This window comes from Budorcas taxicolor, chromosome 2, assembly GCF_023091745.1.
Source record: "Budorcas taxicolor isolate Tak-1 chromosome 2, Takin1.1, whole genome shotgun sequence".
Taxonomy (NCBI): Eukaryota; Metazoa; Chordata; class Mammalia; order Artiodactyla; family Bovidae; genus Budorcas; species Budorcas taxicolor.
In genome coordinates, this window is record NC_068911.1 from 83,310,701 (window position 1) to 83,382,789 (window position 72,089).

At 37.3% G+C, this 72,089-nt stretch overlaps 1 protein-coding gene and 1 non-coding gene across 2 annotated transcripts; one reads left to right on the plus strand and one right to left on the minus strand.

Moving 5' to 3' along the window:
* The first annotated feature begins 11,419 nt into the window (after nt 1-11,419).
* CYTIP (cytohesin 1 interacting protein) lies at nt 11,420-39,118 on the plus strand. Its single transcript, XM_052636071.1, has 8 exons — nt 11,420-11,596; nt 19,238-19,287; nt 19,550-19,604; nt 23,547-23,649; nt 23,866-23,959; nt 26,720-26,789; nt 35,680-35,746; nt 38,658-39,118. Exons 1-8 carry the CDS (start codon nt 11,420-11,422, stop codon nt 39,116-39,118), a joined length of 1,077 nt encoding a protein of 358 aa, XP_052492031.1.
* A 20,509-nt stretch (nt 39,119-59,627) lies between these two features.
* LOC128044094 (U2 spliceosomal RNA) lies at nt 59,628-59,816 on the minus strand. The gene has a single exon (XR_008199066.1). It is a non-coding gene; the product is annotated as a U2 spliceosomal RNA (small nuclear RNA).
* Between the last annotated feature and the right edge of the window lie 12,273 nt (nt 59,817-72,089).

A 72,089-nucleotide genomic window follows, 5' to 3' on the forward strand; every position in this document is an offset into this window, starting at 1 on the left:
ATATTCTCAGTAAATATTTGTAGAATTGAGTTGAAGGAGATCTAGTGATTCAGTAATTGTTCTGCCATTAAATTACTCTGACACTGGCAAAACCTAAATTTTCTAGGCCTTATATTTTTTAATCTGAAAATTAAGGGAGTTAGATGAGATGGCTCTAAGTTTCCTTCCAGTCTAATATTCTGTAAATTAAGCTAATATCTTCTGATGACTTATAGTTCTATGTATAGTTGATTCTGTTCTCTGCTAATAAACATGGATTTATCAAAGAAGGATGTATTATTATTGGTTTATCTTCCATATTTACTATTTTGTGCTGCAATTGTTTGATTTCATTATTTTAGCTAAATAAAGTTAAGAAATATTTACTGATGTCTATTGTTAATCAGGTTCTGTGCTAGGTTATGGACACATACAGATGATTAACATATTGTTCTTCCCTGTACTATATTTGAATCTCAAAGAAATTGAGATTTCCTATCTTTTTTTGAAATTGTAGTTAGACAGTGATAGAAAATAAAGGATTCTGGTGTTCTAAAGTCACCTTATTCCTCTTTTGTACTTCCTTCTGGTGCACACACATCCCTCCCCCAACCCACCTTTCTAGTCTCAAAACAAAAACCGAGAAGGTGCGGAGCATTTCCCTAAGTTGCTTCCTGCTGGCCCTTCTCTGCTGATTCTTTACTATTGTCAAAGACGAGTCCCCTACAGGGAGCAGGGCCAATCCAGGCAGCTCTGGGTAGTGAGCGGATTGTAGAAGTGTCTGCTTAGAGACTCCAAAGTGATAGCTCTTTTTGGAGCCATTCCATTTGGACGTGGCCTGTTTAACACCTTTCTCCATTCAGTTGGGGATATTGAGGGCTTCTCTAGTAGATAATATTTGAGCTGAGATTTGAAGGTGTGTATGTGTATGTATGTGTATATATATATATATATATATATATATATATATGGAGAGAGAGAGAGGAAACAAGACAAATGAAGGCTGGTGGAGAAAAAGGAAGTGTGAGTGTGAAAGTCCTGAAGAGAAGCTGCATCTGTCAGGGGGTTAGAAGGAAGGCCAGTGTGACCAAGATGTGGTTTGATATGACATCATAGAATCTGCTGGAACATACACAACCTCAAACAGTGGGCTAAGGCTTTTGGATTTTATTCAAAAGCCAGGGGGAAATTCTCTGCATCTCAAGTAAGTATTTTATTGTTCCAAGTATTACACAAAACTGTAGTCTCAGACAGGTTTATTGCTTCTAAGAAGTTTCTTTCTTAAGCCCTGAAGTCCTTCCTGTTTCTATGAGGTGACTCTGTCCACACCTATTGAGCAAGTTAAGTAAAACTTGAACCCGAAGGGTGACACATGGCGTTAGTTAAGGGAAGAGGAAGGAACGTCGTCACTTGTTTACCTTGAATTTTGATAAAAGATTTGGATTTTGAAATGGAACGTGTGCATGTAGTGGGGGAGGTGGAGATACTAAATCACTAATGAGAACTGAATTAGGCAGTTGGTAATGTCAACTTGAGAACTGTGGCTTGTGATAGGACAAACCAATGCTCTTTGCTTGCATAAAAAGTAGTGGCCCATGATGGCATTACTTTCCTTTATGATTCTATTTTATGAAAATTTTATCAGTCCTTTTTGAGGAGGAATTTTACTTGGTTGGAAGAAAGTGATTAAGAAATATGAAAGAATTACCTAAAAATCCCATTAAGCAAAATAAAATCTTAGCCTATAACCAAATACCAAACCTTCAGCTAATAGAACAATAATTCTCAACACTAGCATAAACAAAATGAGGAGCTAGAAAATCATGATATCACTATCATCAATATGTGACTGGTTTTTAAAAATTCTCTGTGAGTTATTAATAATTTAAAAGTTGACCAACTAAAATAAGAATGCATACTTGTTTTTTAAAAAAGTGCAAACCATATATAGAATAAAAATTGAAAGCCTTCCTTCATGACCTTCCATATTCTTCCTTGGTGACTCATATGTTAAAGAATCTGCCTGAAATGCAGGAGACCTGGGTCTGATCTCTGGGTCAGGAAGATCCCCTGGAGAAGGGAATAGCGACTCACTCCAGTATTCTTGCCTGGAGTATTCTTCCATGGACAGAGGAGTCCTACAGTGCAGGGGCTTGCTAAGAGTTAGGTATGACTGAGCTGGTAACACTTTCACTTTCACTCTTCTCTCAACTCCTCCAGAGGTAACCACTGTTAACAGATTCGTATATGCAGATCTTCCTCACCATGCAATGAGGTTATGTCCTGATAGACCTACCGTAAACTGAAAATATTGTTAGTTGAAATACATTTGATACATCTAACCTGCCAAACAGCATAGCTGAGCCCAGCTGAATTTAAATGTTCTCAGAAAAATTTATTCACCTATAGTTGGGCAAAATCATTTAACATAAAGTCTATGTTATGTTGAATAGTTCATGTAATTTGTTGACTACTATACTGAATGTGAGAAATAGAATGGTTGTAGATGTATTGATTGTTTATCCTCATGATGATATGGCTGACTGGGAGCTGTGGGTTGTTGCCCTGCCCAGCATCACAAGTATTATTTCCTATGTCACTAGCCCGAAAATAAAATTTCATAATTCTAAGTATCAGTCAGTTCAGTTGCTCATTTGTGACCCCATGGACTGCAGCACGTCAGGCCTCCCTGTCCATCACCAACTCCCAGAGATTACTCAAATTCATGTCCATTGAGTTAGTGATGCCATCCAACCATCTCATCCACTGTCATCCCCTTCTCTGCCCACTTTCAATCTTTCCCAGCATCAGGGTCTTTTCAAATGAGTCAGTTCTTCACATTCTTCACCAAATCAGATGACCGAAGTATTAGGGTTTCAGCTTCAGTATCAGTCCTTCCAATGAATATTCAGGACTGATTTCCTTTAGGATTGACTGATCGGATCTCCTTGCAGTCCAAGGGACTCTCAAGAGTCTTGGTTTCTTTTGAATGCCACTTTCACATCAATGTAAAGTTGAAAAATTCTAAGTCAGACAATTTTAGGTGGGGGACCATCCATATTATGTAATCATTTTTATGTTTATACATGTCACTGTATGTGGCTCAGTGTTAAAAGAATCTGCCTGCAATGCAGGAGACACAGGAGAAGAGGGTGAGATCCCTGGGTTGGAAAGATCCCCTGGAGGAGGAAATGGCACCTACTTCAGTATTCTTGCAAGGAGGATCCCATGGACAGAGGAGCCTGACAGGGTAGTCCATGGGGTAGCAAAGAGTTGGACATGACTGAGTGACTGAGTACATATAGATACGTGATCTTTCTTCAGGAAAAAAAAATAAATGGGATCATATTGTGCCCATTGTTCTCCTTTTCCCCTACTTTATTTGTCTTAAAAATGTTTTTGCACATAATTGTCTATACTTTTCAATGAGTGCCGAGTAGTCCACTGATATAAATTATCACAAGTTATTAGCTATTTCTCAACTGATACTCATTTAAAACATCAATTTTTCACAATTACAAACAATGTCATAAGAAACATGTTTTCTCCACATGTAAGAGTACTTTTGTAGAATAAATTCTTAAAAGTAGAATTATTGGAATGCATTTAAAAATTTTGATACTGTTGAATTGTGTGCCTGCATGCTAAGTCAGCACAATGCTGTTGAATTGTGTGCCGGCATGCTTCAGTTGTATTTGACTCTTGGAGACCCTGTGGACTGAAGGCCTCCAGGCTCCTCTGTCCATGGGATTATCCAGGCAAGATTACTGCAGAGGGTTGCCATGCCCTCCTCCATGGGATCTTCCCAACCCAGGGCTTGAACCTGGTCTCCTGCCTTGGCAGGTGGGCTCTTCGGCCTAGTGTCATTTGGGAAACCCACTGTCAAATTACTCCACTAATAAAATTTTATTGATTTATATTACTACAAAGTTCTAAGAGCCCATTTGCTTGTAACTTCACCAGTACTAGATACCACCAGTTTTAATTTTTTGTTCATTTTTTTGGTGGGCAACAGTTAGTATCTGACTGTTGTTTTAAGTTTTACTTTCCTGATTGCTTGTATGTTTGAACATACAAGTATATTGATGATTTGAGCTTTCTCTGTAAGTTATCTCTTCAGAGTCTTTATTCATTTAAAAATACTTTTCTTCAAAGAATAATTTAAATATTCCTTATGTATTATGGCCTTTAACCAACTATGTATCACAAATAATTTCTTGTTGTCATTTAGCTTTAGCCTATGTATATTATAGCTTCCACTGAACAGAAGTTTTTAACATTTATGTTACTAATGCTCTCTGAACTTTCTAATCTACTCTTACTGAAATACTCTATATTTTTCTGCTATTACTTTGAATATTTAAAGTTATTTTTAGGGACTTTCTTGGCTGTCCAGTGGTTAAGAGTTAGCCTTCCAAAGCAGAGGGTGTGGAGTCGATCCCTGATTGAGGAGGTAAGATCCCACATGCCTCATGGCTAAAAACATAAAGCAGAAGCAATATTGTAACAAATTCAATAAAGACTTTAAAAAATATCTACATCAAAGAAATTATTTTTTACATTTAGCTCCTTAAGTCATCTGGAATTATTTTTATAACTTAATAAAAGACTATAACTTAATTGTTTCCATACAGGTACCAATCCCATTTATTAGAAGGGCTAAACTTTTCCCAATGAATTCAAATAAGTTGATGATATGATAAATTTATGAATATGCATGGATATGTTTTGGGATTTTCTATTCATTGACAATATTTGATTTTTCAGTATTCTTTTCATTTACCTATCCTATTTGACTACACAATCCTAACTCTTTTAACGTTTTCTATACCCGAAATATCAGTAACCTCAGATATGCAGATGACCACCCTTATGGCAGAAAGAGAAGAGGAACTAAAAAGCCTCTTGATGAAAGTGAAAGAGGAAAGTGAAAAAGTTGGCTTAAAGCTCAACATTCAGAAAGCGAAGATCATGGCATCTGGTCCCTTCACTTCATGGGAAATAGATGGGGAAACAGTAGAAACAGTGTCAGACTTTATTTTTGGGGGCTCCAAAATCACTGCAGATGGTGATTGTAGCCATGAAATTAAAAGACGCTTACTCCTTGGAAGGAAAGTTATGACCAACCTAGATAGCATATTCAAAAGCAGAGACATTACTTTCCCAACAAAGGTCCGTCTAGTCAAGGCTATGGTTTTTCCTGTGGTCATGTATGGATGTGAGAGTTGGACTGTGAAGAAGGCTGAGCACTAAAGAATTGATGCTTTTGAACTGTGGTGTTGGAGAAGACTCTTGAGAGTCCCTTGGACTGCAAGGAGATCCAACCAGTCCATTCTGAAGGAGATCAGCCCTGGGATTTCTTTGGAGGGAATGATGCTAAAGCTGAAGCTCCAGTACTTTGGCCACCTGATGCAAAGAGTTGACTCATTGGAAAAGACTGTGATGCTGGGAGGGATTGGGGGCAGGAGGAGAAGGGGACAGCAGAGGATGAGATGGCTGGATGACATCACTCACTTGATGGACATGGGTTTGAGTGAACTCTGGGAGTTGGTGATGGACAGGGAGGCCTGGTGTGCTGCGATTCATGGGGTCACAAAGAGTCAGATACTACTGTGCGACTGAACTAAACTGAACTGATACCCAAGTAGGGTAATTTTCTTAATGTTCACCTTACCTCTATTCCCTACCGTTATTTTCAAATTTTTAGTTAGTTTTGTGCACTTTCTCTTTCAGATGGGTGTAAGAATATGTATCAAATTTTATAAACTAGCAAGCAAACAAAACCTATGTAGATTTTGAATTCAGTACATAGAATGTTTTAGAAAATTTGAAAATAATAGGCATGTTTACAAGAAGGACTTTCTCATATGGGAGCATGGTATTTTTTTCCCTTACTCTGGACTTGATAATGTTCTTCATAAAATATTAAAAATGCTTGCTAAGTTCATTCCTGTTTTATGAAATTTTGGCTAATTTGTTAGTGCTTCTTTCCTCTGTTATTACAAGTTCATATCAGCCCCTGCTGCTCTATGAGAAATTTATTTCTCTTTATATACCCTTTGAATCTTACATTTAGGAAAATTATCTTACTAAGTCTGTTCTTCAGTGGATTGTCTTGGATATTCTGGTTATGCAGCCATGTCACAAACAAATCTTATGGTTTAGTTTCTTTCTTTACAAATTCTGTACCTCCTATTTGTGATATGAAGTACAGCAGTGATCATTGGTGAGGGTTATTGTCATCTCTTCTTTCCTTCTCACTGTATTAGAAACACATTTTCAACACTTTGGTGGGTGTTCCTGACAGATACTTTTCATTATGTTAAGAAAATTTTCCTTCTATTCCTATCTTACTTAGGATTTTTCAAAGCAAAGAAATTATACCATTCTTAGTGTCTATTGCACTGAGTTTTTTCTTTTATCCAGAGATTTAGTGATTCATGTTAATATTTTATATCCTAATGTTGAAGTATCTTTGTATTCCTGGGACACATCCTACTGTGTTGAGAATATTATTTTTAATACGGTATTTGGCTCAAATTGATATTTTTATTAGGACATTTGTATCAGAATTAATGTGAGATTAGCTTAATTTTCTCTCTCCTGTCTTTCCTTCCTTCCTTCTTTTAGGCCTTCTATATATAGCTTGTGTGTACATGCTAAGTCTTTTCAGTCGTGTCTGACTATTTGTGATCCTATGAACTATAGCTGGCCAGTCTCCTCTGTCCATGGGATTCTCAGGCAGGATCAGATTAATTAGCTTTAGAGAATGCATCTTGTTTTATGCTCTTGGACAATTAATATAAGATTTGTATTTATCTTGAAAATTTAGTATAGCACTGATAAAATAAACTGGATCTCATCTCAAGATTTTTTGACTAGTTTGAATGCTGTAAAAAATTCAGTCCACATCTTTCAGATAACTGTTTATAGAAAATTATAGAACTTTGGAATATGGGTTAATAGCACAAAATTTTTCCGCCAGTTTAGTTTTTCTTCTTTGATGCTTTAGAAGAATGTTTTTGAAGTAATTTTGTTAAATATCTTCTCCTCTACCCTTTTATTTCTATTAACAAAGATTTACTGAACACCTAGATATAGGTGCTCATATAGAACATGAGATGGTTAGAGGAAATTAGACAATGTAGAAACAGACTTGTGTACAATTAGCTTTATCAGTTCAGTTCTGTTCAGTCACTCAATCATGTCCGACTCTTTGTGACCCCATGGACCACAGCATGCCAGGCCTCCCTGTCCATCACCAACTCCTGGAGTTCACCCAAACTCTATCCATTGAGTTGGTAATGCCATCCAACCATCTCATCCTCTGTCATCCCCTTCTCCTCCTGCCCTAAATCTTTCTCAGCATCAGGGTCTTTTCAAATGAGTCAGCTCTTCACATCAGGTGGCCAAAATATTGGAGTTTCAGTTTCAGCATCAATCCTTCCAATGAACACCCAGGGCTGATCTCTTTTAGGATGGACTGGTTGGATCTCCTTGCAGTCCAAGATACTCTCAGGAGTCTTCTCCAACACCACAGTTCAAAAGCATCAATTCTTCAGCGTTCAGCCTTCTTCACAGTCCAACTCTCACATCCATACATGACCACAGGAAAAACCATAGCCTTGACTAGATGGACCTTTGTTGGCAAATTAATGTCTCTGCTTTTGAATATGCTGTCTAGGTTGGTCATAACTTTTCTTCCAAGGAGTAAGCGTCTTTTAATTTCATGGCTGGAGTCACCATCTGCAGTGATTTTGGAGCCCCCCCAAATAAAGTCTGACACTATTTCCACTGTTTCCCCATCTATTTCCCATGAAGTGATGGGACCAGAAGCCATGATTTTCATTTTCTGAATGTTGAGCTTTAAGCCAATTTTTTTACTCTCCTCTTTCACTTTCATCAAAAAGCTCTTTAGTTCTTCTTCGCCTTCTGCCATAAGGGTGGTGTCATCTGCATATCTGAGGTTATTGATATTTCTCCTGGCAATCTTGATTCCAGCTTGTGCTTCCTCCAGTCCAGCGTTTCCCATGATGTACTCTGCATATAAGTTAAATTAACTTGATAACCTAACTGTAAAATATTAAATCTTAAAAGAATGATCTGAAAAAAGTGATATTAGAATGTTGGATATAGAACATGAGGTGGTTAGAGTAAATTAGTGTAGAAACAGACTTGTGTACAATTAGCTTTATAATCTTACTGTAAAATATTAAATCTTAAAAGAATGATCTGGAAAAATTGATATGAGAATGAAGGCAGTCACCATGTCTTGCTTTTTGCTGGCAGCACACAGCGTCACTCCAGGACATTGCTTCAGATGTGTAAGACCTCCCATCCATAAACTACTGATGTATCTTAAAGAAATGATATGACGTTTCAGAGATGAAGTTAGATAAGAACCTGGAATTCTTTAATTTGTTTTATAGACAATGAGGTACTCCTGAATTTTTCTGAGTAGGTAGATAACTTGATCTGGTTTCATTTTATTATGAAATAAAGGTGATGATGAAGGGGAAGATGGTTTCAGGGTATTATAGTTATCTTAGTGGCAATTTTATAGAAAATGAAGTAAATAGTAGAAAATCTTTGGAAATCAGGATTTGAAGGTTGAAATCACATTTGTTTGGAAACATTAGTTTTTCCCCACATTCATCACAAAGGATACTTTTGATCAGGGTAGTTATTAAAATAAAAAATTCCTAACTGTGGTCCTGGAGAAGACTCTTCAGAGTCCCTTGGACAGCAAGGAGATCAAACCAGTCAATCTTAAAGGAAATCAATCCTGATATTCACTGGAAGGATTGATGTTGAAGCTGAAACTCCAGTACTTTGGCCATCTGATATGAAGAGCTTACACACCAGGGCTTCCCTAGTGGTGCAGAGGTTAAAGCATCTGCCTGCAATGTGGGAAACCTGGGTTCGATCCCTGGGTCAGGAAGATCCCCTGGAGAAGGAAATGGCAACCCACTCCAGTATTCTTGCCTGGAGAATCCCATGGACGGAGGAGCTTGGTGGGCTACAGTCCATGGGTCGCAAAGAGACACGACTGAACGACTTCACTTTCACTTTCACTCATTGGAAGAGACCCTGATACTGGGAAAGACTGAGGCCTGGAGGAGAAGGGGGCAACTGAAGATTAGACGGTTGGATGGCATCATCGACTCAGTAGACATGAGTTTGAGCAAACTCAGGGAGATTGTGAAGGAGAGGGAAGCCTGACATGTAGCAGTCCATGGGGTCACAAGAATTTGACACAACTGAGAGACTGAACAATGAAGTTATTAAAATATTTACTAATTAGTGTGATACATGTCCTGGTAATCGGAACAGGAAACTGATCTATTTTGATCAAAATAGACAAAGTCATAAACATGTAATTAACAAGGGTGACCATACTGGTATGTACTGGCTGAATGTCAAATTTGACCTTGACTCTGATTTTACAGCCATGGATCTCATGATCTAAAATGTTCTACTAGTTAAACACATTTCATAAATCTAGTAAAAATTTTATTTTCCAATTTCTGATTTAATGTATTTTTCTAGAATCTATTCTTTCAATAAATTTCTATAATTTATATTAGCTTAAGATTAGTATCACACACTTAATTGATACAATTTTAATATCTGTCAGTAAAACCTGATTGTTGGTTGGCATAGAGTCCTTAGACAAACATGTCATTTATATTTGGTATCTTGAAATATTAAAATATTTACCTAATTTTATAAAATTCCCAGAAGATGGGTGGACTGCTGTCCTCAAGTAATAGTGTTAATTTACTTCATGTACCTTATAGTAACCTGGAGATACTTTAAAACTCAATCTCTCTCTCATCTCTCTCTCTCTCTCTCACACACACACACACCCCATAAATGTCTTTTTAATTGACCATATTCATTAGTTGCCAAAGTCTCTACCACTCCCTTTTGTATTACACATTTATATTATTTTATCCAACTGAACCTTGAAGGCATATGTGTTTGTCATCCCTGATTTAGATCTTTATAGGGCTTCCCTGGTGGCTCAGACGGTAAAGAATTGCCTGCAGTGTGGGAGACTTGGGTTCGATTCCTGGATTAGGAAGATCCCTTGGAGAAGGGAAGGGCTACCCACTCGAGTATTCTGACCTGGGAAATCTCCATGGACAGAAGAGCCTGGCGGGCTACAGTCCATGGGGAAGCAAAGAGTTGGACACAACTGAATGACTTTCATTCATTCATTCAGGTCTTTGGGGACATCAGTTTGTTCATGTCATTATCTAGTTCCAATCATCATGAGTCATGCTGTGATAGCATTTTAAAAATTTCTGAGGTGACTCCATCTCTTAAGCACCATTAACTCTGAAGATTTTACGATTTACATTTGGCAGATTTTGCCTGAGTTGAATTTGCTTTGACTTCCATTTTAAAGACTTTTGACTCTTTAATATTCTACTATTGAACTTCCCAATGATTTTGAAAATGACAATTCTCTTTTTATACTATACCAAACTTCTCCTTTTGATTTTATTTTGAATCTTTCTTCTATTTATGTCTCCTGCTCCTCCTCTGAAACTAATTTCCTTAAAACTGCATTTCTCCAACTTCCACCAATAAAAGTGTCCGTGAAAGTGAGTAATTCATGTTGTTGCCCTTGGTGCATATGCATTGGCAGGGACCATCTGGAAATGTTCTTGTGCCTGTTTGTTTTGCCTATTACTTTTTTGCCCTCTCCATTCCTCCCTTGGACCACTTGATGATGTTGTAACTTAGTCTAGTCTAAGACATGGCCAACTTTGTGCTCTAACTGTGCTTCCCCTCCCATTGCTCTTTGTAGACATGATGGATAATTTTAGTGAGGATGAACTAGTGGAAGTTCAACCAGAGGAATGCTGAATGGTCACAGCCCAAGTGGCAGATGTAAGTTTTTTTTCATGAACATCAATGAGCTAAGATTTACTTTGGTGAAAGTACATTACAAGGACTTCATGAGAGGACATTATGACTGGACCCTGTAGGTCTTGCTTATACTCATGAGGAATCAATATCCACACATCCTGACCTTTACACTACACTGGACCATATTAAGTAGGAGAGTGGATGGCAAACTAACGGCAGAATTTGGGGAACTTTTCCTTTTTCTTTTACAGAAAAAGGTAGATGGTGTTTTGAACACAACTTGCCATAGCACATGAAAGAGTTCTGGCTGTTTGAAGAGAGAAAAAAATATTTTAATGCTGAAACCTAGCCTTCTCTCAGGGGCTTAAAGAAAAAAGTACTGAGAATGGGAGTGAACTGCAAGATAGTGTTTGTGTAACAAGTACCTCAAACCACAGAAGTCACATGGGCTCTTTCTGCTTTGCTACTTTTGATTGCTTGTCAGAGGGTTATACTTTTAGCTTTCCCCACCCTGCAAGGCCACTCAACCATGTGCTAGCTGGAGTAATCTTTACTCACAATGTCTTTACAAAAGCTCAGGAAACAGAGCAGCAATGGCAATTTCATGGAGTACTGTGCTGGTCCAGGGCATAGCTCTTACTCCACACTCACAGGCAGTTTTACTACGGATGATGACAAGAGAAGGCTTCAAATGCTGGCAGATACTGTGGCTACTTTGCCTCGGGGAAGAAAGCAGGTATGAGTGCTATTTTTTACCTTTTACAGTGTTCTTGTTCTCTTGAGAGAAGAGTGATATGTTTGTTTGACTGCATGTTAAAAATGTTATTTCAGATCCTTTGAAATTAGTGGCTCAGAGTATGGGTGAAGAGAGAGGCAAGGGGCCCAGAGAACTCAGACTCTAGTCATTAAGTCTTAAGATTTAAGACCATAAGGAAACATTTGTAAGGCAAAACTTGAAAGAAGATTATTTTCTCACTACAAGAGGTATTCTGATGAATTAAAAATCATTAAGCATATCAACTTGAAGATGGTATGTATTATAGACACAATCAGTTTGAGAATTATTGTTCTTTTTTCCTATATGTCTCCCATTGTGTCCTTCCCTCCCAGCCTCTCTCCCAGTCTCTAATAGTCATGTCAATTCATAATCCAGGGAAAATACATTATTTTTTAGTGCAAGTTTTATTGACAAAATTATCTTTAGTTCTGGGCACTGGATGTACCTCACACTATTGGGAATTAAGACTTTTATTGGATAAATGAGTGCAAGATCTGCCATTTAGTAGCTGTGGAATATTGAGTAATTTTCTTCTCTAAGATTCAGTTTGCTTTTTTTCTGAAATGAAGATAGTAATAGAACCATCCTGCAGGGCTCTTCTGCGGTGTAAGTGAAGAAAAGCACCGTGTTTAACAGAATGACTGACATGTAGTATGTGCCAAATAACTCAGTAATTATGTTATTATTTTAATTGTGATTGCAAAGTATTTCCCTAGAGAGGAAAACTCATTTGGGAAAATCCATGTCCAACTGGATTTATTGTGAGTTTTTTTCAATTTCCAACTTGTAAAAAAGAATTAAACCAGAAAATCTCTTTAGATTTTGGTTAGCTAGCTTGCTATAATGCTCCACGTACACATCTGAGTACAAAAATATTTAGAATTGTTTTAAAGCATGAAGTTTTGCCCTTAAATCTTGCATGCACATTATATGTTCCTCTTAAGCCTTCTAATTTCAGGATTACAGAGTTATAGCATAGTGGAAGAGTCATGATCTTTTTTAAATGATGCACATAGCTGATTCTTTGTTATTTTTCAAGAGAGATAAGGAAATAATTTGTTCTGGTTTGGATGATTGATCTTTTTCAATTCCAAAGTGCCTTTATGACATTAAGTTTAATAAAAAACATTCCTATCAAGTTACTGTCTGAAAATAAAGCCCCTTTGGGAAGTACCAAAACCTTTATTCACTTTTCAGGTGTATAGCAGTGTAGAGTGTATAAAGATGAGAAGGAAAATTTCCTGGCCTTACAGGGTTTACAATTGAGTAGACAGAACAAGTAGGTGTTATACAATATAAAGTAACATACATGCTCTAACCCAAGTACATGTCTTTGAATACAACCTTCAAGGATAGATATACTGGATATTGAAGGGTATTCCAGAGCAAAGGAATAATTAAAATGCTGAGGTACAGATCTTGGGGCCCTTAGGGAAGTTTAAGTAATAGTATATTACTGTGTTAGGTGGACCCAATGAGTGTCTGTGTGGGAGAGGAGAGGAGACCTCAGAGCTGGGCTGTTTTTCATAAGACTTGGACACTTCCCCTGAGGAAGTAGTAATCTGACCAGTACGCAGGGAACTGATCATGACTGAATACAAGGTTTCAGGAACCTTACTCTGGAAACTTGCTTGTCGGTAAATGGGTAGAGCCTAGTGGTGAGGGAGCAATTTTTGCAGTAGTTGGAGAAAGAGGAACTGAAGGAATTGAGAAGAGACACAAAGACTTGGCTGTGAAAAGCAGTGAAGAAGAGGGAGCCACACTTGATTTTAAGCCTGAGTGAAGAAAGCGTGAACTAAAAAGAAGCAATCAGGGAGGCTATGGGAGAAGATGAGAATGATTTAGGTATATGAGATACAGGGGTGTGTGTGTGTGTGTGTGTGTGTGTGTGTGTGTGTGTGTGTGATCTGTATATCTATGTACACATACACACACACTTCCTCACCAATTATTTTCCTTATATGTTCACATCTTTTGTAGGCCCTTTCTTCTCCCTTTCCTCATATTCTTTCCCAGGGTTAGACTCCTCCTATTTAGACAGTTTTTTGTTACTGTTGTGAAATTTACTTAAAGAAAATAAAAAGCAAAACAAAACATTTGTATATGATATATTTGATTCTGTACAATTATCATCAATGAGACTTGATGCAAGTTTATTCCAACCATTTAGAATTTTCCAAATGGATGTTCATTTCCTTTAACTGGTCTTTACAGAATAACTATTCATTTGGCACTGACTGAATTGCAGGCAACGAGATCCCTGTGAAGCAATCCCACAAGCAGGTGTTTTCTGCCCACTGTTATTTTCAACCCTTTCAGTGCTGACATCAACAATTCATACTTCTTGTTATCACTGGCTTTGGTTTCTGCCAAGCTGTATCTGGTTAGCCCGTAGTTTCAGGTTAATCTTCAGAATCACTGGGGTGTTTGCACTCAACATTATTTAAAAATAGATTTCTCTGTGTTTATGTTATCTCGATACCTGTATTTGTAGGAGGTGACATACACCCAGTGAGGTCTCCTACTTTTGAACACAGTTTTAGGAAAAAAAATCCCTGCAATGGAAAATCCTGTAGGAAGGAGATGGTATGAAGTAAGGTTATCTTGATGAATGTTGTGATACTAAAAGAGTAGCCATGGGCCTTACACCCATTTTCCCAAGGGCAGTAGGTCACCCTTGGAAAGTAGTTTTCACTGAATGCTATAGTGAAAAACTGACAGAGGGGAAGACTGAATATGCATTCGTGGGACCACAAACTGTTTCTTTTTGTTTGGTTTTCTTTGGTTATCAAATTATTCCTAAATAGACAACTTCTGGAAGGGTGATTTCAGTTATAAGTCAGATATAGAATATTGTGCTAACTTAGTATGTATTTCTGAGTTGGGTTCTGCCCTTCAGGAGCTTTTATTTCTGGCCACACACTCATCTGTCACTAAAATTCCTAAGTGTTCTTGATGACAACAAGATATTCTGACATTTAATGAATACTTTTAGTAGAAAACTGTTAACTTCATTACAAAAGAATTTGATAAGTATTCTCTAATCCATATTGTGGTGCTCTTAGAGAATATATCCAAAAAATTTTCTTGAAAGAGATTCATGAGCCCACAATAAGATTTTCTTGAGAAGCTGCAGTGTTGTACAGTATTTACATTCCTCAAGAGCACTTATAGTTAAGAAATTGAGTTCAGCTCCATTATTTTGTTAATCTTAAAATATTTCTGCAGAGCCATGTTATTCTAAGCCTCCTGACTCAAAAAGGGGAAAAACCTGTATTCATCGAAGAATTGGGAGAATGAGGTAGGGTACTGGAAAGGGAGCAGAACACACAATTTGTGGACTTTCGAAACAAATAACAAAAACAAAAATATCTCATCTGTGAGTAGGTATCTGCCCCTTCCCCCACTCATGACACTTTCAGGAAATGGGTGCACAGTGGGGAGAGGAAGTAGCAGGCTGTTACTTAGCAGCAGAAGTGACTACAGTATGAAACTACAAGCTCCTCTGCAGGGCTGACTATCTGGCTCTGCTACAGATTATTATTATTTTTTGCAAACTGACAGTTGAAATATTTGGTCTTTGTTTCCCACTAAAGAGGGACATTGTGAATCATCTCACAGCAGCAAAAATTAGGTTACATTTTTTGGTAAGCTTTTAAATCACCTGACTAAAAACACAAGAGTTGGGATCCTCAGCCCAAACCCCAGGCATCTTTATATTAGAAGCTGAAAAAAAGTGAAAGCGTTAGTTGCTCAGTCACATCCGACTCTTTGTGACCCCATGGACTGTAGTCCATCAGGCTCCTCTGTCCATGAAATTCTCCAGGCAAGAATACTGGAGTGGGTAGCCATTCCCTTTTCCAGAGGATCTTCCCAACCCAGGGATCAGAAGCTAGCAAGAGCTTTGTCTTCTCAGGAGATATAATTGAATGTGTAGTTTGCAGCCCTGCCAAATTGCTAAACCTAGATTTCTCATATTAGATAATGTGTAATAAAAGACAGCTGTTGCCAGCATCTGCTGTTTGTTGCATACCAGTTCCTCATTCAGGAGTTTTGGTGTCATCCCTCCAGCCCTGAGAAAGGACTCCGGTTGGGAGGGCAGTCTAGGGAGCAGAGACTCCACTGGTCAGATTCTAGAAGAAGGCTGCTCACTCCAGGGAGAGGGCTGCAGACAAAACTTGTTCTAAAGTGTAAAAATATTTGATAAGACTTCAGACATACTTCTTTTCACTTAGACAGATAGTTTGGTTGAACATTCCTAAGAACATTCCTTTGGCTGAACCCTAAGAACATTCCACATTGCCTGAGTCTGAGAGTTCAGATCAAAAACAAGTAGGTACTGTGTCTGGATGTGGCATGTGTCAGAGAATTTGATGGTGCCTCATGTATTTAAAATTTTTTTTTAATTCTAAATGTTAGGTGCCTATGACAGCCTCATTGCTGATCCAGAGTGGAAACTAATTTATAATTAGATTTAGTCTGATTTTTTTTTTTTTCTCACTGAACCTGAGTCAGTCCACAAGAACTGAGTTTCTGCTCTGCATCTCATCTAGGTAGAAGTTTCCATTTTAATCTAATTAGCTAGAGTAGAAAGTTTAGCCCAAGAGAGGTGGGGAAATTTCCTTTTTACAGAGGTCTTGGATTTGTCTTGTGGACTTAATTTTGTATTTGAATTTATCTGGAATGATTTTTTTTTTGATTTAGAAGACAGGTTAATGGAGGATGAGATGAAATCTTGAGATTCTCATCAATGCTATGATTATTTGCTTAGCAAAGGTGTATTTAAAATTGATGACGAAAAAGTCTCCACACTTTAAGAATTCATTAATTCCTGCTAAATGAAGGAAAATGAACGAAAATGAACTATTCATTCATTTAACAGTTGTGTATTTAATGTTAGGTGCCTATGACAGGCTCATTGCTGATCCAGAGTGGAAACTAATTCATAATTTGATTTAGCCTGATTTTTTTTCTTTGTTTCACTGATGACCCAAGTCAGTCCCCAAGAGCTGAGTATTTGCTCTGCATCTCCTATTATTCTAGGTAGATATTTCCATTTTAATCAGGTCAATTAGCTAGAGTTTGACTGACTTTGTTTTCTATTAGTTCTTTTGCTATGGTCCTTGCTGTTTTAGAATTCAGGTGTTTTTTTTTTTTTTTTAATCTTTGTTTTCTTCCATTTAAAATTTTATTTTATATTTTTAAAACTCTACCCTTGAGCTTTTCCTATGAATATTTAATTTAATGGACAGAGTTGAAGACTCTTTTATAAAACTTTGCATCTCCCACTACCACTTACTTGATTGTATTGTTATCTAGTGGTTTGCTTCTGTTTTTCTGTTTATATGGTTCCATTCTATTCCAAACCCTGTGCTAGGTGTTGGGGTAGAAATAAAATGAATATATCCCCTAAGAGGCCCAAAGGCTACAAGTAATTATGAACAGAAGTGAGGCATTTAATCCCATCTGCCCTTCATATAAGTATACATATATGCTTCCATATCTATAAATATATGCATAATCTGACGAGTATTGATAGCAAGAATAATATTTTTAAATATAAACACTAGTTATGATTTACAGATAGCATGACATGACCTACCTAAGTACTTTACATCTGAAATAAGGATAAAAGCCAAGCAAATAGAGGTAATGAAAATAAATTAAGAAAATATGAGTATAGTATAGTTGAGAGGTTGAGAATGCTTGGGCATATCGAGTTTATTGCTCTTTTCCACAAGAAGGCAGCCCACTGCATAGCTGAATGGTCCCCACCCCTGTTAATGGTACCTATTAGGACAAAATCAGGCTGAAACAAACCATACAAACTCTAATAGGCCTTCCACAGTTAGTTCTTATAAATTAAAAATAGACTGTTGTTCACTTGCTGTTGTGTCTGATTCTTTGTGACCCCATGGATGAAGCATGCCAGGCTTCCTGTCCTTCACTGTCTCCTGGAGTTTGCTCCAATTCATGTCCATTGAGTCAGTGTTGCTATCTAACTGTATCATCCTCTGCTGCCTTTTGCCTTTTGCCTGCAATCTTTCCCACCATTAGGGTTTTTTTTTTTTAAAGCAAATATAGAGAAACTTTTTTTTTTTTCAGTTCTGAGCCTTCTCTTGTTGTAGTCTTCAAGATGATATAAATGATTTGCAGTCCAGAACTAATAAAAGAGGAAAGTATAATAAATTTATTATTATTGTAGGAAGATGTCAGTTTTTTCACTGGGTTAACAATACTGACCAGTGGCCAAATTCTGAACACTGAACCATTCAAGAAAATTTGTGAGAATGCTGGCATTTTGTACTTGATAATTCAATTTCCTTACAGTGATGTAGCTTCTCTAACATATGCCTTAATGAAGATTTCATTTGTGCTTTAATTTCTTCTGCATACTTTTCTCCTTTTGGCTGTTAGCTTCTATTTTACTTTTATTTGTTTGGACACCTGCATTATCTCCTGATATTTTCTATAGTCACTGATATAGAAGAAGCATAATAGGTTGCCACTTAAATAAACACCCTGGACTAACCAGTAGCATGAACTTCTGTTTTGGAACCCTGAACCAACACTTGAGAAAGAGCTGATTCACATTTGTTAATGCCTAAGCAAAGAACCAACACAAGACACACAAAACTCACTATAATTACTTTAAAAGAAATGACACCTTTCAGCAACTTTTCCTTTATTTATAATGATAGACTGTATCCTGGAAGCTTATCTTTAAATGATCTCTTCCCAAAACATGCAGAGGAGTAAAGTGAAAATGTTAGTGGCTCAGTCCTGTCTGACTCTTTGAGACCTCATGGATTGTAGCCTGCCAGGCTCATCTGTCCATGGGATTCTCCAGGCAAGAATACCAGAGTGGGTAGCCATTCTTATCTCCAGGGGATCTTCCCTACCCAGGGATCAAACCCAGGTCTCCCACATTGCAGGCAGATTCTTTACTGTCTGAGCTACCAGGGAAGCAAAAGTTTATGCCATTTACAACGTTTATACCATTCTGAAGTTCCTTTCCTTTCTTGGATAGAAATCTTACTGTACTCTTTTAAAACAATTGCAAAAATAAATCATAAAAATAATTGAGGTTTTGAGTCCCTCTTTTTACCCAAATTATGCTTCTAGATATTAGATGATTTTATCCTTCTAAAAACACTAACATATTAAACTATTACAATAAACAGTCATTTCATCAGTATCTCCCCAAACTATCAACTATTTTGTTTTATATGCCATTCTATGGGTGTTATTTTTTCTTTGGATTTCAGTGTGATTATAAACTGCTGTGGTTAAACTTTCAGAGGCTATTTTAGATACAGATTAGATATGAAGTTCTTTTTGGAAGCTTCGGAATTTTGCCACATTACATTAACTCTTTTGCCATAGGGTGTTATTATCGAAGCCTGTTTTAATCTTTCAAATGAAATACCTGAATGGTTCCTTTCCCAGCTCTCCTTTGCTATCACTGGAGAATGGAAATTACTGCCTTTCTGTAACAATTTTCCAGGAGTGGGGCCAAAGAAGAGTCCTTTGTGATTTAGAACATTTTACAGTTGTGTCTTAAGGATCTTTCAATAACTGTGTACTTTTATTTTTCAGCTTGCTCTGACAAGATCAAGTTCTGTAGGTGACTTTTCCTGGTCTCAAAGGTAAAGAATTTCATTTATTTTTTGGTGTCTCACCAAGATGTTTAGGAACACAGCTTTCCAGGCTGTTGATATCTCATACACACACACACACACACACACACACACAGACACACACACACACACACAGACACAGACACAGTCATACATACTACAATTTATACAAACATCAGCTATTTTTTATTGGCAGTTATTTTTAATGATAGATATGTGCCAAATGTGACACTTTGATCTTCATTCCTAGCTTTTCTTTTTTTTTTTACAGAAAGCTTGTTACTGTGGAAAAACAAGATAATGGAACATTTGGATTTGAAATTCAGGTGGGCAGTTTTCAAATTTTCCAGACTTTTAATTAAGAAAGTGGCACTGGCAATGTCATGATATTTACAAAGAAAGAATGAAGTTGGGCTTAGGGATTGAGAGAGGCTGTGACTTGTGTTCTATGTGTGGCTGTTTTTGGTAGTTTTTTGGTTTGTTGGGTACCATCAAGGAAAGAAAACATTCAAGCAGATAAAGTAATCACCCTGAGATTTACTCAACTTCTTGTTTCTCTTTGCTTTATTCTTCTTGTCGGTCTGAGACTGATCAGAAATTCTTGCTATCAGTCAGCTCATAAATAAGAGAATGACGTATGCTTTATAAGTGAATCTTATATATTTGCATTAGTGATGGGTTTTGCACAATTATTTCTTCTACTGTGCATCAGATTTTGCCTACACTTCAGTATTCAGAGATACTTGACAGAAATATATTTGTGTATATGGACTGCATCTATTCATTTATAGTTACTATTATATTTGAAAATACTAAAGTTTTCATATTGGACTTTATGAGAAGTTTGTACTCTTTTGCTTAGTGGTAACATTTTATCACTATTATTTGAAAATGCTTAAGAATATTTGGCTGTATGCGTGTATTGCCTCATGCTGTAGGAAATTTTAAGTCTTTATGGATTTCTATTTAATAGCCTAAGAATTTAATTTCTTACTTGCTGTCTGCTTTTTCATGGCTATATTTGTAAATATGATGCATTAGGTCAAACAAAGGCATGTCTAATTAAGCGCAACAGAAGTAGTTTAAGTATTACTGTGTTCTTTTTCCAGTACACTTTTGCATTTCTTTTAGAAGCATTCTGCATAATCATATCCTCATACCAAACATCAGTTTTTATGTCTTAACTTTGGTGCTGGCTTCAGAAAACTTTGGTGACTAATTATCAGCACAACAATTGGAAACTCAGTGTGTTTTAAGAATAGGAACAGGATGCTGCTCTGTAAGATGCGTTTTAAGAATAAACAAAATGGAACTTTAGCTGCAATGAGCAGGGAGAAGGCTCTCAGAGAAAAGAAGAGACCTTCTCCTTTCTGAATTCTACTTTTGAATTTGGTGAAATCTCTAATTCTTTCATTGGGCTTTAGAAGCATAGTACTCTCTCTTATTCCTCATTCACATGAAACACTCCCTATTCTGTATTGTAGAGACACTGTGCTTTTTGTGACCACTTCTTTTCAAATGAGAATTATGCCCAAGGATGTGCAGTGATTGCTACTGAAAACAGGAGCAAAGACTGCTCATTTATCCTTACTTAACATGACCAAGGAGAATCTCTTCTCATCTTTCTATAGACATATCACTGCTTCTCCAACATCTCTCCTTCATACCATAAACACTGCATGGAGCAAGAATCAAAACTGTCATTAGTAGACAGCAGGTTTTAGTGGCCTGAACCTTTGTGGATTCACATGAATGATGGCTTCAACTCTGGACTGTAGCATGGTATTTTAGTGATGCAAGGGTCCATTCCTCTGCAAATTCCCTATGGATGTATGCTTTCCATTACTAGCTCTATGCATTACCTATTACCTAGTACTGACAAGGCTTATAGTGATTGTCAAATAGAGGGCATGCCCTGAGAACATTTTAAAGGCCAAGCAGAATCTCATATACCCTTATTGTGCCTCCATTCATTAACACGTATTTGGATCCTGGTCAGTGGGGCACAGGGCATGCTGGGAGAGAACAAGTTCACCTCCGCTGGTTTCCATGGATGTTAGTGTTTTGCTGATATGGACAGTCATGTTGCAAGACCAGAACACAGACCTTAGATTCATTTACAACTGAATTTGTGTTCTTTCAGTGCTACTTTAGTAGGTTCTTAGGCATTTTAAGTGAGATAACTTATGTGAAGTACTAAATAATGTGCCTGATTCCAGTAGAAGGTAGGCAAATGACAAGTGTTAGAATGAAGGGTATTGGGCATGAGAAAGTAGTGTACTTTTGTGTCTCTAGGAAATGACTGAGCAAAAGAAAAATGTCCAACTGATTAGTTCTTTCCAAAGCTCTTGGACCTCTGCCTATCTCGAACCACAAATTTTACACCTGTGGCAAACAAACGCAAGTGCATGCTACCCCAATTAACGTTTCCCCTTCACTGTACTTACTCTGCTTCCTGGACATGGAGCATAAATTCTCACTGCTAATGAGAATCATTATAACAGTGGTTTCCCAAAGGAAGGTCTCTTATAGCTTTGGTCCATGTGTTGCGTGAACCAGACCATGCTTCATTTCTGGAAAGGCCAGGGCGGTGGCAAGAAGATTCCCTGGCAAAAAAAATCTGTTAAAGGAATCTCTCATATTGATGGAAAGTAAATTCAGTTCAGTTCAGTTCAGTTGGCTAGTCATGTCCGACTCTTTGCGACTCCATAGACTGCAGCATGCCGGGCTTCCCTGTCCATCACCAACTCCTGGAGCTTGCTCAAACGCATGTCCATCGAGTCAGTGACACCATCCAACCATCTCATCCTCTGTTGTCCCCTTCTTCTCCTGCCTTCAATCTTTCTTAGCATCAGGGTCTTGAAAGTAGATTACATGATCTCTAAAAGTCTCATCTGCCTTTAAGATAGGGGGACTCTAAATGCCCTTTAGAGTAAATAGAAATCCCTTCAAGGTTAACAAAGTCAAGTTTCTAGAAGTTCATTGCATTGATTGACTTGTGCTTCTGCTGGTTCTGGAAACTGTATGTCTAAAATATAAAGGAATGGACATCGGACATTAGTTTTTCCACAAGGAAGCAGTACTGGGATGTGGTTTAATTTTAGGAAACAGATATTAGGAAGACTTACTCAACTCAGAATGCTAATTTTGATTCTAAATGGAACTAGACCTCATAACTTAAATATGTGAAAAAGAAGAATATAGATCACTGGGCCACTCTATTCATCAAACACTGGTGCTGTGTTCTTGGTACAAATTGAAAGGAAAAACAAAACCAAGTTGCTTTTGCCAAATTGAGGCAAGAGATGAAGCATAACTTTTTCTCTTTTAGTCGAGTGGCTAATGAATTGGTGAGTATTCAGGGCAGGTGTACCAACGAGTGTTCAGGAATGAAGATAATTGAGTCAATTATAAAACTTTTGAATTAATGAAGGGCAGATTGTCATTATTTGCAGAACTCTGATTTAAAATAATTATTGTTGGCATATCTCCCTTGCTGGATGTGTAATGTTTCATATGCTCCTGTAATGAGTACTTTAGCTTGGGAGAACCACATAGAGATTTTTCTCTCTGCTCTTGGCTACTGTTGTTTATCCTACTGGGGAAAGAGAAACTGAATTTTTCTTGTTAAATACCCAATAGCATCAGGTGGTCTCTTAGGCATGAACGTCTTAAATCTTAAGCCAGTCTTACACTGCTTCCTTTCTTAAGCCAGTTGTGTTTTCTTTTAACATTTATTTATTGATTTTTGGCTGTACTGGCTCTTTGTTGCTGTGTTGCTTTTCTCTAGTTGTAGTGAGTGGGGACTCCTCTCTAGTCGCAGGGAGTGGGCTTCTTATTGCAGTGGCTTCTCTTTTTACAAAGCACAGGCTCTAGAGCATGTCAGCTTCAGTAGTGGCGACTCGCAGGCTCTAGGGCACAGGCTCAGTAGGTGTGGCACATGGGTTTAGTTGGCCCCTGGCATGCGGGATAATACTGGGCCAGGGATCCAACTTGTGTCTCCTGCATTGGCAGGCAGGTTCTTTACCACTGAGCCACCAGGGAAGCCCCAGATTTTTTTTTTTTTTTTAATGAATGGGGTCAGCTACAGAATGTGTGGGAGAAGTGTCAGATTGGTGCTTATATTCAGTTTATACTCAGAAAAGCTTCCCAGATTGTTCTTTGTACTTATGTATCATGTTATGTAAGGTAATTGATACTGCTCAATTTTTTTGACAAATAGATTTTGAGTTTTTTAATAGTAATTATGTATCTTTCTCATTTTACAGACTTACAGGCTCCCAAACCAGAACACCTGCTCCACAGATATGTGCACCCTGATCTGCAAAATCCAGGAGGACAGCCCAGCACACTGTGCTGGCCTGCAAGCTGGTAAGTCAGAACTATGCTTATGTTTGGAATTATTTAAATAGCAAGAAAAAAAAATTTTTTTTTGATGGTGGAGGTCAGGATGTGATTGTTGCTTTGAATTTCCTCAGCTCCTTTATGTTGCCAAGGTTTGGGGCTTGTGTGTTTTGTTTCATTTGTGGGTCAGGAAAGATTATTTAACCAACCATTTTAATACTCCTTTTTCTTGGCATCTCCCAGGTGATGTCCTTGCAAAAATCAATGGTGTGAGCACAGAAGGCTTTACCCACAAACAAGTTGTTGACCTGATCAGATCGTCAGGAAACCTGTTAATGTAACTATCTGGTTGCTTCCCGTGGGGCTTAAAAAATTGTTACGGTCTCTCATAATGCCTGTTGAATGAATGAATAGGTTTTTTGTTCAGGATCACAAGGGAGGCAGCACACCATAGCTTGGGGATTGGGTACAGACGTTTTTATCAGTTCCTTTTGTTTCTCAAGGTTTCCTCAAACTTGAACATGTTGTCAACATCTGAAGTCAGAGGGCATCAGTAGCCCAATGTCTGAGTGGGAAGGATAGCATTTTTAAAATTTTATTTTTGATTCAAATTCAATTAAACTGGCCTACATTCTCTTTAGACAGAGAGGAATGAATCCAGTTTCCGTGGTTTACATAATCCTGTGGTTAGAGCAAATGGAAATTCAGAAGGGCTGAGCTTTTTCTTCTTATACCACCAGCCAGTTGTTTTTATCTCCTAGTGTTCTGTCTGAAAGAACAGTCTGCTCAGCCCTCCTGCCCTGCAACATATACACTGACACCTGCTGTTATTCCCAATTTACTAATGGGATGTTTGTTTCCCCAATAGAGATTCAACTGATGTTTCCACCCTTAGAACCTAATAAGACAAAGATGGAATTCACCCATTCATTAAAATAATATTTATTGAGCAAATACTATATTTCCAGCTCTGTGATAGGCTCGGGGAGACAAAGACTCTTCTATTGTTTTATTAATTATGGAAAGAGATAGGTAAGAGAAGCCCACAAACTTAAGTAATTTTGACATTTAAATTATGAGGACTATTATGGAGAAAGTAGACAAAGGGATGGGATAAAATACTGAGTGAGAGGGCTGCATTTTTAGCTTAAGTGTTACAAGTGGTCCTTTCTGAGAAGGTGAATTTTGAGCTGAGAGTGAAATAATGAGAAGGGATGGTTAGATGAACTCCTGGTGAGAACTTTTCAGGTAAAAGAGAGGTTTGAGTTATCAAAGTAGGCTTGGCATGTTCAAGGGATAGACAGATAGCCAGTCTAATTAATTTGTGGCTGGTGAATTAAGAAGAGTAGAGTAAGAAATGAAGACAGAGTGTTCTCCAGGAAGCAGAGCATGGGTCTCACCAGTCAGGTGTAATAGTTTAGAATTTATTCTGATTATCGCATTTATTCTTTACAGTCATCTTGTGAAGTTGATTTTATTCCTATTTATAAGTGAAGTGACTCAGTCTGAAATGAGGTTTAGTTAAAACCAACCACTTAGTAAGTGCCTGAACTGGGATCTGACCATCTGCTCTGGATGCCAGGATCCTTTCTCCAGCTATCCCATAGCTGTTCCTTGCAAGCTGCCAATAAAAAATTCCCTGGACACTCTTTTGTGATTCTAGTCTAAAACTTCAAAGGATGGTTTTTTGGGGGGTTGGGAGAGGTTTTGTGAGAGTAATTTTGAAAGATGACTGGTGGTAGAAGAGGACCTTGTCCAACTCTATGGTTGCTGAGTTCAGGATAGAGGATGGGGACCACTCTAGCTCCAGAGAAATTTCAATCCATGAGGTAGGAACATGTTCAGGGGAATGTGCTGGTGGTTAGAATCAGAAACCTGTATTCCAAATGGGTGAAGTGGGCAGACCGCAGGTGTATAATTAAAGAGTAGTGGGTGGAGACAGGTGGAAATCCAGAGGGCAGGGAAATGATAGACAGTTTGTACAAATACTGAAGACAGCGGCCAATCTATGCCTACAGTTCTGCCCACAGATATCTGTTGCTTGGGTAGCTCAGATCAACAGTAAGGTACCAAACAGATTCACATGGATCTTCCCTAACATCTAGAGTCAAGAGCCCGTAATGAGAAAACTGGTGTGTTGGCTTGCTATCATCTCATTGTCTTGGGTATAATGCTATCGGAAACAGCATTATACCCAATAGACTGCATTTAATATTATTATTTTACCAGGCCGTGACAAATTTCTTGCATCTTTATAGAGTTACAGCTTATTTATCAGAACGACTTTGAACCAGTACTTAAAAAGATGCTTAGTTTTGCAATTCGTACGTCATATTTATCTTATTCAGAATGATGGTTTTGTAGTCAAAATAAAGGCTTCTAACTTGAGCCCACAAAACAAATCACTCAGGATAGAACAAGTAGGGAGAAAGAACACCATTAAATGGATAATTCTAGGATTAAAATTTGTACACTTAAAAGTTTTGAGATGAGTCATTTGAAAGTTAAAATCTCAGCAGTTTTGATCCTTTTTGTTTTAGTTCTGAATTTCGGGCAATTTACAGAGGTAGAACTTTCTAGAATCTTAAGGAAGAAGAGATTTTCCCATTTCAAGAAGCAGTTTTTTTATTTCATTGTTTGAAAGTCCCTAGCGCAGGTTTTCAATTGCTGTATTCCTCACGCTTAGCATGATGTCTAGAGTCTGGCTCATAGCAGGTGCCCCATGAATATTTACCAAATGAAAGAGGTGGTTCAGCCAGACCACACACTACGTTCTAGTAGAGAACAACCACCATTGCCCTAGAGTGGCTTTTATAAAATGAGCTACAGTTTACATATAAAACAGAGCCTTTTCTTCTCGTCACCCTCTCAAAAGGTGTGTGTGTGTGTGTGTGTGTTTTTTCCATATTCTTTCTTTGAATGTTGTCAGAAAGTTTGGCTTAGGTCCAGATACTTGAAGTGCCATGAGAATGGTGACATTTATGTTGCTTTTTGAGGATAGTCTGTGCTCAAAGTGTAGTACTCTGTAAAGGATGGTGCTTGTTTGAGAGAATCACTCATGTTATTTCCCACTCCCCTCCATTTTTTCTTAAAACAGGATAGAGACTCTTAATGGAACAACGATTCTCAAAAGAACAGAGCTTGAGGCAAAGCTGCAAGTTTTAAAGGTAATTTAATTTAATACAGTGGGGCAAATTTTTCATCCTTGAATGTGTGAGTGGAAGAATAAAGATCTATTTGAAGAATTGAGATAGCCCTTGAAGATGAAATGTTGTGATGAGTCTAAACTGCTGAATTATCAAGAGCCATACAATTACCTTTACAAGAATATTAAATTCTACAAACCAGGGCAAATCACGTCCTTCCTTCCTCCTCCTGTGTGTCTATCGGGCTCAGAAAGGCAACAGGAAAGCACATTGCCTGAAGAAGTTTCATTAATGCACCTGGGATCTCTTTTGATTTACATTCTGTTTGGGAAAAAACAAAGATGGAGGAGCTGTCGATTTCCCAAGTGCTGTATGTGTGTGCAGGAAGGCCTGGGATTTTCGTTTTCTGTTTCCTTCCATTTCGCCTCCTTCTTTCTACAAAGATCAAGTTCCTCTGCTCCTGTGGATATCCTTGAATCTACTTCTGTTGGCAAATACACTGTCAACTCTGGAGAAGAAATTGAAGTTTTCAGGAGATATTGCACAATGCAGGATGTTCAGTAAATATTCTCTGGGCCCTTTGAGGGTCTTAAAAATCTCAGTTTCCTAGCGTGAGGAAATTCTGGCAGGCCATGAAATCTAGGACCTCACTCATGTGCATCTTAATTATTGAGTCCAAGAGGGTAGAGTTACCATATTTCTGTATTATCTTGTATTCCTCCCTTCTCCCACATCTAATTTATCAACAAGCCCTGTTTTCTTCTTTGTCAACATTAGTTTTATATTCTTATCATTTTGCTTATCCCTCTGATCTGTTGAATCAATCTATAAAATTCTTTGAAAAAAAAATCCTCTTATCTTATGATAAGAATTGAATTGTCTTTATAGAATAAATGAGATCAATGAACATTTTTATGATTTTGCTTTCCTTACTTCAAACACAGGGTCTGTGTCTTTCCATTCAAGTCTTTTATGTACTTCAAAAACATTCTGTATTTTCTTCATCCACTTTATATTTACACTGATTATATATCACATATTATATGTTTATTACATATGCACTGATAGATTTATTCCCATATAATAAATAAATTTAAATTGTGGCTTTAATTAATAAATATAATTATTTCTAAATTTTTCTTGCTGTAATTAATGTGGTCTTTTAATTTTGCAACTGCTTGTTGCTATTGATATTTATATAAAGTTTTAAATCCAAGAGTCTTGCTGAACTCCCTTTATTCTGGCTGTATGTTTGCAGATTCCCTTGGATTTTTTTATATAAACATATTATCTGCAGATAATAAAAGTTTGCCCCTTTACTCCCAATTAGTCAACTAGTTTGTTTTTTTCTTCTCTTATAATATTGGTTAGGGCCTTCAGGATATTGCAAATAGTGAGTGTTAGATTTCAAATTAAAAGAAGAGTCTCTAACATTTTATCATTGAAGTTTGGTAAGGAGTAAATAGCTCATCATATTATCTTTAGGTTTTTTAAAACTGTTGAAAGCTGATTTGTTTCTGCAGTAGAGAGTCTTAGTGAAAATCTTTTTTGAAAAAATAAATCTGGCTGTTTCAGCCTTTTGTAAGAAAAAAAGGAAAGAAATGTAGAATATAAGCTAGTAATGTTATTTAAAACATAAGTGAAAAATAGGTTTATGTTTCATGGGATAAAGAACTCTCTTGCACGACACATATTTGCATGTTTATAAGCATTTTCTGTGCTTTGAACATTTTCTCTTAAAGTTTTAATATACATACTTTATTGTTTTTCTAACCTAGAAAATTTTCAACACCTCCATCCTCTCCCAGAACATCAGGAATCTTAACATCTTTAAACGTCCATTTAAGACTCCATCTTCCTTATTATTGCTTACTTTAGAAAATTCTATCAATTTTCCAAATAAAAAGGACAGGTTTTTATTCCTAACTGCTGGTAATGAGTGAATATACCAACCTGTGAACTGATGGGCTTGCCCCATTTCTTATATTCTGTTCTTTACTTTTGGGTTCACTTTCCTTCTTGCCATAGTGTTTCTTTCAGTAAGGGTGGGTGGGTCTTTATTGAAAAATATGTATTTCACTGCTGCTATTGAAAGAGTTTTATAGGTAACTGGATTATTCTAAGCTGACGTTTTGTCTCCTTAGTCCTTTTATTGTATTGTTCTTTGATATTTTGTTTGTGAGGGATCTCCTAATTGTTTATCTTTTGTAGGTAATTTGCATTTTCTATATTTTCTTCTAAAAGTTTAAAGCATCATTTTAAATATTGAAGTCTTTAATTCACTTAGAATTAATTTTTTACATAGTATCAGATAAGATTCCAATTTTATTTTATTTTTTCTCTTTGGAAACTCAGTTCTCCCAGTACCATTTACTTTATACAGTCTTTCATTTTCCCCAGGGGACCTGAAATGAAACTTCTGTTTTTACACTAGTTCCATACATGAATGGATCTTATAGGCTTCTAATTCTGATTCATTGATTAATTTGTTTCTCTCAGACTCAGCTATTCTACCTTTATAATAAATATTGATGTCTGATTGGGCAAAATTTTTAGGTTATTCTTGGCTCTTTAATTGTCTTTGCACATTTTAGAATCAGATTGTCATATTCTATAACTAATTTTGGAGTTTTGATAGGTATCATGGTTTTATATAGATCAATTTGAGGAAACCTGATATCCGTATGCTATTGAGCTTTCTTACTGACAGACTATCTCACTAGATAATTTTAAATTATTTTTTGTATTTCAATAAGGTTCTATATTTTTATGCAGATAGATCTTATGCATCTTTTATTAGATTTATTCTTTTGTAAAATGATTTTTCTTCTTATATAATTACTTTATTAAAAATATTGTTTTGAGGTTTATGCATAGATGTGTGAAATAAATTTTTCTATGCTGTTATTATACTCAAACGCTTTGCCAGACTATATAATTTCTAATTATCTATAGATTATTTTGAGTTTTTCATGAAGATACTAACTATTAGGAATGATATTCAGCTCTTATTTTGCTATATTGGGTAAGGTCTATAATAAAATGATGAATAGAAACTAAACTAGTAAGCATCCTTGCTTTGCTCTTGACCATAAAGGGAGTTCTTTTGACTCTTTCTTATCTATAGGGATATTCTTTTCATGTTAAGAAGGCTCCCTTCTATACCAAGTTTGCTAGTCTTTTTTACAGTGCTTGTGTATTATCTTGTATCAGATACATTTTTTTTTCTGTAAGTGTTGAGATGGTCTTCTTATTTATTTTTAAAAATCTATCAGTTTGGTGAATAACATTTAAAGATTTTCTAATGTAAAAACACCCTTGCATTTCTATAATACATCCATAATTTACATAATTATAATAACTATAACATAATTATGCAAATTGTGGTCATAATTTATATTTTTTATATACTTGTAGATTTGCCTACTGACATTTTCTTTAGAACTGTTGAGCATAACTTCATTTTACAGGTAGAATGGCCTGTAATTTTCTTCTCTCAGACTATCTTTTTTTTATCTTCTTTTTTAGTTTCGGTATCGAATTTACTAGGCTCTTAGCATGAGCTGAGGAATCTCTTCCCCTTTTTATCCTCTGGTAGAATTCTTGTAACACTATCTGAATCACCTCGCCTTGGGGTTCTTTTTGATGTGAATACTTCTAAACTCGGTTTTGGTTTCTTTATAAGACTGCTCAAGGTTTCTGCTTTTGTTTGTTTGTTTGCTTGAGCCAGCTTTATTGAATGATGTTTTTGCTAGTAAAGTTTTGAAGTTTTCAAATTTATTGCATGAAGTTGATAATAAACATTCTATTTTCATCTTTTTCTTTTATAACAAGCTATGCTTATGTCCCCATTTTCATTTGTACTACTTTTTATGTCTTTTTTTTTTCCCTTGGTAATTCTCTCTAGAGGATTTCCTATTTGGGGATCTTTTCAAAACCCATTATTTCAATTTTGGTCAATTATTCATCTTTTTCCTGGTTGCTTTTAAGGAGTTCTTTTGTCTTTCCTGATCTACAGTTTCACCACAGTCTCATTAGGCTTGGATTCATTTCTAAATTTTTCTTGCTGGGAACTTGCAGTGTCCTCAGTTTTTTTTGTGACTCTTCGGTTTGGGGTAATTATCAGCTTGACCTCTGTGAATATACCTTCCTCATCATTCCCTGGATAATCTTCTGAAACTCCTGCTAGGCACATTTCAGAATCTTTTGATTTACCTTGCATGCTTCTTAACCACTCTTTCAGATTTTGTATCACATTTTTGTTTAATTTTTTAATTGAGGTATAATTGATTTGCAATCAGTTACATTAGTTTCAGGTGTACAGCAAAGTGACTCACTTATACGTATGTATGTGTATGTATCTACTATATCTGCATTCTTTTTTCAGTTCTTTTCATCGTTACATTATTTTTTAATTCCTGCATAATATCTGCAGTAATGTTGTCTGTGTTCTGTATAGAATGTGTTCTTTCTATCGAGTTTTAAAAATTAATTTTTTATTTTCAAATAATTCTTTTTCATGCCTATCTTTTCTTTTCTTCCTTTGTTTCAAATTTCTTGTTCTTAGAAACATCACATTTCTCTCTCAGAGGATTGCAAATACTCTTTATTTTAAAGTTTTTGAACACTTTTCTATTTTTTGTTTGGAGAGAAGTCATAGACTGATTATCAGTTTTGTTGTCTTTCTTATCATTAAACTTCTGTGGAGTTCTGGAGTGTGGATTGCCTGCTTCCCTTGGCCTCTCTGTGCCACTCAGTATGAGTTGGGCAGTGGCCTCTGCTCTGCAACTCAAGACTTCCAGTACAGAGCCAGGTCTGGCAGCCTGGATGCCTTCCCTGGGGGCCAGTATGCAGCTTGGGTCGTGAGGCTGTGCTCATGTGCTCCTGCCCCTGTGGGTACATGTTTTCCATTAGCTATAGTCACCCTTAGCAGCTTTGTTCAGCCTGCTTTTCATGGTGGTAGAGCTTAACCAAGGTTCTTCTCTCAAGCAGAAAACCTGTCTTTGTCTCTGCCTCACATAGGGTCTAATTTTCTCCTGACTTCTTTCTTTTTTCTCCAGGTCTGGTAGAACTTTGGGTTCATTCCTGTTCATCATCTTTCATTTCTATTGCCTTTCTAATCTTGTAATTGTGAAATTTCCAGCTCATCACTGGGCTAGAAATGTCTGGGTCTGACCTATTAACCAGTCAGGATGGCTTCCCCTTCACACAGTGACATTTAGTTTGTGCATCCTGCTACGTTAGTGGCATCGTGTCTCATGAAGCTTCCTTGTGTGGCCACGACCTCTTCTTCAGAAACAATGGTCCCTTCTGAGCTAAATTTTCAGGGATTCCCTTTCTTGTGACCTATGATTCAAATGTTTGACATGGAAACAGCACATCTAGTGGGCTAACTAAGGGAGCTATTCTCTGATATTTACTGAGTTTGTAGCCCTTGGGAAACATTTTGTTACATTGAACCTTTATTTTTTAGTTTGGAACTTTTAGGACAGTTATCTATGAAAGCACGATAGAAGTAGTAAGTGTTAGTTGCTCAGTCATGTCTTACCGTTTGTGACCCCACAGACCGTAGCCCATCAGGCTCCTCTGGCCATGGAATTCTCCAGGCAAGAATACTGGAGTGGGTGGCCATTCCATTCTCCAGGGAATCTTCCCAACCTACGGTTCAAACCCAGGGTCTCCTGCATTGCATTGCAGGCAAATTGTTTTCTGTCTGAGCCACCAGGGAAGCCCAGGTGGGATATAAGTAATAAAGTGCCATGGAAAGGTTTATCTAAAGTCTCATGGAGAATGAAAACATTGGAGACATATTCAACCAAATATCCAGCCTGTGACAGCTGAGTGTTGTTTCAGAAAGCCACCCTTTCATTTACTCGTTTAGCCAACATTTAAGGAGCAGCTTCAGTATGATAGGCACTGACCTAGGCACAGTGAGCTGAGCTGATGTGGCCTAATAAGGTTAGATCTCACCTATGCTTCAATTTTCTTCTAATAATGAGAGGTTAGATTTGTCCAAATACACCACTGTGATGTTAATAATAGACCGAAACAGACTTTGAGGAAAATAGGGAAGCTTCATTACAGACTAAAAGCTCTCAGTCACTTTGACACAGCTGCTCTTTACACTGGTATTTTCTTGGTTTGAGTGACGACATACTGAGATGACTGGGACAAATCCACAGATTTGATACGTAAAAACCTTTATTTTCACAGAAACTATTTGGCAAGCCCTGACTTTGTATTTATAGGTAGTAAGTACAGAAATACAACTTCCTCTTCTACTTCTAATTAGTTTTGAGTATTGGTCTATCCTTATGCTCCCCAGTTGGACTCTATTCTCTGGTAAGAGATAAACCTCTTTAAGAAAGAAAAAAAGGCGGGTTCTGTATTTCCTGGTTTCCTGACTCTGATCGTCACATGACCTCAGGTTTATAAGCGCTATTATTCAGGTGGCCCAGCAGTCTTAGAGCCAGGTACACTATGTTATAGTATAGAAAGAACAAGGAATTAACTGAGCGAGGAATTTTATGTCTTTGACTTATTGATTACATATTTTATTGACAGGCAGAAGGACTGCTGCTATATGTTACTGTTATCAAGGCTGAGAAAGTCCTGCCCAGTGATTGTTCATTCCCTGAACAGCCAGAGTCCCCCTTAAACATTTAATGACATTCTTGTAATATTTTCTTTTCCTTTAGTCTTCCTCTTCCACATGTACTTTCCCCCCACTCTCCCATTTTAGCCTTCGTCTGCCCCTTCCAGACTGATTTGTACAAAGGACCACTTGTTTCTAACTAGGCTGCCTTTCCTTCCTGATAAATGTCCACAGGCAAATCTGAGTGGTAGGGGACCTAAATCTGGGGGCTTGCTGTGGGGACCTGAAGTGGCAAAGGAAGGGGTGGAGTAAAATGCAGAGAGAGGGGAGAAGGAGCCTTTTTGCATTGTCAGATGCCTCCTGCTTTGTTGACTTTCGATTCCCATCCACAGCCTGGCTGTGGGCCAGGCCTCATGAGCAGTCGTGACCATTACAACAGCCACTTCATCCCTCCCTGGGCCACTGTTCTCATGCACGGGGCAGACAAGGAAGGAAGCAGTTAAGAGGTCAAGAACTGTTAAGAAATGTTCTAAGTTTAGCGCTCCAAGGATATCTTTTAAAGCTAGTCAGCTTCCCTTTTTGTGTATAGAAAATAAATAGATATCCAGCAGAAAATATAGTGGTAGTGACCCAAGCTTATAGAATGATGGTGGTATTTTTTTTTAATCGAAATACAGTTGATTTACAGTATTGTGTTAGTTTCGGATATACAGCAAAGTGATCCAGTTATACATATGTTTTTTTCAGATTTCTATTACATGTTACTATAAGATACTGAATGTAGTTCTCTGTGGTGTACGATAAATTCTTGTTGTTCATCTAGTTTATGTATAATGGTGTGTATGTCTTAATCCTATACTCCTAATTTATCCCTCTCCTGACCCGTTTCCCCTTTGAGAAGCATGTTTGTTTTCTATGTCTGTGAATCTGTTTCTGTTTTTTTTTTAATTTTTATTTTTACTTTATTTTACTTTACAATACTGTATTGGTGTTGCCATGCATTGACATGAATCCACCACGGATGTACATGAGTTCCCAAACATGAACCCCCCTCCCACCTCCCACCCCATATCATCTCTATGGATCATCCCTGTGCACCAGCCCCAAGCGTCCTGTATCCTGCATCGAATATAGACTGGTGATTCGTTTCTTACATGATAGTATACATGTTTCAATGCCATTCTCCCAAATCATCCCACCCTCGCCCTCTCCCTCAGAGTCCAAAAGTCCACTCTACACATCTGTGTCTCTTGCTGTCTCGCATACAGGGTCATCATTACCATCTTTCTAAATTCCATATATATGTGTTAGTATACTGTTTTGGTGTTTTTCTTTCTGGCTTACTTCACTCTGTATAATCGGCTCCAGTTTCATCCATCTCATTAGAACTGATTCAAATGTATTCTTTTTAATGGCTGAGTAATACTCCATTGTGTATATGTACCACAGCTTTCTTAGCCATTCATCTGCTGATGGACATCTAGGTTGTTTCCATGTCCTGGCTATTATAAACTGTGCTGCAATGAATATTGGGGTACAAGTGTCTCTTTCAATTCTGGTTTCCTCGGTGTGTATGCCCAGCAGTGGGATTGCTGGGTCATAAGGCAGTTCAAATAAGCTTATTGGTATCATTTTTTTTTTAGGTTCCACATCTAAGTGATATCATATAGTATTTGTCTTTCTCTTTCTGACTTGCTTTTTGCTTAGTGTGAAAATCTCTAGGCCCATCCATGTTGCTGCAAATGGCATTATTTCATTCTTTTTCATGGCTGAGTAACATTTCATTGTATATATGTACCACATCGTCTGTGTCCATTCAAAATCATCATGACATTTTTGGAACATTTACTAAGCTGTATCCACTGTTCCACCCATTTTCATCTACTAATACTTATAATCCTCATGAAAATCCAAGGGCTTAGGTTCTGTTGTCCTCATGTTATAGATGAGAGAAGCCTAGAGTTTAAAGTCTTGCTGAATCAGCTAGTAAATGGACACAAACCCAAGCAATCTGCTTTTCCAATAATTTAAAATAAAAAAATCATAAATGTCATTGTTTCTATTATCTGTCATCTCTATTGAAACAATGTCATTGTTTCAATTTGTTGGTGCTACTAGACTATTTCTTGAGAAATGGGTGTTCCCAATATTCCCCTATTACACACACACACAAAATCTTTCAAATGAATGAGAGGGATTGTTAGCACTAGAAAGAAATGAAAAAAAAAATGAATTGACATATCTGAACAGCTGAAAGTACATTGCTGTCTTCTCTGGGGTTTCCTAATAATTAGCACTTTTTTTCTTCTTTCTCAGCAAACCTTGAAGAAGAAATGGGTGGAGTTCAGATCTCTGCAGTTACAGGAACAGCGCCTGCTTCATGGTAAATGTGATTTCCGGTTCAGAAACCACACTTATATTTCATTCTTTCAGTACTTCTGTATCTAAATTGTTTTAAGATTGTCATCATTACAAGGAAAAAATTGTCTAGCATGGGTCAAAAATAGTCTGTATTCCTTTGGCTTGGCTTTTGGAGTGACCAGTGTATTTGGCGGAGGGGTAAGTCACATGACGTTCCCTCTTCCATACACATAACACATGCACATGAAAACATGGACACGCATGCATGCACACACTCGCAAGAAGCACCTGGGGATTTCAGAAGAGCGATATGAATGATTGCCTCATTTTCTTATTACTTTGGCAGATGACTTAAATTCCTGAGAATGCCTATGGCTCAGGGGCTGCGTAGTTCTGAGAAACTCTTGAAACTGGAATGGTAGCGTGCTTCTTGGGTGGAGCTTGTATTATTTGTTCAAATTGTGTAAGTTATGATAATGCAGAGGTATTCTCCTTCATGGCCCTCAAACCCAGGAAATGTGAAGGATCTTTAAAACAGTAAATACATGCTTCTTGCCATTGTATGCATTCTGAGAAGAAGGGTTGAATTTAACATTGGTTGACTTGGCACTTGCTGTGTGACTGGTATAACCTGAAGAATGAACTTATGTATGCAAATAATGCACTGAAACCACTAGCTATGTGGGTGTGAAATATAGCTTATATATTTGTTAGATAAGACTGACCTAAAGTCTCTATTTATAACCTTACAATATCTGTTAAAGTGACCATCTGTTTATAGAAAAAAGATACATTTAATTCTTAATTTGGCACTAATTTATGACAGAAGTTTGTGTTCAAGTTCTTTCTTTTCAGAAAATGAAACATGTATGAGTTACTTCTCTATTTGTGTTTACAAAGTAATTTTCCTAAAAATGTATAACAGTGTTTTTCTGAGGGATCTAAAATTTGCTAACAACTCAGAGAAGGCAGTGGCACCCCACTCCAGTATTCTTGCCTGGAAAATCCCATGGATGGAGGAGCCTGGTAGGCTGCAGTCCATGGGATGGCAAAGAGTCGGACACGACTGAGTGACTTTACTTTCACTTTTCACTTTCATGCATTGGAGAAGGCGATGGCAACCCACTCCAGTGTTCTTGCCTGGAGAATCCCAGGGACGGGGGAGCCTAGTGGGCTGCCGTCTCTGGGGTCGCACAGAGTCGGACACGACTGAGCGACTTAGCAGCAGCAGCAGAGGCACAAATATATGGCTACTTCCTGGATTTCTGTAAACTTCAGGGTCTACAGACTTGCAGAGGAGCATCCTAGAGGGGAGATGGGGTTTTGATCTGATAAGTGTAGGCAGTTCTGTGGTTCTATGGGCATGGCCTTGTATAGACAAGGTCCTTTGTTCAGGTTCAAGGAGATTGGCTCCTCATTGCCTATACTGGCCATTGTCTATATTTTTTCAGAGATAAAAGAGTTCTTAAGTTTACTTTTTATAGACCTAGAATAAATATCGAGGGCATGAGATTCTACAAGCCAAATGCTCTCCAATCAGAAGACATTCATCAACTTGTTGCCAGATGAAATAAAGTAGGTTTTGTTAACAAAAAAGAACGCATTATAACTGGTCACTACAGGGTTGACCCTACTCAACTTTGCAGATCAAATGGAAAAATAAACAAACAGTTTCTTTTAATATTGTCAACCAAGGGCAAAGGAGAGCAGCAGTAGAGACGATGAGCATGAGGTTTAAAAAACACATTTCTGAGTGTGTAATGTCCTATTACTTTTCCTGAAGCAAAGTCACCTTCAAATGATTTTTTTTATTTTCTGGCTAGTATTACAAATAATCGCCTTTCTTTTAGCAGCATACCAAACAACTCAGACAGTACATAAGCAAGTGGGATATGAACAGGCTGTTGGTGTGAGATTAAAATTTGAGTTTGGAGAGCCCAGATGTAGATTATAAAAGGTTGATGAAGAAATTCAGCCAAGCAGATAACATTCAATTTTTTCAAGTGATTATTTATTTTAGGACAGGGATGTTTTCTGGTACACTACCATTTCGAAGAATTTAAGTATTAAAGTATTCTAAGAATAAACTGGGAATATCGAGGCTCTAAGATATCCTTTCTGTTCTAAACATCTTTGAATTCTCTAATAATCAGTCCGTAAGGTGCAGGTTTTATAACTGTGCTTTCCATACACTTCAAGTTATGTTATAATAATTTTACAATTATTTAAAAATACGGTAACTAAAAACCAAAGGAACTAAAATAGAGAAAATCCATAAGAGGGCATTTCTCCAAGTATATTCTTTGGAACCCATTTCTATGATGATTTTAATAAAAAGTGGCAGGGTCACTTCAATGTAAGAAATGATTCTTTTGAAAATTCAAAAGTTGCACTGGAATACTGTTAGATGAGTTGAACTGTTCTAATGTGAAGAATTTTGTTTCAATTTATTTAATGTAGACCATTTTTGTGACCATGGAATCCTTTACATGAAACTAATCCATAAACAAGGGTTTCCCAGGTGGCACAGTGCTAAAGAATCCGCCTACCAATGCAGGAAATGCAAGAGATGGAGGTTTGGTCCCTGGGTCAGGAAGATTCCTGCAGTAGAAAATGGCAACCCAGTCTAGTATTCTTGCCTGGAAAACTCCATGGACAGAAGAGCCTTGCAGCCTACAGTCACAGGGTCACAAAGAGTCAAACACAACCAAGTAACTGAGCATACGCAGTCTATGGACAAATAGCTTGAAAAATCATACTCTTAAGCTTATCAAATGATCTCATAGACAGTCACTTATTTGTGCAAGCTTGGTGAAAAGAATTATTCACTCTTACTCTTTCTTGTGCCTTTCAAAGAAAAATTTTGATGTATTTACTTGTAAGAGGTGATGCTTAGATCTATTTCACAGTACGCTTTCTTTTCTGCGTTCCAGGTGATGCAACTAACTGCCCAAGTTTGGAAAATATGGACATAGATGAATTCACACTGCTTGGACCCCTGCCTGGCCCCGCCCTCCTGGACCGGAATCGATTATCCAGCGCAAGCAGTTGTAAGAGCTGGCTGAGCTCCATGACGATAGACAGTGAGGATGGGTACCAGACCTGTGTGTCTGAAGACTCCAGTCGGGAAGCCTTCAGCCGCCAGACAAGCACAGATGATGAGTGCTTTGTCCCCAGGGAAGGAGATGATTTTCTGAAGAGGTCTTCTTCGAGGAGGAATCGGAGCGTTAGTTCTGCCAGCAGTGGGTCCATGTCTCCTTTGTGCGAAGGTAACTTCTCAGGCATGTATGGGACCCTGCCCAGGAAAAGCAGAAGGGGAAGTGTCCGGAAACAGCTGTTGAAATTCATCCCAGGCCTTCACCACGCTGTGGAAGAGGAAGAGAGTCGCTTTTAATGGGTTGTCATGCCCTTTCATATTAGCTTATTTTGTAAATATCTTCAGATTCCTTTAGATCAACTCCACCCGTGGGAAAGTGCAGATGGATTGCAAAACTGACATCTCATTTCATGGCAGTAGTGAACTTTATTTAAGCTTTCGTACCACTGTGTATGCTTTTGCAATCGTTTTTTAACCAGAATGGTTCAAGTTCTAAGCAGGCAGTAGGAAAATTAAATAATGATAAATTACAAAATATAACAAATTAACTCAAGTGCCTGCTCATTTTAATGCTGCCTATGAAGGCAAGGGTAATATTTATTTTCTAGATTAGTCATGTGAAAAGTTGGGAACTATTTAGAATCAAGTGTAAATAAGAATGTGACAGAATGTAATTATTTGGAATACCTTCTGTAGATTAATTGGTAGGTTACAAAACTTATTGTTGCTTAAGCTCAGTAGACTATGGGGAGGCTTATTAATAGGCAATTTTGAATGTTTCTGTTCAAATTTATGAAAGATTAGAAGCGAAGATGATCATCAGCCCTTTTTTACATCCACAGTGATAATAAAGCAGGAAGTAGATTTAATAGGAGGATTTAAAGTTTATAAAATCCACTGAAAGATGTTTTCTAAGATGGGTACTAAAGAAGACTATAATAAGGTCTTTTATATTGGTGGCCTAAACAAAATGGATGAGGATGTCTTTCTTACCTGTTTCAACTTTTGCTCTTCCTAAACACTGATGACAAGTCTGGAACTCTCAAGACCCTATAGCCTTGTGATTTTTTTGAACAAATATCTAAAATTTGAAAAGTTAGAGTTAGGAAAAAGATTTTCCTCCTGTGGAATTTTTTTCACATTGCTCCTCACTTTATAGTTTCTCAGTAGTTCTTGCCGCAGCACTCTCTTGTCTATTAGTTATGTTGGTATCACTTTACTCCTCACCTTTCAATCACATTTTTATTCAATGTCCATTAAAGTTCATGATTTCTCTGTTCTGGTGATACAGCTGCTCATTACCTATATTCTAGGGTAGATATTCTGGACAATGCAATATACAGACCCTACTGATTGTGAATGCTGTGTGTGCATGTGTGTGTGTGTGTGTGTATGTGTGAGAGATAGATGACTTTGAGTGCAACTGATACACTTTAATAAACTGAGTAAAGAGTGACTCATTTTGAGAAAAAAAGAGATGAGGGCAAGGAAGCTTGTAGGGTAAGAAATGAATGATAAAATAAAATAGGAAAATATTTCTAATGGGACATACTTTCTATTAATTCTTTGAATTCAGGAGTATCCAATGGGCTTTGCCTAAGAATCATTCATGTGGAGAGTAGAGCTTTCACAGGAACAACGGCAATCTTGTCTGTCATTTACTGAAGGCATAATAGGTGAAAGGTATTGTCCATGTGATTCCAGAAATAAACCTGTAGAGAGACATTAGGCATATAGATAAGGAAGCAGGTATTCAGAGAAGCCCCCATGGTCACTGGAAGGGCTAATCTTGGGAGCCAGTTTTTCCCAGCTCGAGCTTACCTGCTTAGTCTCTCTGGATGTTGTTCACCTCTTTGTTGGTTCTGTGTAGTTACCACCACAGGACTACCATTTGCCCCAACCCCAATATTTAAAATGTACAATTATAGATATTGCATGAATAAGGATATTATAAACAGGAGAAAAAACCCTCTTTGGTGAATATGAAGGGAAACATATATAAGGTGACTCTTCTCAGGTCTACAAGCAAGTTTCCAGATATAAGCACATAACTTATAATAACTACATGGTTAGCAATACATTTATTTTCAACAGGGGCTTGCAAATCAATTGTGATTTGACAGATACTGCTTATTTCTCACCACAGACGAGAATTGTCATGTTAAAGATCTGCTTACATGAATGTAGCATTTTCTGTTTGTCCTCTTTCGCCAAGTGCAGGGGCAAAAATACTACATTTATTTTAAGAAAGATGATTTTAAAGTATTCTACGTGAACAATGTTTTCAGAACTACCACAGTTCATCTGGAAAAGCAGACAACATGTCATTTGCTTCTCTGTGGTTTTAAGTGTTAAATATAGTATGATACCATCTTACAGTAAGCATCAGCCCAAAATGGTAGAGGGAAGAAGCCCGGCATGTTGCACTGTCGCCTGCGATAAGAAGCGTGAGAGTCAAGTTAGATATGTTCTGGAAAAAAAAGTTAAGCATTTTTTAACCAAAGTACAGGAAGGAAGGGTATCTCATGTTTTGTGTGTTCACAAGTTGTAAGAAACCTGATGTTGAGTGGAAATGTGGGTAAATTTCTCTTAGCATAGTTTTTCAACCTGAATCTGACCTCATTGAGGCTTTAGAAGATGTCATTTCTCAAATTTTCTGGTGCGCAATGACCACAGTGACTTACTTGGATATAATTTACTGGGAAAAGAAAAGTGAAGAATTTTTTCTTAACCCTAAAGTTGTCAAATGTGTAATATTGGTGAATTTGTTAATTGAAAATTTGTTATGAAAATGCATTTTTCTAATATGGCTTTGATTGATAAATCAAATTTGAATCAAACCTATTAGGAATCACTCTTGTCATGTGACTATAGGAACACCACCATGTCAAACAGGTTGGAACTATATTTTTTGAAATGACTTTTATTTATCATTTCTACTTTTTAATGCTTTTCCATCTTAGTGCATGATATAAACAATATTAAAAATCCTAGTCTGAATTGAAGATCACACTTGGAAACAGCTTGTGTATACTAATCATAAAGTATAAATATTTGTGGATGTATACAATCTAAGCATAATAAATAACACATAACAACTATACTATACTTTGGATCACAAAATTATTGGTGCTTTATATCCAATTCCTTACATAACTATGGGCAATAAAATAAAATTTTGACATCTTTCTGAAATAAAGAATGCTACTTTTCAATGACAGAACTTTCTGCTGTCTCTCTCTGTCTTTACTTATTTTAAATGAAATGCAATTTGAAAAACCTAGAGTGACCCATTAACACCTACCTCTTTGAGCTTCTTAAAATATATTACCTATTTAATTGAGGCTTTGCACTTGTATTAGCTTTCTGTTGTTTGACAAATTGCTGCAAACATAGAGGTTTAAAACATATTTATTATCTCAAAGGTTTGTGGGTCAAGAGTATGGGCAATGTTTAGCTGGGTATCCTTGAAACGAAGCAGGACCCTGTGGTCCTTGACCTCCAATCCTGCAACATCCTCTGCCTGCTTTTGCCTGTGGAAAACTTCAGTCAAAGAATAAGTTTAATCAGAGAAATGAAAATGTAGAAACAAAGGAAAACAGTCAAAGGAGAGCAAATAATAATAATGTAGTCATTAAACATAGTTAAGGACCTTTATTTCCTTCTCAAGGGTTATAGATAATATTCTGAACCATATCCCAGAAGCTGTCTTATAGATACTAAAACACCAGGTGAAAAAATTAACTACATGATGACCAGACTATACCAATGACATAAGCTGCCACAATTCCAAGAATTTGCCTCAAAGAAATGGGAAGAAACAGACCCTGGAACTGAAAATTAACTGTACCTGAAACAACCAAGTTGACATTGACTAGACCACTGATGATCAATTTGAAGATGACTGTCAAAGATGACTGTGCTGTTTCTCTATGTAACCTCATTTATGTCTCTAAAAACTCTTGCCCCTCTGGTTGTGTGTGTGTGTGGGGGGTCTGCCAGTTGTCAGGGGGTACAGCCTTTGGACAGATGTCTGCCCACCACCCCTCTAGTTGCCAAAATATGAAATAAAGCAAGCTTTCCTTTCCATCAAACTGGCCTGTTTATTGGCTTTTGAACTGTGGTCATCCAGACACCACACTGTTTGTAACATCCTCAGAGTTTCACAGAGCAGCAATCATGATGTCACCCAGGACTGAGTTCTTATCTACAGGGTTGACTGGGGAAGGATTTCCTATCACAATTCCTCAGGGTTGTTGTCAGAAGCATTCCTTACAGCCAGAGGTTTCATGGCAACTTGCTTATCAAAATCCAACAAGAGAGAGAAAGAGATACTACAAGCATGAGTTGCTCAATCATGTCCAACTCTTTGTGACCCCACGGACTGTAGCCTGCTAGGCTCTTCTGTCCATCAAATTCTCCAGGCAAGATAATGGAGGGGGTAGCCATTCCCTTCTCCAGAAGATTTTCCCCAACACAGGGATTGAACCTGAGTCTCCCACATTGCAGGCAGATTCTTTACCATCTGAGCCACGAGGGAAGTGAGATAATGCAAAGGTAACCAGACTGACATCCCAGTACCTTTGCCATAGAACAGAACATAATCACAAGAGTGATATCTTATCAATTGTGCCATCTATTTGTTAGCTACAAGTCACAGGACCTACCCACACTCACAAAGCTGGGCTTACACAAAGGCATGAACATCAGGAGGAGGGGATTGGGAGCTACCTTAGAAGCTATTCACAACACTATTCAAGGAGTTCCCAAATTGATAATTTAAGACCCTGAGTCTTCTCTAAACTTCTTTGAGCAAAAAGAAAGTGTGAATGTCACAATTTTTAATTTTTACATAAAGAAATGTTAAGGTTAATGATTTTTTAAATTAAAGAAATTGGCCAAGATTGTATAACCAGCCAAAAAGCTGAGGAGGAAACTATATCCAGCTCTGTTACAGACGTCCCAGCTTTGTTCCCCAGCTGCATGAAATGACAGAAGATTTTAAAAGAATGTTAAAGAGTGAACCAGTTACTTGCTTCTAAATTCTGCTCAGGGAATCTGAATGTATTTAAGTGAATTCACTGATCGATATACTGGACTTTATCAAGTCTATGTGGGTACATCTTTGTGAGCAGATGAAAGGAATTCCACAGAAAAAATTTTCATAATCAAAACTATAAAACTCAAAACGATATGATTAACTATGAGCAAATTGTCAGGTGATCTTGCAAATAACACATTTATTAGAACTTGGGAAAATAAGACAGTTTGAAGAATAAAAAGCATGTATATCTTAGGAATAGAGGATAAGCCCCACAACTTGATAAAGAACATCTATAAAAAACCCTACAGCTAACTAATATTATGACATGAGAAATTGGATGCTTTCTCCCTAAGATGAGGTACAAACAAAGAATATCCCCTCACTACTTCTATTTATCACTATACTGAAAATCCTAATTAGTTCACTAAGACAAGGAAAGGAAATAAAAGATACAAATTGGGAAAGAAGATGTGAAGTTTCCTTTGTTTTCAGATAATATGATTGTCAATGTGAAAAATCCCCCCCAAATCAACAGCAAACATTCTGAAACTAATAAGTGAGTATAGCAAGGTTATAGGACACAAATCACTGTACAAAAATATGGTAACTGGTTTCCTGTATACAAGAAATGGACAACTAAGATTTCAAACTCAACCATCAATACTGTTTACAATAGTACCAAAAAAATGAAACACTTTGGTATAAACTTGACAAAATATGTACAGATCGATACAGATCTATTTATATCTCAATGCTGATGAAATAAATCCAAGAAAATCTAAATAGATATTCTGTGTTCATGGGTTGAAAGACTCAATAGTGTTGATATTAGTTCTTCCTAACTCAACTATAGATTCACTGACATCCCAATCAACATTCCTGCAAGCTATTTTGTAATCATTGAGAAACAGATTCTAAAATTTCTATGAAAAAGCAAAAGATAAAATAGCCAAGGTAACACCAAAGAAGAAGTATACGAAGGAGGAGGAGGAAGAGAAGAAGATGAAAATTACAGGAATCACAATACACAATTTCGAGATGCCCTATAAATCTATAATGATTGAGACAACTCGGTTTTGGCAAAGGAATAAACTTGTAGATCAATGAAACAGATTAAAGTACCCAGATATAGACCTGCACAAATATAGTCACTGATCTTTGACAAAGAAGTAAATGTAGTTTCATGGAGAAAGGACAGTATTTTTAAAAATGGTTCTTGAACAATTGGACATCCATATGCAAGACTTTACACATTTCATGAAATTAACTTAAATGAATCATAGACCTAGATGCAGAGCATAAAAGTATAACATTTCTGGATGATGACATAGGAGAACATCTAGGTAACCTTGGGTTTGATGATAACTCTTTACATACACCAAAAAGGTGATTTGTAAAAGCAAAAACAGATATATTGGATTTTATTAAAATTAAATACTTCCACTTTAGGAAAGATACTGTTAAAAGAATAAAAAGAAAAATCTTACACTGGGAGAAAATATTTGCAAAACACATATTTGAAAAAGAACTTGCATCCAAAATATAAAAAGAACTTTTAAAATTCAAAAATAAGAATGCAAACAACCCAATTAAAGCATGTTCAAAAGATGTGAGCAAGCACATCTCCAAAGATGGTATGTAGGTGGCAAATAAGTGCATTAAAAGAGCTCAATATCATTTGTCACTTGGGATTTACAAATTAAATCCCAAGTAGTAACAAGATACTACTTCATGGATATTAAGATAACTAAAATCCAGATAAATGACAATATAAATTGCTGGCAAGGATGCAGACTAACAGGAATATTCCTTTATTGGTGATGGGAATGCAAACTAGTATAGTGCTTTGGAAGACAGTTTGGCGGTATTTTTACAAAGCTAAACATAATTTTACCGTATGATCTAGCATTTGCACTTTTAGGTACAGGCATACCTTGCTTAATTGCACTATATTTTGTTACACTTCACTGATATTGTTTTTTTTTTATTTTTACAAATTGAAGGTCTTTAAAAAAATTGAAGGCAACCCCACATTAAGCAAGTCTATCAGCAAACTGCATTTGCTCACTTCATGTCTCGGTGTCACATTTTGTGAATTGTTGCAATATTTAAATGTTGTTCCTTACTATTATATTTTATATTTGTTATGATGATCTGTGATCAGTGATCTCTGCTGTTATTACTGTAGTTGTTTTGAGATGCCACTAACTGTGTTCATATAAGATGGCAAACTTAACTGATAAATGTTACGTGTATTCTGATTGTTCCACCAACCGTTTCCCCATCTCTCTCCATTGCCTCAGGCCTCCTTATTCTCTGAGATACCCAATATTGAAATTAGGCCAGAGAATAACTCCACAATGGGCTTCTAAGTGTTCACATGAAAGGAAGAGTCACACACCTTCTCCTTTAAATCAAAAGCTAGAAATGATAGAGCTTAGTGAGGAAGCCATACTGAAAGTTGAGATAGATCAAAAGTTAGGACCTTTTCCTGAAGTTAGCCAAGTTGTGAATGCAAAGGAAAAAAAAATACTGAAGAAAATTAAAGGTGCTACTAGAACGAACACATGAATAAGAGAGTGAAACAGTGTTATTGATGATATGGGAAAAGTTTGAGTGGTCTGGATAGAAGTTCAGACTAGCCACAATATTTCATTAAGCCAAAGCCTAATCCAGAGCATTCATTAATTCTATGAAGGCCAAGAGATGTGAGGAAGCTGCAGAAGAAACGTTTGAAGGTAGTAGAAGTTGGTTTCTGAAGTTTTAGGAAAGAAGCCATCTCTGTAACATCAAAGCGCAAGGTGAAGAAGTAATGCTGATGCAGAAGCTGCAGCAAGTTATTCAGAAGATCTAGCCAAGATAATTAATGAAGGTGATAACACTAACCAATAGATTTTCCATATAGATGATCAGCTTTATTGGAAGAAGATTCCATCTAGGATTTTCATAGCTGGACAGGAGAAGTCAATGCCTGACTTCAAAGCTTCAAATGACAGACTGACTCTCTTGTTAGAGGCTCATGCAGCAACTGACTTTAAGTTGAAACCATTCTGAAAATCCTAGAGCCCTTCAGAAGTATGTTAAACTACTTTGCCTGTGCTCTATCAATGGAGAAATACAGAGCTTACATGACAGAACATCTGCTTACAACATGGCTTACTAACTATTTTAAACTCACTGTTAAGACCTACTGTTCAGAAAAAAAAAGATTTCTTTCAGAACATTACTGCTCATTGACAATGTGTGTGATAACCCAAGAGCTCTGTTGGAGATATCCAATGAGATTCATGCTGTTTTCATGCCTGCTAACACAACCTTCATTGTGCAGCTCATGGATCAAGGAATAATTTTGAATTCTAAGTCTTATTACTTAATAAATACATTTTGTAAGGTTGTAGCTGCCATAGATAGTGATTCTTCTAATGGACCTGGGCAAAGAAACTTCAGGAAAACATTTGCTGTTCTAAATGCCATTAAGAACAACTATGATACATGGGAAGAGGCCAAAATATGAACATTAGCAAGAGTTTGGAAGAAGGTAATTCCACCCCTTGTAGGTGATTTTGAGGGGTTCAAAACTTCAGTAGAGGAGATAGCTGTAGATTTGGTGGAAATAGCAAGAAAATCTGAAGTAGAAATGGAACCTGAAGATGTGTCTGTAATGCTGCAATCTCATGATAAAATTTTAATTGACAAGGAGTTACTTCTTAGAGATAAGCAAAGAAAGTGATTTATTGAGGTGGAATCTACCTGGTCATGATGCTGTGAAGATTGTTGAAATGACCACAAAGAATTTAGAATATTACATAAACTTATTTGATAAAGCAGCAGTAGGGCTTGAAAGGACTGATTCCAATTATGAAATAAGTTCTACTATCAGTAGAATGCTATCAGATAGCATTGCATATGATAGAGAAATCATTCCCAAAAGGAAGAGCCAATCAATGTGTAAACTTTATTTTTGTGTTATTTTTAAAAATTTTACCGCTATCCTAACTTTCGACAATCCCCACCATGATCAGTCAGCAGCCATCAACATCAAGGCAAGACACCCCACCTACAAAAGCATTACAACACACTGAAGGTACAGACGATGGTTAGCATTTTTTAGCAATAAAGTATTTTTAAATTAAGGTATATACATTGGTGGGTATTTTTAATCCTTTTTTTTTTTTTTTTTTACTAATTAGCTTATTTGTTTATTTTTGGTTGCATTGGGCCTTTGCTGCTTCATGTGGGCTTTCTCTAGTTGAGGCGATCTGGGGCCAGCCTTCATTCCAGCGCATGGGCTTCTCATTATGGTGACTTCTCTTATTGTAGCGCATGGGCTCTAAGTGCGTGGGCTTCAGAGATTACAGCATGTGAACTCAGTTCTGCTGCATGTAAAATCTTCCCTGACCAGGGAATCAAACCTGTGTCCCCTGCATTGGCACGCATATTCTTCTCCACTGTACCACCAGGGAAGTCCCATTGGCCATTGTTTTAAATAATGATATTGCACAATTAATAGACAGCATATAGTTTAAATATAACTTTTATATGGACTGGGAAAACAAAAATTCATGTAACTCTATTTATTGTGCTGTTTACTTTATTAGGGCTTCCCAAATGGTGCTAGTGGTAAAGAACACGCCTACCAATGCAGGAGACATCAGAGTCGCAGGTTCAATCCCTGGGTCGGGAAGATCCCCTGGAGAAGGAAATGGCTACCCACTCCAGTATTCTTGCCCGGAGAATCCCTTGGATGCAGAAGCCTGGCAGGCTGCAGTCCATAGGGTTGCAAAGAGTCGGACACAACTGAAGTGACTTAGCATGCACACATTTACTTTATTTCAGAGTCTGGAACTGAACCTGCAGCATCTCCTAAGTATGCCTATATTGGGGGCTTCTAGGGTACTCAGACAGTAAGAATCTGCCTGCAGAGCGGCAGACCTAGGTTCAATCCCTGGGTCAGGAAGATCCCCTGGAGAAGGCAACCCGCCCCTGTTTTCTGGCCCTGGTAGAGGAGCCTGGCAGGCTACAGTCCATGAAGTTGTAAACAGTTGACACGACTGAGCGACTAACACTTTCACTTTTTTCATGCTTATATTTACCTGATTGACTTGAAAACTTATGTCCTCACAAAAAAAAAACAAAAACAAATATTTGTGGCAGTTTTGTTCTCAATCACAGAAAAAAATTGGAATGATCTGAAATGTCCTTTAATAGGTTAATGGATTAAAAAAACAGTGGAATATTATTCAACTATTGTAAAAATGAGCTGTCAAGCCAGGAAACGTCTTGATGAACCTTAAATACATGTTGATTAGTGAAAGAAGCTAGTCTGAAAGGGTTACATACTGTATAGTTCCACTTCTATGACATTCTGGAAGAGACAATACTGTAGTGATTGTGAAAAAGTCAGTGGTTTGCAGGGGTTTGGGGGGGTGGTGTGGGGTGTTTGGTATGTGGAGAAGGTTGAATAGATGGAGCACCTGTGAGTTTTATAGCATTCTCTTAGTCTTCCTGGGCTATCGAAATAAAATACCACAGACTAGGTGGTGAAACAACAGATATCTATTTTTTATCTATTATTTCCCAGATATCTATTTTTTTCTCATAGTTCTAGAGGCTGACTGCCTAGCAGAGCCTTGGGGTAGGCAAGCTGTCTGATGACCAAGCCACTTGCAAGCCAAGAAAAGAGCTCTAACCAAAAACTGAACCCTCCCAAAACTGATCTTGGACTAGATCTGGAACCAGCATCCAGAACAAAGAGAAAAATTTCTGTTGCGTATGCTACCCAGTCTGTGGGATTTTGTTGTGGGAGCTGAGCAGACTAAGAAGAGCAAACAACTCTGTATGACATTATAATTATGAATATATGACACTATGCATTTGTCAATACCCATAGAATTCTCAGCACAAAGAATGACTCAATGTATGCAAATTATTAAAACCCACTTAGAAGTTGGGGGATCCCAGAATTGAATACAGAATGTGACAAGTCAATCTAACTGTATTAATAATGTAGGAAACAACTTAAGAAAGTGGAAGAAAAAGAAGCTGGCCCAAGTAACTTTGGAAATGACTTAAGTCTATAATATTAAAGGCTAGAAAAAAATGACACATAAACATTATACTCTAACTGAAACAGTTGTTTCCCATGGGAGTGATATAGTTAAACATTCTGACACTGGTATACATGTATATTGCAATTAAACTATTAATAAATAAATGGCTGATTATGGGAACCAGGCTTTTCACTGTTAGAGTGAAAATTTACAGATAAGCAACAGAAGAGCCTAGAATGATTCATATGGAAAAGGTAACTAGAGTTGGAGACATCAGAATTTACCTACTATAATATCAATATAGATAAAGATGATTATACAGAGAAATACTTATAGATATGTTATATACATGGGTTACTATACACACATATAGTAACTTGCTCTGTCAGTTGAGAGGGCCCAGAAACAAAGATATCCTGGTAGCAATGAGCACACCTAAGATCTTGGTTTCTAATACTATCCTCCAATAAAAGAAAACAGCATTCCCTGGAAAAATAACTGATTCTAGGATTGGCGCAAGAAATGTACAAAAAGATTCTCAAGTGTTTTATAGTGCTAGAAAATAAGGAAGTATTAAAGAAAAAGAATAAAATCTCAGAGTGATGGGAATGTATCGGAGTCACAGAAACCAACTGAATAAGCTTCCAGTGGCCAAATATGGAACACTTTGAGCAACAGAATAAAAGAATAGTAGATTGTAGCCCCAAACAAAATAAATATCCTTGCATGAGTCCATCCATACTGATATAAATAGATGACTGAATAAATAATAAATGGCTTAAAGAGACAGATCTCCTGTGTGAGAGGATTCCCATGTAATTAATGTACTATACTTTCAAGGAAGTGGAGCAGAAGTCTTATTTCTTAAGCATGGTGACTTTCTTCCAAAGAGTAGAATGTAGAAAGGGGAGGAAAAAAAGTAACTCTACATAGAGATACTCTACAAACAGTATTTCAATCAGATGCTCAAGATCAGCATCAGTAATGACGGGACATTTTGATAATATGCACACTTGATATGACATAGTGCAAATGGCACTTCATCTCTGTGTTCTTCCTCCCCTAAATCTTTACCCTGAGTCTAATAACAAGAAAAACATAAAAAAAAAAAAACCCCATAGTTAAAAGACATTCTACAAAATGCCAACTGGTACTTCTCAAAACTGTTAAGGTTATCAAAACAAGTAAAGTCTGAGAAACTGTCATAGCCAAGAGTAGCCTATGTAGATATGATGATAAATATAATGTGATATCCAAATAGCATCCTGGAACAGAAAAGACCATTAGGTAAAGAAATTCTGAATAAAGTATGGACATTAGTTAATGTCCATTAAATCTATTTATGTAGTTAATATAATAATATATTAATATTGGTTTCTTAAATATAAGAAATGTACCATACTAATGTACGATGTCAGTAAGAGGGGAAACTGGGTGCAAGGTATAGAGGAACTCTGTATACAATCTTCACAATTTCTCTGTAGATATAAAATTGTTCTAAAAATAAAGTTTATTAAATATAAGGATTTTGAAATTGATTAAAGAGAATAAAAAGAATAATCATCTTGGAATAAAATAGCAATATTAATTGGGAAGATATAAATAAATATAAGCACGTTTCATTTCTAAAAATATGCCACTGAAATTAAATCTTCACCATGGATGGAACAGCATATCACACAGAGAAACAGAGAGAATTTATGAACTGAATGATGGAGGAAATTGCATTAATATATATAGAGAGATAAAGAGATTGAAAGTATCAAAGACAGGTAAAAGCCAAGCGAAAGAGAATGAAAAACTCCAATATACATCTAATGGATATTTGGAAAGATGAAATAGAGAAAATGAGAGGGGGGCAATATTTGAAGATCTGACTGAGAATATAGCAGAATTGGTAAACACCCAAGAACAACTCGAGGGGAGTAAATAAAAATAAACCCACTGTCACACATTAGAGTAGAGCCATGGAACACTTAAGCCAATGAGAAAAAATTTAAAAAGCAACCAAAGAGAAAAGACAAATCACAAGAAACAATAATGATGCTGACACAATCAAATTTCTCCATCTGTAACAGGGAGCAGACCTACCTACAAATTCTGATGGTAAAGAATGCCACTTCATGATATCTTTTGTGAGATTTTCCACTAGCCTTTCCTAGGTGCACAACTTAACTTACAAGGATGGCATGTGCACTATTCCTTTTTTCTTATATATCTGCAGATACTAGATTAAGAAAATATTTATTAAAGAGACAAGACTTTGGGTAGAGTTCTGTTAGAAGACACATATTTATATCATAGAATGATACTTTTTTTTTTTTAACCACACCATGCGGCACGCGGGATCTTTGTTCTCCAACCAGGGAAGTGTGGAGCCCCCTGCAGTGAAAGTGTGGAGTTACAGCCAGTGGACCACCAGGGAATTCCTCATGATAAATTCCAAGGTAAAGATAAAGCCTCTTGATGAAAGTGAAAGTGGAGAGTGAAAAAGTTGGCTTAAAGCTCAACATTCAGAAAACGAAGATCATGGCATCTGGTCCCATCACTTCATGGGAAATAGATGGGGAAACAGTGGAAACAGTGTCAGACTTTATCTTTTGGGGCTCCAGAATCACTGCAGATGGTGAATGCAGCCATGAAATTAAAAGACGCTTACTCCTTGGAAGAAAAGTTATGACCAACCTAGATAGCATATTCAAAAGCAGAGACATTACTTTGCCGACTAAGGTCCGTCTAGTCAAGGCTATGGCTTTTCCTGTGGTCATGTATGGATGTGAGAGTTGGACTGTGAAGAAGGCTGAGCGCCGAAGAACTGATGCTTTTGAACTGTGGTGTTGGAGAAGACTCTTGAGAGTCCCTTGGACTGCAAGGAGATCCAACCAGTCCATTCTGAAGGAGATCAGCCCCGGGATTTCTTTGGAAGGAATGATGCTTAAAGCTGAAACTCCAGTACTTTGGCCCCCTCATGCGAAGAGTTGAGTCATTGGAAAAGACTCTGATGCTGGGAGGGATTGGGGGCAGGAGGAGAAGGGGACGACAGAGGATGAGATGGCTGGATGGCATCACGGACTCGATGGATGTGAGTCTGAGTGAACTCTGGGAGTTGGTGATGGACAGGGAGGCCTGGCGTGCTGCGATTCATGGGGTTGCAAAGAGTTGGACACGACTGAGTGACTGAACTGAAAGATATGTAATGTACTTTAAGAACTTATACTAGGGCTACTAAACTCAGACTGGAGTTAGAAATGTGATTATTTTTCACAAATCCTTCAGAAGAGGACAACAAAGAGCTTCACTTTTATGATGTTAAGTCAGATGGGTTTCCCAGGTGACAGTAGTGGTAAAGAGCCCGCCTGCCAACCCAGGAGATACGGGAGATGCGGATTCGATCCCTGTGTCAGGAAGATTCCCCTGGAGGAGGGCAGAGCAACCTACTCTACTATCCTTGCCTGGAGAATCCCATGGACAGAGGGCCCTGGAGGGCTACAGTCCATAGGTTTGCAAAAAGTTGGACATAACTGAAGCCATTTAGCGTGCATGAAAGTCAGACATACGAGAAAGGAAACTACAAAGTTTTTCATGTAAGCAAATCACTTGAATTTGACGTGAGCTTTCCTTTTCACAACAGTGTCAGTTTGGTAATGTTGACATGAGAGCATTCTGCCCAGATCAGAAATTCATTACTGATGAAAGTGTCTGTGCTCAGACTGAAGAGCAGAGAAGGTAGAGGGCTACCCACCTTCCTTCTCAATGGCCAACACAAAGTGTCTTCCATTTTTGCCACACTTGTTTCCTACTTGAATCTCTAAGTATCAGTGAACCAGTTAAACCAGAGAGGAAATGAGCAGAGGAATAGTGTTTGCACTGTTCGGAGAGTAAAATTCTGTAATTCCCTTGTCCCCAAATGCCCAGAATTAAGTAACTAGGTTGCTACACCTTCAAATCTAATTGACCAAACAATGCAGGTTGCTATTATAACTATGCTTCAATATTGTAATCCTCCCATTCTTGACCATCCGTAAATAAGTGGATTTAAAATTATTTTTTAAAAATAAAAAATAGCAAAATCATAGAAGATGAGCTTGGGCTTGAGTCTGATCCTAGCTAGCTGCACTTGAAGGCACAGTTGCCATTTCCTCACCACAACGTGTGACACTTTTATTTTAGTTTTAAAACTGTAGACATAGCCACTGATTAAAAACAGGATGTGGGTGAATAGTCATGCATAGGACTTGCTGGACTAGACATGAGCTAAGATAGTGGTTCTGAAACAGCATCATCAGACCAGTGCTGGCTTGCTGCGCAAGAATCAGCTGAGAAACTTGTTAGGATGCAGATTCCCAGGCACCAGATCCCAGGTAATCTGTCAGATAAGTCTGCGCGGGGTGCAGGAATCTTCCTTTTAAACAGGCTCCCTAAGAGATTCTCAGACAGATAGTCAAGAAACACTGTTCTAGAAACTTGCTATTTGTTTGCCAACTCTGGATGTGTAAAAAAGGTTGGATTTTGAGTTATAAGAAGAGAAGTATACTAAAAATTATGAGAAATACAAAGATTATTAAAAATGTCTTTAGAAAAAAGCTGAATTTCTCCTATGAATTTCCTGTTTAATTTCCCATCATGGCTGAGTGAAATCTTTACACTTTCCAGCCTCTATTTCTCCTCATTTTTGGTGTGTAACCCTAACCCCTAATTCACTGCAGTGGAAGTCACCTGAAAGGAGTTTCTTTAATTCCCTTCTTCCAACAACTTCTGTCTCTCTTTCACTTTGCCCCTGATTCAGAGATAAGGTACTGACAGGAGTGAAACCATGTTTTTCCCATCTTTCCCATCTTTTAACTTAATCAGTGATGTCTTCCATCAGGCCTGTACATGTTTGTATTTTTTAAAATTTTTTTCTTATTCTCGTTTTGACCAGTTAGACCTGCTTTTCCAGCATGAAATTAAATAAAATCATATCTCTTCAATATTTAATTTTATGAATCCACAATTTGCTCAGCTTTGAAGGAGGAGACTTTGATTCATGGGTCCTGTTTCACCTTCATTTCTAAATTCCCAGAGAATAATGGGACCTTTCTTACTTGATAGCGCTTCCAAACTTCCTGAAAAAAGAAGTGGAGAATTTGAAATGCCAATAGTGGGCCCAGGTTCTGTTACTGTTGCTTTTGCTACGGTCACAAAACATCATTACTGAAATCCTGCCCTGTAGAATTCAAGGGACTGACAACATCCCTTGTCCTGAGACTTCAGGATCTTGTTATTTTTTGGAAAGAGGCCAGTCTAGGTAGTTAATGCAGCCAAAAGAATGTGAGTTTCCAAGATTTCGGCTCTCTTAATTTTTATTCATAAGTTGTGTCTGTTTTTAAACTAGATATACATGTTTTTAATTAAAAATATAATTTATATGTACTCCATCTTTTGTCTTCAAGACCCCTTTCTTAATTGGATGGCTGAATTGGAAGGAGCTGTGGTCTAATTTTGCACACTGGAGCAACCCCTCTCTGCGTACCCAGCAAGGTTCTGCTATTAAGCAAAACTTACCATCTGAGACTGCTCCTTTCCCTGTGGTGAAATCTCTTTGTGATCTTTTCCTGTTAGTGGACTTCATTAAGGACAATTTCAATTCATGAAAGGTCTTAAAGAGCTGGCTTTAGAGTCTACAGAGAGGGAACCAGTGTTTCTTTTCTGACTTCTTGATTCTCCTCCAATGATATCCAACTTCACATACCGAAGATGCTCGTTGTTTGCTGATGAAAGGTCCTGTTTTTTTATACCTGGTAGGGTAGGTTGTGACTTAGGTTACAACTAGTTCATTAAAGAGCCAAGCTAGTGATTCTTCCCTTATTAACAAAATCATATTCCAAGATGACTTGCTGTCTCCACTTCCAAACTTAGAGAAATTTGTCATAACATATTTCCCTTAAATATATGTGTATATATACAGACACATGTATCTATCTGTGTGTATATATGTATATATACATCCATACATATGTATACATCTGTATATATACATCTTCTCTTGACTGATTTCTTCTTGCATCTGTTGCTGTATCTTTTCCCTTCTGTTAACAGCTAATCTTAGAAAAGTGTCATTGACAACCTTCTAAAGAACAAGGCTATGGTTCTTTCAATTAAACTTTATCTTCCTCAACCACTTTGTAACATTTGATACCTGCAGTCAGACTCTTTCCTTTATGAAACACTACTGCCTTCTTGACTGTTCCTTTTCTGATTTATCTTTCAGCCACCTAAGTGAGATATTCCTTAGTTTCTCTACTCTCTATATTCTTTTCTTGGGGTTCTCATCTTCTGTTATAATTTCACATACCACTGATGTGTACCTCAGCAATTTTCCCAGACATAATTTCTTGCTTTTAATCTAACTGTCTGACCCTATCTTTCCCTGTTTATCCTACATATCTTGTATTTCAGTTATACTGAATGAACAGTGATTTTCTATGATTACAGAGATTAGGGAGAATATACAAATGAGTGATATGGGCTGAATCACAAATCATTTTGAAGAGACACTCTCTCTCAGTGTCAGGGCAGCAGGGAAAGGTAGGTGAGACCCAGGAGGTCATGGCCATGAAGCCAGCTGCTGCTCAGCCCTGCTGAATTGTTTTTCAGACTTCCCTCCCTCCTTCCCTCTTTCTTTCTTTTCTTCCTTCCTTCTTCCCTTCCTCTCTTTCTTTCTTTCTACATGATCTTCTGGTTTCTAAATGTTCAAAATTAAATTTAAAATTTTAGAAGACACATTGCAAACTAACCAGAATATATTTGCCAGCTGTTTGTAGCCTGATGAAAAGCCGTTTGCAACTTCTGGCCTCAACCTAGATTAATGACAAAACTCCCTGCACAATCCATGCTCTAACTCAAGTCTCTGCCTATTCCACTCACCTTACAAAGTTGCTAGATCTATCTTCCAAAGGTTGAAGTGAACTGTAAGTCATTTTCCAGTAAAACATTCTGTTGTTGGTCAAACAAATCATAAACCCTTAGCAGAACTCTAAATGTTCTTCTCAACATGGTCACAATTTTCCTGTCCAGCTTTATTTTCCCTGTTTCTCTGCCTGTGTCTCTGCCTTAGTGACTTTCTCAACAGACATCTGCTTAACTGCCCCACCAGAGTGACTCAAGCTGTCCGTTTCTACCTTCATCCACCTTTGGTATGCTCACGCACCTCTGCTCCTGCTAGTGGGGATATGCCATTCAAGGTTTCTTTGTTTCTACCCTCAGCTGGGCTTGTAATTTTAAAACTGTTGTTGAAAATTGGCTGGACAATATAAAATGTTAGAAGAAAATAGCAAAAATCCAAAATTCTGCAATTAGATTTCTTCACAAGGGTCTTTTAATATTCCTTTCATTTTAAAGAAGCTAAGACTGAAAATTCTGGATAATGCTTTTACAAGAAGGATAACGTTGGAGTGCCAGTTAGTGGATCTATACTGAAAGAGGAGTACATGGCCTTAGGCCAAAATGGCGATGCGTGAATCTATACCTGTATGCATGCATGCAAAGTCATTTCAGTCATGTCTGACTCTTCGTAACCCTAGGGACTGTAGCCCACTGGGTTCCTCTGTCCATGGGATTCTCCAGGCAAGAATACTAGAGTGGGTAGCCTTTCCTTTTCCCAGGGGATCTTTTGGACCTTGGGATTGAAACTGGATATCTTATTTCTTCCGCATTGGCAGATGGGTTCTTTACCACTAGTGCGTTCTGGGAAGCCCCTGTACTTGTATGCGGCTTCTAAGCTGCTTCAGTCGTGTCCGACTCTGTGCGACCCCATAGATGGCAGCTCACCAGGCTCCCCCCATCCCTGGGATTCTCCAGAAAAGAACACTGGAGTGGGTTGCCATTTCCTTCTCCAATGCATGAAAGTGAAAAGTGAAAATGAAGTCGCTCAGTTGTGTCCAACTCCTAGAGACCCCATGGACTGCAGCCCACCAGGCTCCTCCGCCCATGGGATTTTCCAGGCAAGAGTACTGGAGTGGGGTGCCATTGCCTTCTCCATGTACATGTATACTCCAGGTTAAAATTAATGTATGCCATTTCATGATTATCTGCTTTAATAGACTTTTTAGATTGATCAACTACATGTCAAAAGTACCTCAGATTGTATTTGGTAGTGTGCAACCTCCCTCCCTCCCTCTGAACGGAGAGTTAAAAAGCTGGTTTAAAACTCAACATTCAAAACACAAAGACTGTGGCATCTGGTCTCATCACTTCATGGCAAACAGATAGGGACACAATGGAAACAGTGACAGAATTTATTTTCTTGAGCTCCATGATCACTGCAGATTGTGACTGTAGTTATGAAATTAAAAGACGCTTGCTCCTGGGAAGAAAAACTATGACCAAGCTACACAGCATATTAAAAAGAAGAGACATTACTTTGCTGACAAAGGTCCTTTTAGTCTAAGCTATGGTTTTTTCAGTAGTCGTGTATGGATGTGAGAGCTGGACCATAAAGGAAGCTGAGTGCCAAAGAATTGATGCTTTTGAACTGTGGTGTTGGAGAAGACTCTTGAGAGTCCCTTGGACTAAAAAGGAGATCAAACCATTCAATCCTAAAGGAAAATAGTCCTGAGTATTCATTGGAAGGACTAATGCTGAAGCTGAAGCTGAAATACTTTGGCAATCTGATGCAAAGTACTAATTCATTGGAAAAGACCAGAATGCTGGGAAAGATTGAAGGCAGGAGGAGAAGGGGATGACAGAGGATGAGAAGGTTGGATGGCATCACTGACTCGATGGACATGAGTCTGAGCAAGCTCCAGGAGATGGTGATGGACAGGGAAGGCTGATGTGCTGCAGTCCATGTGGTCCCAAAGAGTCAGACGCAACTGAGTGACCGAACTGAACTGAATTGAACCTCCCTTCACCCAAATTTCCTTGACATTATTGTCTTATTTACTCTGCTCCCTCAGCCTACAGGTCCACCTCTTCATGTCTGATTTTCTGAAATTCATTATTAATAAATTGGCTCAAATGTCACACTCATCACTCTATGTGTGTGCAAATATACATATGCATGCACACCCATACCACACCCATAATTTTCCATTTGAATTTTCTTCTTGATATGAACTCTCTATCCTTTACCTATCTTTGGTCTTTTTGCTTCTCTTTCCTGATATTAATAGTACTGATTCTCTTCTTTGTTATACTGAATAGTAACTTGTATTTTTATCTCACGCCTTAGTATTTGAAGGCAGATTTATTTATGTATTCACTTCTGTTCCCCACTGTACCAGCCATTGCATATACACATGGGAAGTACCTAGACCGGTTTGGTTTCTTACACCCCCAAACTCCTCTCGCTCCTTTTACTTAAGATCAAATGATGTTGGCTGTCAGCTTCATCTGGACCTCTAATGGGTGCTCAAATCTGTTGAACCATTGTATTTAAACACCCAAGAGACTAAAATCTGTCACAGAATTGTCAGGCCAGTAATAATGAATTTCTTCCCTTTCTCTGTCGTCAGAGTGGACAAACTCGGGGAAAAAGATACCCTGAGTTTAGAAGTGGTGTATTGTCAGGCCAATACTGAGTTGATATTCACTGCTTTTAGCAAAATCTTTGGATTTAATGCATGTTCATGTTTGCAGTATGTATGTTGATTTTATAATTTGAGATTGTATTTAAATCCACATGCTTTACTTCTCTGCAATTGGAGGTTTTTGATTGCCGCTGTTTTAAGAGGAAGAATTTCACATTCAAAGTGGTCCAAAAGATATTTATTGATGTTTTTGCCTTAAAAACCAACAACAACAACAACAAAATATTGTGCATGTATGGCTAGCCATGGAACAGATTAAAAACTTGGCAGTCATTTTAAACTGATAACAACAGATACTATACTTTATCTTAGCCAAAAGGCCGAGAAGTGATGACAATCATTTTAGAAAGGCAATAGAAATATGTGTGCCCACTGGGCTTATTTTGGAGACAAAAAAGAATTTGAAAATGTCAAGTTTACAAGAGCAGAATCCCTTTGTAAGGTTCCAGAACACGGAACATGCTTAACAAGAATCAAGCATGGATTATTGACATTCCTCAAATTGTTAGGGGAAGCATACTGACTGAAACCGCCCACCCTGGCCAGGCACCATAGTGACTATTTGCATGAGCTGTTCTATGACAGGAGATAAAACAACTGAAAAGGTGGAACATGGATAAAACAACATGAAAAGGTGGATAAGCCACCACCACCCGGGAGAGTTCAGGAAAGGTCGGAATATGACACCACGTGTCCAACCACCTCCCAGAACCCTTCTTACTGGCATCCATCTTGGCTGAACAAGGCGTGCACCACCAGGAAGGACTCTGAGTTAGAATGACTGGCTGAAGACAACCTGGAAACTGATCCTATCACCATAAAACCTGAGACTGCAAGCCATGTGGCCAAGCACTTCTCCTGGGTTCCCTTACCCTATTCTATTGCTCTCTGCCCAGGCAGCCATTCCCAATAAAATCTCTTGCTTTGTCAACACATGTGTCTCCTCGGATGATTCATTTCTGAGTGTTAGACAAGAGCCCACTTTCAGGCGCTGGAAGGGGCCCCCCACTCCTGCAACAAAATGAGAATGTTCATGAGCATAGTTGCCTGGCAGTGAGAAAAAATTTTGTATTTTTATTAAATCATGTTAAAAATATTCACAGTTAACTCCTACGCACTTGCTCAGAGGAGTTTTTGTCAACACTTTAGAGAGCTTTCTTACAGGCCTTTGTCTGGGCATTGATATATTAAATTGTGGCTTAAACAAATATATGTATATATATGTGTGTGTGTGTGCGTATGTGTATATATATATAATTGTAGTTTTTAATATCCCCCAAACCAAAAACATTTAATATATTTATATAAATGAGTTATACCATATATAATGCTCAATTACTTGATGTTTTAAATTTCATCAGTCTACTTATTTTTGTAAAATTAAGAATTGTTTTTAATATCTAAGCCTTTTAAAATTTATTTCACCTTGAAATTGCTTATTAAGTTAAAAAAATCTTTTCCTTCTCATTAGCATTTTAGCTATTTTAATGAATCCCTTTCTTAAGCTAATGGTTTCTTGATTTTCTTCTTTCGTGTGTGTGTTGGTTACAGATATCCAATCACCCCACTCCCGCCCCATCCTCCTTATACTATTTGAAGTTTGCTTCTATTGTTCTGTCCCTGAGTGGTGTCCTGTCTCTTCGAGATCCCATGGATGTAGCATGCCAGTCTTCCCTGTCCTTCACTATCTCCCAGAGTTTGCTCAAGTTCACGTCCATTGAGTTGGTGATGCTATCTAACCATTTTATTTTCTGCCGCCCCCTTCTTTTGCCTTCAGTCTTACCCAGCATCAGGGTCTTTTCTGGTGAGCTGGCTCTTCACATCAGGTGGACAAAGTACTGGAGCTTCACCTTCAGCATAAGTGCTTCCAATGAATATTCAGGATTGATTTCCTTGAGAATTGACTGGTTTGATTTCCTTGTTTTTTAAGGGACTCTCAAGAGTCTTCTCCAGCACCACAATTTGAAAGCATCAGTTCTATGGTGCTCTTTATGGTCCAACTGTCAACATCAGTAGCATCTTTCCAAGTAGCACAGTGGTAACAAATCTGCCTGCCATCACAGGAAGTGCAAAGAGATACAGGTTCAGTTCCTGGGTTGGGGAGATGCTTTGGAGTAGGAAATGGCAAACCACTCCAGTATTCTTACCTGGAAAATTCTATGGATAGAGGAGCCTGGTGGGCTAGAGTCCATGGGGCCACAAAAAGGTGGACACGACTGAGGGAATGCCCACACACATTATCACATCCCTACATGACCACTGGAAAAGCCATAGCTTTGACTATAGGGATCTTTGTTGACAATGTCATGTCTTTGCTTTTTAATACACTTGTCTAGGTTTGTCATAGCTTTCCTTCCAAGGAGCAAACATCTTTTAATTTTATGGCTGTAGTCATCTTCCACATTGATTTTTGGAGCCCAGGAAAGTAAAATCTGTCACTGCTTCCACTTTTTCCCCTTTTATTTACCATGAAATGATGGGACCAGATGCCATGATTTTAGTTTTGAGAATGTTGAACTTTAAGCCAGCTTTTTCACTCTGCCTCTTCAATCTCATCAAGAGGCTATTTAGTTCTTCTTCACTTTCTGCATTTAGAGTGGTGTCATCTGCATATCTGAGGCTGTTGATATGCTTTGTCTATGATCCAACGAATATTTGAGGCTTAAGCATATACAAAACTTTCTAGTACTGACTCTTTACTGAACCATTTTCCTCATTGTGGCCCTGTGGACTATCAAGGTAATTCTAGAGTTAGCAAGAACTGAGCAATGTCTGTCTTTTTCTGTTCTCTCGGAGTTTCTGAAAGGCTGGCATAGTCTAGTCCTCAAAGGATTGGTAGAACTCAACTTTAAAATCACCTATGTCTACTATTTGCTTTGCAGAAAATCGTTAAAATTTTGTTTTGATTTTTCTGTACTATTTTTAGGATTATTCAAGAATTGTTTCTTCTTGAGAACTTTTTGATAATTTATTTCTAAAACCCTTCATTTTGTATCACTTTGCAAAGTCTTTAACACGATATTTTTCACAGTATCGTTTTATTTTCTTTCTACCTTTTTGGTTGTGCGTATGTGTGTGCTAAGTCACTTCAGTCATTTGACTCTTTGTGACGCCATGGACGGTAGCCTGCCAGGCTCTTCTGTTGATGGGATTATCCAGGCAAGAATACTAGAGTGGGTTGCCATGCCCTTCTCCAGGGAATCTTCCTGGTCCAGGGATCGAACCCAGATCGCTTATTTCTCCTGCATTGGCAGGCAGATTTTTTACCACTGGCACCACCTGGGAAGCCCACCTCTTTTATTGGTTATATTACCTTTAAAAAAAAAACCTTAATATTTTTTATTTGTCTCTTTTCATTTTCCTCCTTCAATCTTGGTAGGAGCTCATCTGTTTTATTAGTCTTTAAGAATAAACTTTTATCTTTGTTGAATTTATTGTATTTTTGTTTGATTGATTTTGGGGCTTACCAGGTGATGCCAGTGATAAAGAATCCATCTGCCAATGCAGGAGATTCAGGTTTGATCCCTGGGTTGGGAAGATTCCCTGGAGTAGAAAATAGCAACCCACTCCAGTATTCTTGCCTGGAAAATTCCATCAGCAATGGAGACTGGGGCTGCAAAGAGGTGACATGACTGAGCATACAGCACATTAATTTTAGCTCTTCTAAAATTTTCTTCTTCCTGCTACTTTCTTCAAATGTAGCCTACTGTTATATTTCTAATTTCTTATAATGGATTTGTATTTTCTAAAGTAATAATTAAAGATCATAGATTTCTTTCTAATGATTAGTTTGGATGCATCCCATAGGTTTTGTCCCATATTTGGTCTTTGTATTTTTTATTGTTTAGTACTAAATATTTTAACTTTGCATTATTACTTATTTTATAATTATAGAATTGTGTTTCATATCTCCAAATGTATGGGATGCTTTATTTAACTTTTTGTTATTTATTTCTTAATTAAAGTGAAAGTCACTCTGTTGTGTCCAGCTCTTTGTGACCCCATGGACTGTACAGGCCATGGAACTCTCCAGGCCAGAATAATGGAGTGGGTAGTCTTACCATTCTCCAAGGGATCTTCCCAACCCAGGGATCAAACCCAGGTCTCCCACATTGCAAGCAGATTCTTTACCACTGAGCCAGAAGGGAAGACCATTTTTTAATTAACTACACTGCAAATAAAATGATTTGCATCATGTATTTTGTTTAATATTAACTGAGATTATTTTTTATCTTGTTACAGATCAAGATTTTCTTGTTCCTCATGTACTGGAGCAGATGTATATTCTCTAATTTCTGGCTACAAAATTATATATAATTCACCTTTCTGTGCTTGGTCAATGAGACATGTATTTGAAAATCTTCCACTTTGCTTTATGTATTCTGAAGTTATCTTATTAGATGTATAAAAGTTTAGAATTAATACATCTTTCTGATGACTGGCAACATTCATCACTTTGTAGAGATGTCTCTGTCCCCAGAGTAATTTTTGTATTAAAGTCCATATTTCTGATATTAATATAGGAACTTCAGGATTTTTGTTATTTGCCTGGTGTATCATTTTCCATGCTTTCAATGTGTTTGGATCTTTAACTTTTAGATGTCTCTTATAAACAGAATATAGCTCAATTTTAAAAGAAGCTTATCCCTAAAAAGTCTACATTTTTGCTGTAATATTTAGTTTCATTTTATTTATTTTGATAAGTGAATTTTTTGTCTTAGTATTTTATATGGTGCTAGAGCTATTGATTTGTTTTTTCTATGCTTCTGAAAATGCTCCTTTTTATGTGAATGGATTTTGTTTTTGCTTTTCCATCTATTGGGTTGAATTTAAGATTATACCTTCTATTTTAACTCTTTTAATGGGCACCCTTGAACTTGTGCACTTAATAACCTAGCAAAGTCTGAAGTTTATAAAAACAGTTAACCTCCTCTTTTGATGAAAGAAAGAATATTATACAAAATATTATCCATTAACTCTGATCATCCTCCTCTTGACTTGCATTCTATTATTTTCCAGTATTTCAATTCTGTCTAATTATACAAATTAAATATAATAACTCTTATTTTGTAAAGACAATCTTTATTACCATTATCTTGATTAATTTTTACTATTTCTTGAATCTCAGGCAGTCCTGAGATAATTTTCTCTTTTCCAAATATTGATCCAGAAAAAGATCTTTTAGTAAAAATCTAGTGGTGAATCCTCTTTTTTTTTTAAAATATAAAAGCAATCTTCATTTCACATTTTTCAAAATAAAGATTTTTTTATAGATTCATAATTTTAGGCATGTAGCATATTCTCTCAACACATTGAAGATTTTATTTTATGGCCTTATTAAGTTTTTGCCATTCAGAAATCTGCTATCAGTTTATTTTCCTTTCTAGCTTTTTTTTCTAAGTGAATAATTTTAGTGTCTTTTTCTTGTCTATTATTATCTACCCTTTCTACTGCTAATGTCTAGGTGTTGATTTCTTTTATTTATCTTGACTGGTATATATTTTGCTTTCTATATCTAGGACTTCTTATTTTTTATCAGTTCTGGAAATTTTTCAGCTATATCTCTTGAATATCACCTTACCTCCTTTTTATTTTTCTCCTTCTGCATATTTGATTAGATGTGTGTTAGATAATGCCATTCTATGCTTCTGCGTTTTTACCTCTATTTTGCATTTTCCATCTCCTAGTTTCACTATGTTTCTATCTTGATTTTTTCACAGTTAACTAATTCTGGATAGTTTCTTCAGATTATTCTTTCATCTGGATCTAAACTCCTATTTAATCCATCCACTGAATGTTTAATTTCAGTGGTTATGTTCTCTAAATGTTCTACTTGGTTCTTTTTAAAATTCTCATCATCACCCTTGCTCATTTAAAAAAGCAATATTTTTATTTTTAAAAATGTATAGTACATAGCTATTTTTTATTCTATACCTAATAGTTTCAACTGAAGACTTTGTTTCAACTGAATCTATTGTTTCTGGTTACTCTTAACCAGGGTGATGTATTTCTTTGGTGTGTTCTTGATCACTGTAGCTCTTCATTGAATCCCTTTTCAGAGTTCATAATCCTTTTAATTTTATAAGAGCTTAATTTTTTTCCATTTCATAGGGTACTCTTAGATTTTTTGCTGTTCTTATCTTTTTATTCATTTTTTAAAACAATCGTGGCTTTTGGTTGAGGTTCCCATGTTGCAATCTTACATTTCTTATTCTTCTTCCTGAATGAGGAAGTTAATGTTCACCTGTGCCTTAGAGTAGTGTGGACCATGCACCCCAGGTCTGAGCTGGAGTAATGGACGGCTTCAGATCAGGAATGTTGCCTCACAAGTCCTCAGCAATTCAACATAGTTTTCTGACCTGATAGCATGTTTCCCTTCAATGTGAGCAGGTGAACTAGGCAGAGACCATATTGGGTTTCAGTAGAGCATATTGGCTTACCATGGTCTTGAAAGTGATCATTCCGGATTTATTTCTGCTCAGTTGCATTCATCCTTAACTGCAAATCTGGTTTTTGTTCCTCTTTTATCCTCTTCCTCATGTTACCTCCAGATGGTAGTTAGAGGTCAGATATCCCAGCCTTGGTGGCAGTTTCTCCTGTTCTATTTGCATGGTGTTGGCTTTGACTTTCTTAGGACTGTACCATGAGTCTTCTTCAGAAGCTATGCCTTTAATCCCCCTTATGTTATATAAAATGCCATTGGAAGAGTCTTTGAGTGATCCTTTGGCTTACTTCAAGATGCTTAAGTTTATATCTTCTTCTCTCATTTTTGGCTACATTTTACCGCACCGAACTCAGTAGATTTTATGTGATTGTTCCCTTCGATTTTTTTTTTTTTAAGTGCTTGTTTATTAGCTCTTTTCTGAACTTGTGAGTGTAATGTTCCTCCCCATTAAAACTTTTTGGGCACTTTTGGTAGATTTCAAGGAAAACTAAAGAATAAATGTAACTTTGACATATTTTCCTGAAATTCCAAACCAAATGATTTTAGAAAGATGGGGTTAAATTCAAGGCCTGCTTCTTTTTCAATGTAAGCCTGCAGGATGGTCTTCTGCTGTGGTTTGATATGAGATACCATCTAAAGAGGCAAGCCCAAACAACAAAGAAAGAGGAAGGGTTTAAACACTATGAACTTCTTCCCAGAAAAACATTTTTAGGGGTCTGTCTTTCCTCCATGTTACTTTGATCATAGAGAGTGACACCTTGCATTTCCATTTTTTCCCATCAGGGTCATACAGATATTTTGGGTCACAAAAATACTGTGGGAGCTTTTACTTATAGCCTCACCTCTCCTTAGGACTTGGACAGTAGCTCACACAGAGAGTGAGGTTTGAACCAAAAGACAAGTCCAAGCAAGATTAACCAACACCAACAGTAGCATTTTAACCGTAGATAATTAGATAGAAGTCTTTCCAGGAAGTTTCTCTGTCCTGCCATTATTGAAACTTGGTGCTCATAAAATCTGAGATACACCCAAACGTATTTGTATAGTACTTTTCATTTCTATTAAAAAACACTGCTGGGTAAAATTAAAATTTTAGTTTGTATTTATTTAATACTTACTACATATGTTCCAGTACTCTTTAAGCTATCACACATACATTATCTTATATTTACTGGTCATAATCTAAGAGCTAGTTATTAGGTTGGCCAAAAAGTTCATTTGGGTTTTTCATAAGATATTACAGAAAGCCTGAGCAAACTTTTTGGCCAACCCAATGTATCACCATTTCCATTTTTCATATGAGGAAATTGTGGGTCATTAAGGTTTTCTGTCTTACCCAAGGTACACTCAGCTAATGAAGAGTGACGTTAACCCAAGTTTATAATGACTAAAATTTGAACTTGTAGTCCCATAGCTCTGGAATCAAACCCTATCTCTTTCTGAAAGCTTTATAATGTTGGATGAGACACTTACCTTTTCTGAGTCTCAGTTTCTTCAGACATAACACAGACATAATAGCAACATATAGAGGTTGGTGAGGATCAAATTGAGTAACTTACACATAGAGCTTAGCACTGTGCCTGATACATACTTACACTCAATATATGCTACCTATAAAAAGAAATAATTTATATCTTCACCGAAAGCAAGAGATTACGTAAGAAGAGGGGATTCCTGCAAATCAATCTAATAAATCAGAGTTTATTGAAATTCACATCTACTGATACTTGCAAGAGGAAAAGAAAATGGAATTTTAAAAAATGAATTCACTTGGAAAAAAACATAAGCTCAATCTGGAGACTTTCACAAGCTCTTGAAGAAAATGAACACAAATTGTCAGACTGTGTCCAATATTATGCTGCTCGTTTTAAAGACGTTCACCCTGTAAGTTACGGTTAAACATCAGGAGGCTTTTATTGGTAAGTGGAAATGTTTGAGCAGAAGCTCATGAGATCTACTGGTGCTGGTAAAGAGCATAGTGAAAGGGCTGAGCGCTTGGACTTTGGAATCAGATGCTAGTGTTTGCGTCTCATAATTCTATGATCTTGGCCTATTCTTTATGCTTAAAATCGAGGTCAAAACTTATTACACAGATCACAAAGCTATTGGGTGATGAAATGAGATTGTTAATGTAAGCTCTCAGTTTAGTGCCTGGTCTATAAGGAAGAGTCAGTAAATGTTAATTATGTTTAAAAACTGCCACACTTTGGCTTTTATCTCCACAACTCTTTTAAAAGTGTGAAAATTGGAAAATTCTTTATTGATTCTAGAACTTCTCTTTATTTATAAATAAACCTACTTGAGTATTTATAACTTAGACCATCATTTCCAAATACATTCACCTTAAATAAGCCCACACTTGGTGCTCTTCTTTAGATATTCTCTTTTAAAATGTCTTTGAGACAGAAGAAACCATCTATTTTTTAGCCTTTTACTTTCACTATTCCATTTATTCCTAAGTCTATAAAAAAAAGGCAAGTTTCTTACTATCCTTTGTCCTGAGCTTCTAAGCTAAAAAGATGTGTATTTGTGTAAAGAGATGGTTAATTCATAGCTAAGGACTGAGCACACACAACTCATTGCTAATAATAAAGTGCCTCAGTGTAATTACAGAGTAGGATTCAGTACTTTAAGGGAAAATAAAATTATGGGACTCATTTAATTTTCTTATTTCTTGAATAGGTGCTGTCCTCCTGTATGTACAAATTGATATAGTTTTGCCAACTATAATAGTGATGATGCAAAAAATAGATGTGCAGGTATCGTAGGTATTGTGTGTGTATGTGTGTTAGTTGCTCAGTTGTGTCCGATTTTTTGCGACCCCATGGGCTACAGACTAGCCCACCAGGCTCCTCTGTCCAGAGGATCCTCCAGGCAAGAATACTGGAGTAGCCAGTAGCCATTCCCTTCTCCAGGAGATCCTCCCGGCCCAGGGATCAAACCCAGGTCTACTGCATTGCAGGCAGTTTTCTTTTTACCACCTGAGCCACCAGGGAAGCCCCGAAGCATTACATATCATGAGTCAAATGCTTTCAAGGTGATATCTCATTTACATCTTTGAGCACCTCCAATGAGGTTAATTTCTGAGCTTAATTTTACAGTTAAGGACATTGGGGCTCAGAAAAGTAAAGCAACTGGCCTGAGATGACCTGGCTGGTTAGTGATGGAGCATGGAGGCAAACATGTCTTTCTTACTATATACTCTGTGCTGTTTTTGCAGTAGGGCATGCTTCCCAATAAAGTAGCTTGTGCGAGTGTGCTAAGTCACTTCAGTTGTGTCTGACGCTTTGCAACCCTATGGACTGTAGCCTGCCAGGCTCCTCTGTCCATGTGGATTCTCCAGGCAAGAATACTGGAGTGGGTTGCCATTTCCTCCTCCAGGAGATCTTCCCAGGGATCGAGCCCACGTCCCTTATGTCTCCTGCATTGGTAGATAGGTTATTTACCACTAGCGTCACCTGGGAAGCCCCAACATGTTTAAAGCAGCTTAAACATGTGAATTAAGCTTTAGATTTTGACATTTTTCCCCCAGGGTTACTTTAACCATCCAGATATACTAGTTATTTTTCCCCCATTGATGGAAAATATTTTTTTCCAGAGGGGCACACCTGTATAAGCTGATGACCAATAAAAAGGGGAAGTTGTTCTCTATTTTAATGTCTCTACTTTTATTATATTTTATACAAAAATAATGTGCATCTCTCCAACTGACCCCACTATCCCATTTACCTTGGCCATTTCACTATGAAAAGTTCTATATAAATATTCGTTTTTAACTCAAGTACCACTTTATTTTATTTACTTATGTTGACAAAATATTTTCTGTAACTGAAAAACTGGGTTAGAAGAGTTTAGAGCTTTGAAACTTTAAATTTCTCTTACTCTTTATCCATGGTTAAAAGGAGCTGACTGTTACCCAGATTAATGAGGTGGTAACATCAGATGCTTACAATTGCCTTGAGACTTAAAGAAGTAAAGCTTTGTAATGTTTTCTACAATCCGTCTACTTTCATGAGATTCTTACTAAAATTTCCCTGCAGCATTTATAAGGCTGCGAAACTTGGTTTACCAAAATACCAAGGTCTAAGCAGATCTTCCATGGGAAGTCTTGTGCAATCATATTTGTATTAATACTTCAAGGACATGGCCTGAGATCCTGCTAAGCTTCCTCTAGCACAAAGGGTTCTGGGCGTTATCCTTGCAGAACAAATACAGATTGCAGACTCATTCTCCTGGTTTTACTGTTGACCTCCACAAATATAAGATTTGACAGACATAATGTGACTTTTTCAAATGTCTATCACAAAGCATTCAGACCTTTGTATTGCCTAGAAGCCTGATGCATAGTTTCTAGATTAACCAACAAAGAAGATGGGGGGGGAAAATATATATATATATAAAGGCCTGAAGTGCAGTGGTTTGGAGTCTCAACTCTCTGTAGATGATTTCTTTCAGCATTTTGTAAAATTTGTTTCACTAGACTCTTCTTTCAATAAGAAAACTAACTTATGAGCCAAATGTAAGGTTCTGATTTTTTTTTTTTTTTTTGCTGAGAAGCTCATTAGAGGACTTCTAAATTTGTCTCCCTCAAGTCGATTCATTTAAAATTTTTCTGTTAACAAAGACATGTTATCAGTCTTGGCCACCTTTTTAGCTCACTCAGCTCAAAACTTCCTCAGTTCAAAAGTACACAAGAGCTGATGATTAGAAATGCATTTGCTTCGTATTTTCCAGGCATGTTTCAGGCTTTCCCCCTCTATTTCTTTCATCCCCTTTGCCTTTACATATTTTTTATTTTCACTTTGTTTTACCTTTTCTTTGTCCATATCTATGCTGACCAAATTTTATCAAAATTATATAATAAGTCAGTAACACTTAATGAAACATTGTGAAAAATGTATTGTCCTGTTTAAAATATAGAAACTGAGGTAAATAAATAGAGGAAAGACATGGAAAATCCCACAAATGCAGAAGCCCTGGTCTTTCTACAGTGATCACAGAATTAGAGACAGCTTTTACTTTTATTTCTATACCGGTCTCACAATGCATTCTTCTATAATTCTCTAATATCAAGTAGACCCTTCCTCATTTTCAAACCTTCTCTTACTTAGATACTTTATTTTTGTTATCAATTTTGAACTCCTACCATGCAGTGCAGAGACTGGTATGAAATAGGCTGAAGAATAAAGTACAAAAATTGTTGCCTCAACTCCTCATTTTGATTTCACACATCACATCAATCAAAAAACCCATTGACTTTACTTCCAAAATATATCCTGAATCTGACCACCTCTTACAGTCACCATTTCTTCTCTGGACCCACTTTCAATGATAGTCCAAGCCATCAACTATGTTTTGTCTGTATTACTGAATGTTTCAAAAGACTAAATAACTTCCCTACTTCCATTGGGATTGGGGGCAGGAGGAGAAGGGGACAACAGAGGATGAGATGGCTGGATGGCATCACAGACTCGATGGACATGAGTCTGAGTGAACTCCGGGAGATGGTGATGGACAGGGAGGCCTGGCGTGCTGCGATTCATGGGGTTGCAAAGAGTTGGACACGACTGATCGACTGAACTGAACTGAACTGAACTTAATATTTGTGATAACTTTATAAGACAAATATTATTATTTTTACTTTTTAGATTAGGAGGCCATGATTCTAGAAGATTCATAATGTGCTTGAGGTCACACAGGTATTTTTCTTTCTGCAACAATTGGTAGGTATTTTACCAAAAAGGATTTCATGGTAAATAATTTTTGAAAAACAGCTTATCATATTTCTCTCTCTAAGCTCTGAGAGTTTGTGCAGAGATAAAAGTTTTCAGCCTCCCTTTAACCCAAAATTTCTCAAACTTATAACATGATGGAAAATGTGTGTGTGCTTGTGTGTGTGTATGTTTGTGTGTTCTTGCTACCTTTGTGAGCACACGAATGTTCTATGGGAAGCATTTTGGAAAAGATATCAAAAGCTATAATGGAGCTAAGCCAATAAAATGGAATTTAATAGAGGGCAATTTAAATCTGGCATTGGATAGTCTCAGAATCTCCATGCTGCTCCTTCTAAGTCACTTCAGTCATGTCCGACTCTGTGCGACCCCATAGACGGCAGCCCACCAGGCTCCCCCGTCCCTGGGATTCTCCAGGCAAGAACACT

Excerpts from the sequence above, each read along its gene's own strand:
- CYTIP (XM_052636071.1), top strand. The coding sequence starts at position 11,420 with ATGTCTTTACAAAAGCTCAGGAAACAGAGCAGCAATGGCAATTTCATG. Across the intron at positions 23,650-23,865 it reads CTGTGCTGGCCTGCAAGCTG|GTGATGTCCTTGCAAAAATC; the intron begins GTAAGTCAGAAC and ends GGCATCTCCCAG. Across the intron at positions 23,960-26,719 it reads TCGTCAGGAAACCTGTTAAT|GATAGAGACTCTTAATGGAA; the intron begins GTAACTATCTGG and ends TTCTTAAAACAG.